Source organism: Zea mays, chromosome 7, assembly GCF_902167145.1.
Source record: "Zea mays cultivar B73 chromosome 7, Zm-B73-REFERENCE-NAM-5.0, whole genome shotgun sequence".
Taxonomy (NCBI): Eukaryota; Viridiplantae; Streptophyta; class Magnoliopsida; order Poales; family Poaceae; genus Zea; species Zea mays.
In genome coordinates this window covers 151090894-151162982 of record NC_050102.1, presented here as the reverse complement: position 1 = coordinate 151162982, position 72089 = coordinate 151090894, and the positions used below count along the sequence as shown (strand labels likewise).

The 72089-nt window shown below is 47.3% G+C and overlaps 2 protein-coding genes across 3 annotated transcripts; one reads left to right on the top strand and one right to left on the bottom strand.

Annotated features, from left to right (window-relative positions):
* The first annotated feature begins 32671 nt into the window (after nt 1-32671).
* Nucleotides 32672-36547, top strand: LOC100276030 (SNARE associated Golgi protein family). The gene is given in 4 exon segments (NM_001149920.1): nt 32672-33099; nt 35044-35280; nt 35379-35596; nt 36050-36547. Coding segments are annotated over 4 exon segments (879 nt in total). The 5' UTR covers nt 32672-32850; the 3' UTR covers nt 36225-36547.
* Nucleotides 36548-38619: 2072 nt separating this feature from the next.
* Nucleotides 38620-41281, bottom strand: LOC100101542 (putative growth-regulating factor 1). Of its 2 annotated transcripts, XM_008652537.2 has the most exons (4): nt 40822-41281; nt 39800-40024; nt 39370-39447; nt 38620-39280 (listed from the first exon to the last, which is right to left on the bottom strand). In XM_008652537.2, the coding sequence occupies exons 1-4, from the start codon at nt 41084-41086 to the stop codon at nt 39189-39191; spliced, it is 660 nt and encodes a 219-aa protein (XP_008650759.1). In that variant the 5' UTR covers nt 41087-41281; the 3' UTR covers nt 38620-39188.
* Between the last annotated feature and the right edge of the window lie 30808 nt (nt 41282-72089).

Here is a 72089-nt window from a genome sequence, read left to right as displayed (position 1 = left end):
ACCCTCTAACACTCCCTTAAATGTAATTGAATCATCACTTCTTCTAAAGACAGTAACACTTATATCAGTAAAAAGACAGTTGTAGCCCATTTTGCATAATTGAGAAACAGAAAGCAAATTGTAATCCAAAGAATCTACAAGAAAAACATTGGAAATAAAATGGTCAGGGGATATAGCAATTTTACCCAAACCTTTGACCAAACCTTGATTTTCATCCCCGAATGTGATAGCTCGTTGGGGATCCTCGTTTTTCTTATAGGAGGAGAAAATTCTCTTCTCCCCTGTCATGTGGTTTGTGCACCCGCTATCGATTATCCAACTTGATCCACCGGATGCATAAACCTACAAAACAAATTTAGGCCTTGTTCTTAGGTACCCAAACAGTCTTGGGTCCTTTGACGTTAGAAACAAGCACCTTGGGTACCCAAACACAAGTCTTGGAGCTCTTGTGTTTGCCCCCAACATATTTGGCAACTACTTTGCATGATTTGTTAGTAAGCACATAGGAAGCATCAAAAGTTTTAAATAAAATGTTATGCTCATTTGATGTAGTAGGAATTTTCTTTCTAGGCAATTTAACATGAGTGGTTTGCCTAGAGCTAGATGCCTCATTCTTATACATAAAAGCATGGTGAGAAATAGAATGAGATCTCCTAGCATGAACCTTCCTAATTTTATGCTCAGGATAATTAGCAGGATATAAAATGTAGTCTTCATTATCCTGAACCATGGGTGCCTTGCCCTTTACAAAATTAGACATTCTTTTGGGGCATTAGGCTTGACATTGCTTCCCTGTTGGAAACCAATGCCATCCTTAATACCAGGGTATCTCCCATTATAGAGCATGCTTCTAGCAAATTTAAACTTTTCATTTTCAAGTTCATGCTCATTAATTTTAGCGGTTAATTTAGCTATATGATCATTTTGTTGTTTAATCATGGCAATGTGATCATCAATAGCTTCAACATTAATATCTCGACATCTAGTGAAATGGAAACATGCTCGACAGTAGATGTAGAGGGTTTGCAAACATTTAATTCATCTATCTTTGATTTTAACATGTCATTTTCATCTCTAAGATAGGAAATAGAATCATTACAAACATTCAATTCATCAATATTAGCATTTAGACTAGCATTTTCATTTCTAAGACTGGAAATTGAATCATTACAAACATTTAACCTTTCAACCTTAGCAATTAAGCTAGAATTCTTAGTTCTAAGGTTTGAAATAGAGTTATGACAAATGCTAAGCTCTTTGGTTAGGTTTTCACATTTCTCTATTTCCTGAGCATAAGCATTTTTCAATTTAACAAGTTTTTTGTTTTCTTTAATAAGGAATTCCTCTTGGCTGTCCAAAAGTTTGTCCTTCTCACGAATAGCTCCTATTACTTCATTTAATTTTTCTTTTTGTTCCATGTTGAGGTTGGCAAAAAGGGTAAGTAAATCATCTTCATCATCGCTAGAACTACCCTCATCACTAGATGTTGTATATTTGGGGTGGTTCTAGATTTTACCTTCTTCTTTTTGTCGTCCTTTGCCATGAAACACTTGTGGCCGACGTTGGGGAAGAGGATGCCCTTGTTGATGGCGATGTTGGTGGCGTCCTCGTCGAAGGAGGACTCGGTGGAGCTCTCATCTGAGTCCCATTCCCGACACACGTGGGCATCGCCGCCCTTCTTCTTGTAGTACCTCTTCTTTTCTTTCTTCTTCCCCTTCGTGTCGTCGTCCCTGTCACTTCCACTAGAGTTTGGACATTTAGCTATGAAATGATCAGGCTTACCACATTTGTAGCACACCCTTTTGGAGCGGGGTTTGTAGTCCTTCCCCCTCCTTTGCTTGAGGATTTGGCGAAAGCTCTTGATGATGAGCGCCATATCCTCGTTGTCGAGCTTGGAGGTGTCGATTGGAAGCCTACTTGGTGTAGACTCCCTCTTCTCTTCTTCCGTCGCTTTGAATGCGACAGGTTGCACCTCGAGTGTGAAGGTGGCGCTTTGCTCCAAGTTGACAATATGTTTGGAGTCTTTGATCATAAGTTCAAAGCTCACAAACTTGCCAATTACTTTCTCGGGAGACATCTGTTTATATCTAGGGTCTCCACGCATTAGTTGCACTTGAGTGGATTACGAAAAACAAGTGATCTAAGAATAACGTTGACCATTTCATGATCATCCCACTTGGTGCTCCCGAGGTTGCGCACTTGGTTCACCAAGGTCTTGAGCCGGTTGTACAATGCTTGTGGCTCCTCTCCCTTGTTGAGGATGAATCGACCGAGTTCTCCCTCGATCATTTTGCGCTTGGTGATCTTGGTCACTTCGTCCCCTTCGTGTGCCGTCTTGAGGACGTCCCAAATTTCTTTGGCACTCTTTAACCCTTGCACCTTATTATACTCCTCTCGACACAAGGAGGCGAGGAGTATAGTCGTGGCTTGGGAGTTAAAGTGCCTAATTTGGGCGTCCTCGTCCGAGTCGTAGCCCTCGTCCCCCATCTTAGGTACCTGCGCTCCAAATTCAACAATATCCCAAATGTTCACGTGGAGTGAGGTTAGGTGATGCCTCATTTTATCACTCCACATACAATAATCTTCACCATCAAAAATGGTGGTTTGCCTAACGGAACGGAAAGTAGAGGAGCACGCTTAGAAATGCGAGGATAGTGAAGAGGCATCTTACTATACTTCTTGCGCTCATGGCGCTTAGAAGTAGTGGACGATGAGTCAGAGCCGGATGTGGAGGGCGACGATGAGTCGATCTCGTAGTAGACCACTTTCTTCATTTTCTTATTCTTGTCGCCTCTTCGATGGGACTTGATGGAGGAAGAGGATTCCTCCTTATGCTTGTTGTCGGACTCCCTTGAGAGAGTCCTCCCCGAGCTTACGGGCTTGTCGCCGGTCACGATCTCCCTCTTGGCGTGATCTCCCGACACCACTTCAAGTTGTTAGACTCTAATGAAGCATCGGGCTCTGATACCAATTAAAATTCGCATAGAGGGGGGGGTGAATAGGCGTAATCTGAAATTTACAAATTTAAACACACACTACAAGACGAGGTTAGCGTTAGTACTTAAATCAAGTCTGGGAGAGAGGGGGAAAACAAATCAAATGGAAATCAAGAGAATGAACACGGTGATTTGTTTTACCGAGGTTTGGTTCCAAAGAACCTAGTCCCCGTTGAGGTGGTCACAAAGACTGGGTCTCTTTCAAACCTTTCCCTCTCTCAAACAGTCACGTAGACCGAGTGAGCTTTCTCCTTAATCAAACGGGTCACTTAGACCTCGCAAGGACCACCACACACTTAGGTGTCTCTTGCTTTGATTACAAGTCACTTGGGAACAAGAGTGAGGAAGGAAGAAAGTGATCCAAGCAACAAGAGCGCAAATGAACACGAACACACACTCTCTCAAATCACTAGGTGGTTGGAATGAATTTGGGACTTGGAGATGCTTTGATTCTTTTGAATTGTGTCTAGGAGTGAATGCACTAGCTCTTGTATTGAATGAAAACTTCAGAAGACTTGGATTCTTGGAGTTGTGGTGGTTGGGGGGTATTTATAGCCCTCAACCACCAAATGACCGTTGGGGAAGGCTGCTGTCGATGGGCGCACCGGACAGTCCGGTGCGCCACCGGACAGGCACTGTAGGCTGTCCGGTGCGCCGCCATGTCACCCAATTGTTAGGGTTCGGAGCAAAGTCGACTGTTGGAGCTTTGTCTCCTTGCGGCATCGGACAGTCCGGTGCCCCTCTGACTTCCTGCTCTGACTTCTGTGTTGCACTGTAGCTGCACTGTTCATCTTTGCAGAGTCGACCGTTGCGCGAGTTAGTCGTTGCTCCACTGGCACATCGGATAGTCTGGTGGCACATCGGACAGTCCAGTGAATTATAGCGGAGCGCGCCTCCGAAAACCCGAGAGTGGTTGTTTGGATTCTATACAGTCCTGGTGCACCGGACACTGTCCGATGCGCTAGACCACAACACACTTAGTTTCTTTTGCTCCTTTGAATATGATCCCTAACTTAAATATTTATTGGTTTGTGTTGAACTTTTATGCACCTGTAAACATGTATTCTAGAGCGAACTAGTTAGTCTATTTGTTTGTGTTAGACATTCAATCACCAAAATTAATTGTGGGAAAAGGTTAACCCTATTTCCCTTTCATTCACTTCTCGAGCTTGATCTTGAGCCTTATGTCTTACACCACATAACTATAGATGTTACCTCATTGGTTGTAAGTCATGTGCTTATGTATTGATCCTTGGTGCACCATAACTCTTCTTAACTCAATCAACCTTGACTTTGCAAGTCTTCTTCACCCTCGAAGCTCTTCTTGCCTCCATCCTTGGCTTGATCAGTTGTCTCCGAGTTATGCACGCCGAGTCTCACTTAAGCAATGTCCATCTTACTTGTGATGTCCATTATTGAAAGGGAAATGTGCTCTTGAGCCATTTCTATAAGTGTTTTGGTGATTAGATGTCCAACACAAATATTTTGAACTCTTATGTGATAAATAAAGTGAGAAGTGCAAATGATATAAAAAGGTATGTTTCTAGACTAAGTACATTATTTTTAGTACTAACATGGTTATCTAAGTGCTAGAAACAGTGCTGAGAAGAGAAGAAACGAATTGGAAAAGAGTTGGCTGTGTACAGCCAACTACTGCTCGGCCTGGCACACCGGACTGTCTGGTGGCGCACCGGACAGTGTCCGGTGCCCCAGGCTGGCCGACGGTGAACCGGCTGCTCTCGGGAATCGACAGAATCGTACGGCTATAATTCACCGACTGTCCGGTGGTGCACCGGACTGTCCGGTGAGTCATCCACGACGAACTCATCGCTCTTGGGAAAAGGAAAATGGCGACGTGGCTATAATTCACCGGACTGTCTGGTGGTGCACCAGACTGTCCGGTGAGCCAACGGCGCCAGCGCTAACGGTCGTCCGCGCGATCAACGCGCGACACGTGGCCTGCTCCAACGGTCGGCTGGTGCACCAGACTGTCCGGTGTGCACCAGACAGTGTCTGGTGCGCCACTTGGCCCGGAGGAACAATGGTCGGCTGTGCCCGATATGGAAGGAGATCGCGCACCGGACAAGCTACAGTGGCTGTCTGGTGGCGCACCGGACTGTCCGGTGCGCCACTCGACAGAAGACAAGGATAGCCTTCCTTGTTGATCTCAAATGGCTCCTAACTGCCTTGGGGCTATAAAAGGGACCCCTAGGCGCATGGAGAAGAACACCAAGCATTCTCTAAGCATACTAAGACATCCAAACTCCGCCTCCACGCATTTGATTCATAGTGATAGTGATTTGAGCTCCCTTCGAGTTGTGAACTCCCTGTGCTGTGCTTTGAGCTCAAGTCTTGACTTGTGTGCGTGTGTGTGCTGCGCATTGAATCTTGTGTGTGTTGCTTTTCCCTCCCTTACTTCTATGTTTCTTTTGTGATCGTCACTGTAAGGGCGAGAGGCTCTAAATTGTGGAGATTCCTCGCAAATGGGAAAATACTCTTAAGGAAAAGACCGTGGTATTCAAGTTGATCATCAGATCACTTGAAAGGGGTTGAGTGCAACCCTCGTCCATTGAGACACCACAATGTGGAAGTAGGCAAGTGTTACTTGGCCGAACCACTGGATAAAAATCGTGTGTCTCGTGTGTTGCTTCTTGTGATTGCTTTGTTCGCATGAGCGTGTTCCATAGCCACTTGATTTCACTAACTCCTTAACAATCAAGTTTGTGGCTATTTAGTGTTTAATTTTGTAGGATCACCTATTCACCCCCTCTAGGTGCTCTCAATTATCTATAGATATTCCAGTCTTTGGACCATCACACTTGTTCACTTGTGTTGAACCCTGTAAGCTTGGCATTAAGCACCTATTCAACACTTAGCACACCTGTTAGTCCTTTAATTGGGTTATCACCCAACCCACCAAAACCCACAAGAGAGCTTTCAATATGTTGTTGATGCATGAAACTCTTCTCCTCGCCAATCCTGATCTCTAGATTTACACTTAGAAGGTGATTTTGGTGTCTTCAAATGCGCTTTAGATGACTTAGCATTTCTAGCTTGATCAACATCATTTGCCTTGATTTTTTTGTCATATTTAGTCAAAAGTCGCTTAGATGTAACCTTCGGCCTTTTACCCTTTTGTTTATCATGACCTTTACCTCCAAAACATTTACATTTGGGCAATATCAGTTCACCATGCCCACTGTCGCCTCTGGTCTTATTAGCCTTTCCTCTGTCCAGAGCCTTCCGAGTAACCACCCCGCGTGATAGATTTGGCACACGAGGGTCACGGACGATAATATTTTTTCCTTTTCCTTTATCGGCCGAACCAATACTTTCTTGTCCACTGGTCCTAATGTGTTGATAGGGATAGATTGTCTATCAAACTTCAATTCTTGAAATCTCAACCGACCTTCATTTACAGTCGATTGTATTTGTTGATGGAAGACATTACATTCATTGGTGTTACGAAGAAAGGAACCATGCCATTTACAGTATACACACCATTTCAATTTCTTTATCGAAGGAATTGTGTGCGACAATTTAATGTTGCCATTCTTAAGTAGCTCATCAAATATTTTGTCACACTTAGCAATATTAAATGCGAACTTAAGTTTCCCTTTTTGTGTCGAATGCAGGAAGAGTGAGCAGCAGGTTTGGCCTTAGAAGGCCAAACAAGCTCAGCGACCTATATTTTTTCTAGCTTCGCAGGGGCTAAAAGGCATTCGACCTCATATGCTGGTGATGCATGCTACGACTATGGTGTGCTGTAGGTGGGTGAAGTGTGAAGATCGTGCCAGACGTGTGGTACCCTGTCCCGTGTATGCACACTCGGACGGTCCGACCTTGGTGATCGAACGATCTGTGAAGGGACCAGATAGTCTGGTATTGTATCTAAACTGTTCTGTCGTGCAGTGCTTTGCCTGCAAGCCTTGTGATAGGCTCTATATGACTTCGAACTGTCCAGCGTAAGGTGTCGGGCGATCTGTTGAAGGGCCGGATGGTCCGTGATCGTGTGCGGATTGTCCGACCGTGCCTAGAGCCGATCTACCGGGCAGTGAGGATGGTGACATCATTTGCGCCAGATATAAGTTCATCGACATACCATAATATGGTTGGGACTAAGAAGACCCATTTATTGTCGATGTGTTTGACACAACTATTTTAGTGTCCAATTCATGTGACAAAAAAATAGGTGTATGGGTTTTTCTAATATATGTGTCATATTCTCTATATCTTCCACTATACTTTTAATCCAATTATCAAAAGAAATTTTAATAGATTGGATATCGGCTAATGGCGTGGTGTTACGTACAATAGAGAGTTGTTGCAGCAAGGCTCACATGGAATTGTACTTTACTTCTCCTTGACGATCTTCTAGTGGTGATCTACCTTAAAGAGCGAGAGGTACTACTTTTCCGCCAACTTACTTATCTAAGCCTGTTGTCATTGGAATTCCTCGTCCAGCCTTTTTATATGGTCTTCTAATTTCTCATCCTCAGCGGCCGACGAGTTAGTCAACCTTGTGTTGATGTCTAGGGCAGCGTTGCTGTGATATTTGGGATTGGCCATTGCGGCTGATCTGATAGGTCTAATTTAATAAATCTAATCTAATGGATCAGATTTGATAGATCTGATTTTTTTGTCCCAGCGAAGTCGCCAAACAGTATGCTGGCGCCGATTTGGTCACGAAACACTACAATGAACCGCCTAGCGGTACTTGACACTTTTAGATGATGTAGGGTCAAATAAAGTTGAAGATCTTTAGAGCACTGAGTCACCTCTATGATGGCCATCACCTATTTGGGACCAAACAACAATGAACCCTGGGACCTTCTCGTGATGAGCAATACCTTGAGTTCGGCTCCGTGAGATGAACGACGACGGCGGTATGCGACGAGTCGCTAGGCGGTGCTCGCTGGGCAACGCGGACGGTTCACGGTTCTGGGCCAGACGGTCCGCGATCTGGCGACAGAAGTGGCTTCTTCCCTTCGTGCTGTCTGAACAATCCACGCTCTGGGCCGGACGGACCACGATGGCACAATGTTGTCTTCTCCTCGTAGGACCTAGATCCCACACCCTGGGGAGAGATCTTAGGGTGTTCCGGGTCAGCAGGTCACCCGGGGCGTCCCCAAACGACATAGAGTCACCTATAAATTTAGACATCAATTGGAGAAAGAAATATTGAGTGAAGTAGATGAAGTAGATCTTGTCCCTCAGGAGGGAAAGATCCTAGGGTTGTCATGTGGTCGACAATACACCTTAGTACGGATCTAGACGACGTAGAGTCGAATATGGGTAGAGGTGGATATGCGGGAGGCTATAACTAAAACTACGTTACACCTACTCATAGGGTAGGAAAAGTAAATAAAGTTGATATATTCGATTGGAATGTGTTCGAGGGGTTCTCAATCAGTTGTACCCCTTTTATTTTTATAGGGGACATGGTCTGGACCTGTTCCTAGGCGACAACCAATAAATCATACGTGATAAGATAGATAACCACACATAAGATAAGGATAATCGTCAGTAGCCTCCCCAACGGCTACCAAAGTGGTTGGGGCTATAAATACCCCCAACCACCACAACCTTTGGCATCCAAGTTTTTCAGAGATCACATTCAATACAAGAGCTAGCGCATTCACTCCAAGACACATTTCCAAAGAGCAAACTCTCTCTAGGCCTAGAATTCATCTCAACCATTTAGTAACTTATGAGAGAGGGTGTTCGTGTTCTTTTGCGCTCTTGTCTCTTGGATTGCCTTTCTTATTTCTCATTCTTGTTCTCAAGTGACTTGTAATCAAAGCAAGAGACACCTAAGTGTGTGGTGGTCCTTGCGGGGTCTTAGTGACCCGATTGATTAAGGAGAAGGCTCACTCGGTCTAAGTGGTCGTTTAAGAGAGGGAAAGGGTTGAAATAGACCCGATCTCTGTGACCTCCTCAACGGGGACTAGGTTCTTTGGAACCGAACCTCGGTAAAACAAATCACCGTGTTCATTCACATTGATTCTTGATTGATTTGTTTTCCCCTCTCTTTTTGACTTGAATTTAATTCTAACGCTAACCCCCAACCTTAGTGTGTGCTTAAGTTTATAAATTTCAGGTTTCGCCTATTCACCCCCCTCTAGGCAACTTTTAACTGGTATCAGAGCCAGTGCTTTATTAAGAGTCTAACCAACTCGAAGTGATGTCTGGAGATCACGCCAAGAGGGAGATCATGATCGGCGACAAGTCCGCAAGCTCGGGGAGGACTCTCTCAAGGGAGTCCAACAACAAAAACAAGGAGGAATCCTCTTCCTCCATCAAGTCGCATCAGAGAGGTGACAAGAAGAAGATGAAAAAGGTGGTCTACTACGAGACTGACTCTTCGTCACTCTCCACATCGAGCTCCGAGTCATCCTTCACTTCTAAGTGCCATGAGCGCAAGAAGTATAGTAAGATGCCTCTTCGCTATCCTCGTATTTCAAAGCGCGCTCCATTACTCTTCGTACCCCTAGGCAAAACACCATATTTTGATGGTGAGGATTATTGTATGTGGAGTGATAAAATGAGGCACCATCTAACCTCACTCCACTAAAGCATATGGGATATTGTTGAATTTGGAGCGCAGGTACCTAAGGTGGGGACAGAGACTATGACTTGGACGAGGCCGCCCAAATTAGGCACTTTAACTCCCAAGCCACGTCTATAATCCTCACCTCCTTGTGTCGAGAAGAGTATAACAAGGTGCAAGGGTTAAAGACCACCAAAGAAATTTGGGACGTCCTCAAGACCGCGCACGAAGGAGACGAGGTGACCAAGATCACCAAGTGAGAGACAATTGAGGAGGAGCTCGGTCGATTCGTCCTCAACAAAGAAGAAGAGCCGCAAACCATGTACAACCGGCTCAATACGATGGCCAACCAAGTGCGCAACCTCGGGAGCACCAAGTGGGATTACCATGAAATGGTCAAGGTTATTCTAGGATCTCTCGTATTTTGTAATCCCACTCAAGTTCAATTAATACGTGGAGATCCTAGATATAAACTAATGTCTCCTGAGGAGGTTATTGGCAAGTTTGTGAGCTTTGAACTAATGATCAAAGACTCCAAACACATTGTCAACTTGGAGCAAGGCGCCACATCCACACCCGAGGTGCAACCCGTCACATTTAAAGCGACGGAAGAGAATAAGGAGGAGTCTACACCAAGTAGGCTTCCGATCGACGCCTCCAAGCTCGACAACGAGGAAATGGCGCTCATCATCAAGAGCTTCCGCCAAATCCTCAAGCAAAGGAGGGGGAAGGACTACAAATCCCACTCCAAGAAGGTGTGCTACCGGTGTGGTAAGTCTGGTCATTTCATAGCTAAATGTCCAATTTCTAGTGGAAGTGACAGGGACGACAACAAGAAAGTGAAGAAGAATAAGAGGTACTACAAGAAGAATGGCGGCGATGCCTACATATGCCGGGAATGGGACTCTGATAAGAGCTCCACCGACTCCTCCTCCGACGAGGATGCCGCAAACAGCGCCGTCAACAAAGGCCTACTCTTCCCCAACATCGGCCACAAGTGTCTCATGGCTAAGGACGGCAAGAAGAAGAAGGTACACTCTAGAGCCACCCCCAAATATACAACATCTAGTGATGAGGGTAGCTCTACTGATAGTGAAGATAATTTAATGTCTCTCTTTGCCAACCTTAGCATGGACCAAAAGAAAAAATTAAATAAATTAATTGAAGCCATTAATGAGAAGGATGGACTCTTGTATAGCTAAGAGGACTTCCTCATTAAAGAAAACAAAAAAAATTGTTAAACTGAAAAATGCTTATGCTCATGAAGTAGAAAAATGTGAAAACTTAACTAAGGAGCTTAGCATTTGTCATGATTTAATTTATAGTCTTAAAACAGAGAATGCTAATTTAATTTCTAAGATTGAAAAGTTGAATGTTTGCAATGATTCTATTTCCTGTCTTAGATATGAGAATGCTAAATTAAAATCTAAGATAGAAGAATTAAATACTTGCAAACCTTCTACATCTACTGTTGAGCATGTTTCTATCTGTACTAGATGTAGAGATGTTAATGTAGAAGCTATGGATGATCACCTTGCCATGATTAAACAACAAAATGATCACATAGCTAAATTAAGTGCTAAAATTGCCGAGCATGAGCTCGAAAATAAAAAATTTAAATTTGCTCATAACATGCTTTATAATGGAAGACGCCCTGGCATTAATGATGGCATTAGTTTCCAACAGGGGAGCAATGCCAAGCTTAATGCCCCTAAAAATTGTCTAACTTTGTAAAGGGCAAGGCTCCCATGGTTCAGGATAGTGAGGGTTACATTTTATATCCTGCAAACTATCCTGAACATAAGATTAGGAAGATTCATGCTAGGAAACCTCATAATGTTTCTCACCAAGCATTTATATACAAAAATAAGGCTTCTAGCTCTAGGCATACTATACATGTTAAAATGCCTAGAAAGAAAATTCCTACTGCATCAAATGAGCATAATGTTTCATTTAAGACTTTTGATGCTTCATATGTGTTAACTAACAAATCAGGGAAAGTAGTTGCCAAATATGTTGGGGGCAAACACAAGAGCTCCAAAACTTGTGTTTGGGTACCCAAGGTGCTTGTTTCTAACGCCAAAGGACCCAAGACTGTTTGGGTACCTAAGAACAAGGCCTAAAATTATTTTATAGGTTTATGCATCCGGTGGTTCAAGTTGGATAATCGATAGCGGGTGCACAAACCACATGACAGGGGAGAAGAGAATGTTCTCCTCATATGAGAAAAATGATGATCCCCAGCGAGCTATCACATTCGGGGATGGAAATCAAGATTTGGTAAAAGGTTTGGGTAAAATAGCTATATCTCCTGACCATTCTATTTCCAATGTTTTTCTCGTAGATTCTTTATATTACAATTTACTTTCTGTTTCTCAATTATGCAAAATGGGCTACAACTGTTTTTTTACTGATATAGGTGTTACTGTCTTTATAAGAAGTGATGATTCAGTAGCATTTAAATGAGTGTTATATGGTCAGCTATATTTAGTGGATTTTAATGATAATCAAGCTGAGCTAGACACTTGTTTAATTGCTAAGACTAATATGAGCTGGCTCTGGCATCGCCGACTTGCCCATGTTGGGATGAAGAATCTTCACAAACTTCTAAAGGGAGAGCACATTTTAGGACTAACAAATGTTCATTTTGAGAAAGACAGGATTTGTAGTGCATGTCAAGCAAGAAAGCAGGCTGGAATCCACCATCCACACAAGAACATCATGACGACTGACAGGCCGCTCGAGCTACTCCACATGGATTTATTCGGTCCGATCGCTTACATAAGCATCGACAGGAGTAAGTACTATATTGTTATTGTGGATGATTATTCTCGCTTCACTTGGGTGTTCTTTTTGCAGGAAAAATCACAAACCCAAGAGAGCTTAAAAGGATTCTTAAGACAGGCTCAAAATGAGTTCGAATTGAGGATAAAAAGATAAGAAGCGATAATGTGACAGAGTTCAAGAATTCACAAATTGAAGGCTTTCTTGAGGAGGAGGGCATCAAGCATGAGTTCTCTTCTCCCTACATACCTCAACAAAATGGTATAGTGGAGAGGAAGAATATAACTCTATTGGACATGGCAAGAATCATGCTTGATGAGTACAAGACTCCGGACCGTTTTTGGGCTGAGGCGATTAACACCGCGTGCTACTCCATCAACCGGTTATATCTTCACCGAATCCTCAAGAAGACATCATATGAACTCCTCACTTTTAAAAAGCCCAATGTTTCATATTTTAGAGTCTTTGGTAGTAAATGCTTTATTCTTATTAAAAGAGGTAGAAAATCTAAATTTGCTCCTAAGGCTGTAGAAGGCTTTTTTGCTTGGTTATGATTCAAACACAAGGGCATATAGAGTCTTCAACAAATCCACTGGATTGGTTGAGGTTTCTTGTGACATTGTGTTTGATGAGACTAATGACTCCCAAGTGGAGCAAGTTGATCTTGATGAATTAGATGATGAAGAGGCTCCATGCGTCGCGCTAAGGAACATGTCCGTTGGGGATGTGTGTCCTAAGGAATCCGAAGAGCCCACACAAGCACAAGATCAACCGTCATCTTCCAACCAAGCATCTCCACCTACCCAAGATGAGGAACAGTCTCAAGATGATGACAATGAAAATCAAGAAAATGAGCCACCTTAAGAGGAGGACATGGATCAAGGGGGAGATGAAGATGATCAATATAAGGAAGATGATCAAGAAATTCAGGATCAAAGACCGCCACACCCAGGAGTCCACCAAGCAATTCAACGAAATCACCCCGTCAACTCCATCCTTGGTGACATTCATGAGAGGGTAACCACTAGATCTCGAGTTGCTCATTTATGTGAACATTACTCTTTTGTGTCTTCTATCGAGCCATACAGGATATAGGATGCATTAAGAGATCCGGATTGGGTAGTGGCTATGCAAGAGGAGCTCAACAACTTCACGATGAATGAGGTATGGCATTTAGTTCCACGTCCTAATCAAAATGTTGTAGGTACCAAGTGGGTATTCCACAACAAGCAAGATGAGCATGGTGTGGTGACAAGAAATAGAGCCCAACTTGTGGCCAAAGGTTATCCACAAGTCGAAGGTTTGGATTTTGATGAAACTTATGCACCCGTAGCTAGGCTTGAGTCAATTCGTATATTACTTGCCTATGCTACTTACCATGGCTTTAAGCTTTATCAAATGGACGTGAAAAATGCCTTCCTCAATGGACCTATCAAGGAAGAGGTCTACGTTGAGCAACCTCCTGGCTTTGAAGATAGTGAGAACCCTAACCATGTGTATAAACTCGCAAAGGCGCTTTATAGGCTCAAACAAGCCCCAAGAGCATGGTATGAATGTCTACAGAATTTTCTTATCACTAATGGCTTCAAAGTCGGTAAAGCTGATCCTACTCTCTCTACTAAAACTGTTGCAAAAGACTTGTTTGTATGCCAAATTTATGTTGATGATATTATTTTTGGGTCTACTAACAAGTCAACTTGCGAAGAGTTTAGTAGGATCATGATACAGGAATTTGAGATGTCAATGATGGGGGAGTTGAAGTATTTCCTTGGATTTCAAATCAAGCAACTCCATGATGGCACCTTCATCAGCCAAACAAAGTATATTTAAGACATACTTGAGAAGTTTGGAATGAAGGATGGCAAACCCATCAAGACACCCATGGGAACCAATGGGCAACTCGACCTTGACACGAGAGGTAAATCTGTAGATCAAAAGGTATACCGGTCGATGATAGGATCTTTACTCTACTTATGTGCATCTTGACCGGATATTATGCTTTATGTATGCATGTGTGTAAGGTTCCAGGCAAATCCTAAGAAAGTTCACTTTAGGGTTGTGAAAAGAATCATGAGATATTTAGTTTACACTCCTAGGTTTGGGCTTTGGTACCCCAAGGGATCCACTTTTGACTTAATAGGATATTCCGATGCCGATTGGGCAGGGTGTAAAATTGATAGGAAGAGCACATCAGGGACTTGTCAGCTTCTGGGGAGATCCCTGGTGTCATGGGCTTAAAAAACAAAAACTCTGTAGCTCTTTCCACCGCCGAAGCCGAGTACATTGCCACAGGCCATTGTTGTGCGCAATTACTTTGGATGAGGCAAACCCTTAGGGACTATGGCTACAAATTGAGTAAAGTCCCTCTGCTATGTGATAATGAGAGTGCAATCCGCATGACAGATAATCCCGTTGAACACAGCCACACTAAGCACATAGACATTCAGTATCACTTTCTAAGAGATCACCAACAAAAGGGGATATTGAAATAGCTTATGTTAATACCCAAAACCAATTAGCCGATTCTTTACCAAGCCACTAGATGAGAAAACCTTTAAACTTAGGAATGACCTAAATATACTTGATTCTCGGAATTTTGATTGAAACATTGCACACATAGCTCATTTATGTACCTTTGATCATGTCTCTTTCATATGGTGCAAATGCATATTTCTTATTCTTCTTGTGCCAAGACTAGGACTAATGTGTTTTCAAGTATATCTTTATGATTAGTCTTAGATTGAAAGGGAAATGGAGTATTTGACAAAGTCAAGGCTTCCACTCAACTCTAACGGTATCATTTACCCTTTGTCGTTACTCCACAAACTCTTAATGGTATAATCCTTCACTCATATTTATATTACCGTTTGGGAGAAAATATTAGGCCCTAAAGGGGGAGTAAGAAGCAAGAAGGCTCTCAAAGTCTCCGTTTTTGGCGATTAATGCCAAAGGGGGAGAAAATATTAAGCCCAAAGCAAAAGGACCGCACCACCATTTCAAAAATTTTCAAAATGAAGTTTTAATCGATATTTTTCAATTGGTGCATTTTCAAATTAATATCTGATATCTATTGGTATTTATGTTTCACTTGATTTGTGAAAATAAAGTTTCAAATTGATATCTATCTCAAAACCCTCTTGAAAGCCAAGAGGAGAATTTCATTTAGGGGGAGTTTTATTTAGTCAAAGGAAAAGCATTTGAAACAGGGGGAGAAATTTCAAATCTTGAAAATGCTTCTTGCAGTCTTATTCATATACCTTTGACTATTTGTAAAAAGACTTCGAAAAAACTTTCCAAAAGAATTTGCAAAAACAAACATGTGCTGCAAAAGTGGTCCAAAATGCTAAATAAAAGAAAAAGCAATCCATTCGAATGTAATGAGATTTCAATTTGGTTTAATTCCAAATAACCTATGCACATTCCAAATGCAAACTAGTTACATTTCTGCACTTGTTATTTGCTTTGGTTTGTGTTGGCATCAATCACCAAAAAGGGGGAGATTGAAAGGGAAATTGGCTTAACCATTTCATATACTTAATTTTGGTGGTTGATAGTCAACACAAACACATGAACTAACTAGTTTGTCTAGAACTCATGTGTTACAGGTGCATAAGGTTCAACACAAACCAATAAAAGAATCAAGTTAGGGACTCAATTTGAAACGGAGCAAAGAACTTGAGTGTGCTGAGAATTGGCGCACCGTACTGTCCGGTGTGCCACCGGACAGTGTCCGGTGCACCAGGGTCGTACACTTCAAACCAGCCACTCTCGAGAATTCTATGGTGCCCTCCGCTATAATTCACCGGAGAAGACTACTGGAGTTTAAGGAGGGTGATCATGTCTATTTGAAGGTGTCACCACTCCGGGGTATGAGGAGATTTAAAGTTAAAGGAAAGTTGTCCCCTCGCTTCATTGGACCTTTCTTGATCTTAAAGCGAGTGGGAGAAGTTGCATATCAACTGAAGTTACCCGATCATCTGTCAGATGTACATGATGTATTCCATGTGTCCCAGCTAAAGAAGTGCCTCCGGGTACCTGAGGAGCAGCTACCAATGGAGGACCTTAGTGTTCAAGATGACCTGACTTATGCGGAGTACCCTATCAAGATTTTGGACACTTTGACTCGAGTTACAAGAAATAAGGTGATTAAGATGTGCAAGGTACAATGGAGTCACCATGGTGAAGATGAAGCTACTTGGGAAAGAGAAGAAGAGCTTCGCATAGACTTTCCCCATCTTTTCCCTAGATCTTCTTAAATCTCGAGGACGAGATTATTTTTAAGGGGGGTAGGATTTGTAATACCCAATTTTTGGAATATAAAATAAATGGATAAAATTTTGTGTAATGCCTTTTCATTCATAAAGAATTATTAGGAGACATGGCTAAAATAAATTATACCTCAATAAAATGTGCATCATGCCGAAGTTCTTGTGATGTTGCCTTTGCACTTTAAATTATGAGACAAGTTTGAATAAGAATTTGAAAATAGAATTAAGAAAAGAAAAGATAAAGGATATAAAAATATAAATAATATATCTAAAATATCTCCAAGTTAGTACTTTTAACTGCACGAATATAATTTGTAATTATTGAGCCACAAGGTTAAATTTAAACTTGAATTCAAATCGAAAATTGGAATAAGGAAAGAATAAAATAAAAAAAAGGGGGGGGGGTTAAATCGCTACTTGGGCCGGCGTAACCTCAGATTCAGCCCATTCCCACTGCGTGGCCCATCCCCCTTCCGCGGACGCGCACCCGGTGCCATTTCCTGGTGGGTCCCGCAGGTCAGGGCGGGTCTTCTTCTCCCCCAACTGAAGCAGCGACCGCGGTGGACTGGAATCTCAACAAGCCGAGCGATTCTCTCGCTTCTAACCGGACTTGCCTCAACAAACCCCACCGACCAACTTCCTCTCACCCCCTTGCTCTTGGCGCGACCGTGGGTCTGTAGGTGGGCCTCAGTGCACGCTCATTTTTACTCCCGATACGAGCTCAACAGAACTGTGGATTCCATGGGTTGCTCGGATTTGCCGCCGTGATCCTCGCGGGCGTGGGCGACTTCCCTCCATTCCGTGCCAGGGTCCGCGGGGCATAAATTGGTGCCCTTTGTGCCCCTCTCCACTTCTCCGTTGACCTTGCGACTCCTCTCTCTCGCCTCAGCCGCCTGCACAGCCACGTTCCACACAAAGTCTGTCCGCCGCCGGGGAAAACTTGGCTATCCATTATCCAAGGCCTCGGAATCGTCTCCAAGAGCTCCTCTAGACCCTAGGAAAAGTAGTCGTGGCCACACCGCTTGGAGATCGTCGTCTGATCCATCGGAATTGCTCGTCGGAGTAGGGTGTGCGCCGTCCTTCCGCCTCGCGTCGTGGTGCGGCTCCTTCACCTCACTGTTGCCGGTAATAAGCACTCTCCTGGTTCCGCCACACTCTCAATTTCGCGTAGCCTTGGGTAATCGTGGTATAAGCGCTCCGAATCACTAGTTGGGGGTCACCGGCGTGCTCGGTCGCCGGGTGGCTGGACGCGCCGCCGTGGCTTGTGGTCAGGGGATGGGGTCGAGTTCATGACCACTGATTTCCGAATGGACGGTCGGATTAGATCTAAACCTTCATCCGCTGTGCGACTCGATCGGAGCCGTTGTTCTGATCGGACGGTTCGGGATGGGCTCAATCGCATAAAATCCAGACCTTTGAACTCCGATCTGAGGGTGGTGATTGCATACAGATTCGTATACATCTGAATTTAATCTGAATCGCAAGATTTAGATCGGGCGGTTCCTAATACTCAATACCCCTTCGCCGTGTCAAATTTGCTAAAGAAACCCTGACTAAAACAGAAAACAACCCGCAGTCCTTCTCGGGCTAGTCTGTGTCTTAGGATCTTTTGCGCCAACACCCCTGCGCTTTCTAGAATTTGGGGCCCAATCCAGAGAGCATTGAAAATCAGGAATTAATATCAGAAATCAATTTTTAGTGCATAAATAAATGTTAGAACTTGTTTAAATTGTAGAAAATGCACATGAACTCCAAATTTAATGATTCCAGTTCCTATAATTTTGTAATAGTATTCTCTATTAAATAGTACCACTGTTTTTACATGAAATACACATTTAAATTTATTTTCCACTTAATCCTATAATAAATGCATAAAACCTTAGAAAATCCATAACTTAAAATCTATACCTCCAAAATTAATAATTCCAGTTCCTATGATCTCATTTTAATGACTAGATTATTACTGTGTATTTTATTTATATGTTTGGTGTAATGTTAATTTTTGCTATACTATGTATATATTTTGTTGATGCGAGTAGACGAGCAAACTACAGAGGATTCTGAGGTTCAGCTGGTAGAGACTGCTGAGCAGGAGCTCGTTGAAGGCAAGTTGTGCCCTTGATCACTTCTTTTACCCATTCATGTTCTTATTATTCGTAATGATCTGCATAGGATAATTTTGCTGGGACCCAATAGGATACCCTAGATTTGACTATCTTTATACCTTGTTTCACCACTGGTTTTACTACTAAAGTTTTGGGTAGTTCATGCTATTGCTTTATGTGGATTTGGGTATAGAGATATTCATCACTCATTGTTATACTTTTTATTATCTGTTTTATTCTTTACTGTTCATGTTAAGATCATTATGTTAATGGGAACATGGAGAACCACCCGGGAAAACAGTGCTACCACAAGGGTTTAATGGGACGCCCTTGGCTGATTAACTAGGAAAGCTAGTGGAGGGCTACCTTACCCGAAAGGGGCAAGGGCAGTAGGGGAGTGGTCAGTGTAGGGAGGTCCTTGGTTGATTTTGCTGCGATGGCGGTCAGGGAAGAACCCTGCATTGGAGCTTCCTATAAACTGTAGCGGGTAGTCTGAAGCTAGTGGAACTTTGTAAAGGCCTCGTAGTGGTACCCTGCCTCGCTTCCTTGGTAGAGGTGTATGGGGTCTGATCAACTCCGTGGCAAATGGGTAACACGACTTGTGGGTAAAGATGCGCAACCTCTGCAGAGTGTAAAACTGGTATACTAGCCGTGCTCACGGTCATGAGCGGCTCGGACACTCACATGATTAATTTATGGAACTTAAACTTAATTTGTCATTTCATTGCATCTGGGATTATTTTACTACTACTTTTATTTATTATTACTATGGTTTGGTATTTACTTACACTTAGTAACTGCTAATAAAATTTGGACCAACTTATAAAAGCAATGCTTAGCTTCAACCTTTATTTCATTGATCAGCCTTACACTTCATGAACTCCCACCTTTGGTGAGTTCATGCCACATTATTCTCCACAACTTGTTGAGCGATGAACATGTGTGAGCTCACTCTTGCTGTCTCACCCCCCCCCCCACAGGAGAGGAGCAGGTGGTTCAGGAGGAGCCACAAGGCGAGGAGTTTGATCTGATCTAGGTGGCGTTTCTTAGTTGACATTGGCGCCAACGATCCTTAGTTCATTTTATATTTATTGTTTTATTTTGTAATAAGTCTTCCGCTATGTAATAAATATTCTGATGTTTTGTGACATTTATCTCTATACACTCTGTTATTATATATGTTGTCTTCTTGGCGCATGTATGAGATGCACCTGGCTTTGTTTCTTAAAGCCCGGGTGTGACAGAAGTGGTATCAGAGGCAAATGTTGACTGTAGGACGAAACCTAGATAGAAATGGACAAACCCTTACCTACTTATCTTATTCTGAGTCATTCTATACTTACCTAACTCTGATTCTTTCTACACCTACCTTGATCCTGTCTCACCTTCTACTGTTCTACTCTGATCATTCTTACCTTTTCTACTCCAAGACAAGACAGATTTCACACCTTGGAATCCCTACCCCTGTGACATTTTTAAGAGATAGGAAGCCTAAGACAAAAATCAAAACTATTTTCTATATTTAAAAATGTTGTTTGATTGTTCTGATAAAAAGTGTCTGATTTGCTTCTTTGATTGATTGAAGTATTATATATAGACATCTTAGTATGTACCACTATAAGGTAATAAATTAGCCATGGTAGGTAAAACATTAAACTGCTTAGCTAATAAATCCCCCAAAGTAACATGATTCGTAATTACTGCCTTGTCTACTACTCTCTCTTACCATATATATCTAACTCAGATGGTCAATACCAGGAGGGGTGGTGGAATTGATTTGCCTCCTAATCGACATACTCGAAGGATATATAGACAACCTCAGCCACAGCCAGCAGGGATGAATCCTCCTAATCCTCCACCAGGCGGAGTTGATCCACTGATTGCAGCACAGATGGCGGTGATGCAGCAAATGGCGGACACTATGGCTGATATGCGTGCCCAGATGTAGCAAGAACGCTAGGAGATGCGTCAGGAAAGAGAAGATATACGCCAGGAGTTGCGCTAGGAGAGAGAAGAGATACGCCAGGAGAGAAGGGCGCAACAACAGCAGCTGCAACAACAACTTCAACAACAGCAGCAACAGCAACAAGTGCCATTGCCTCCACCACCACCACCAGTTCCACCTCGTGATAAGCACCGGGAATTTATGAGTCATAAGCCACCGACCTTCGCCAGTTCGCCAGACCCACTTGATGCAGATGATTGGTTGAAGTCAATTGAGAAGATGCTCAACATCGCCCAATGCTCAGACAGGGAGAAAGTTCTTTATGCCTCAGGTCGTCTGACAGGTCCTGCTGCTGACTGGTGGGATTCTTATACTGCTGCCCATGATGTTGCTGATACTATTACTTGGGCGGAGTTCAATACACAATTCAGGAACTACCATATTCCAGCTGGTATGATAAAGATTAAGAAGGAGTTTCTGTCGTTGAAGCAAGGCAACATGTCGGTCAGCGAGTACAGAGACAAATTTATTCAGCTGTCGAGATATGCTCCGGAGGAAGTTGCTGAGGATGAGAGGAAGCAGGAGCATTTTATTCAAGGACTGAATGGACCCTTGCAGTATGCACTGGTTGCGCACACCTTTCCATCATTTCAGAGGCTACTGGATAAGGCTCTTGCTATTGAACACAAGCGTGTTCAACTGGGTGATTTGAAGAGGAAGGCTATCTCACAGGGACAGGGTAGCAGCAGTGTTCGTACCCGCTACGTTCCACCACAGGGTACACCGACTCGACCAGGAGGACCACGCCCAGTTCAGTATGCTCCACAGGGGTCTCCACGGACACCTACACGTCAGGCCACTCCCACTGGCACCCCGACGAGGCCTACAGGACAGAAGACCGGCCCTACATGCTTCAAGTGCAGTCAGATTGGGCACTATGCTAATGCTTGTCCGATGGGAAATTCTGGTACACCAGCTAAGAACAAGCAACAGACTCCTGGCAAGGGATATTCTATAGCCAGGGTGAATCAAGTCAGCGTTGATGATACTCCTGATGGTGCTGACATCGTACTCGGTATGTTTTACATTAATGCCCTTCCTGCAACAATATTATTTGATTCTGGTGCTACACATTCATTCATGTCTGCTCGATATGCCAACACAAATGAAATACCACTGCTAAATATGAGAAAACCAATGATAGTAATTACACCTAAAGGGCCTATTGAGGCGAATCAAATGACACGTAGATTGACATTATCAATTATGGGAAGAGAATTTGGAGCTACTGCTATAATATTAGATGCCAGCAGTATAGATCTAATTCTTGGTATGTCATGGTTAAGGAAGGCAAAGGCCATTATAGCATGTGGTAGAGGTACTATAGAGCTCACTAGTCCTAAAGGAGAAACATTTCAAGTTAATATTGCAGTAACCACCCCATCCATGCGTGCAATGTTCTTTATACCTGAGGAGTTTGTTGGTGACAACATCCGGGTGGTTAGAGATTTTCCGGATGTCTTTCCAGAGGAATTACCAAGGATGCCACCAGATAGGGAAGTTGAGTTTGTTATTGATCTGTTACCTGGGACTACCCCTATTTCCAAGCGACCATACAGGATGGCTGTAGAAGAACTGAAGGAGCTTAAGAAACAGTTAACAGAGTTGCAAGAGGCTGGGTACATTCGTCCGAGTTCCTCACCTTGGGGAGCACCGGTGTTATTTGTACAGAAGAAGGATGGATCGCAACGGATGTGTGTGGACTATAGATCTCTTAATGATGTTACTGTGAAGAACAAGTATCCCTTACCCCGTATTGAGGATTTGTTTGATCAGATGAGAGGAGCCAGGGTATTCTCGAAGATTGATCTCCGATCGGGATACCATCAAATGAAGATTAGACCATCGGATATTCCTAAGACGGCTTTCTCAACTCGATATGGATTATACGAGTTTACGGTTATGTCATTTGGATTAACCAATGCGCCAGCTTATTTCATGAATTTGATGAATAAGGTGTTTATGGAGTATTTGGACAGATTCGTCGTGGTGTTCATCGACGATATTCTTATCTATTCTAAGAATGAAAGTGATCATGAACAACATCTAAGGTTGGTGCTACAGAAGCTGCGAGATAATCAACTCTATGCTAAGTTTAGCAAGTGCGAGTTTTGGATTGATAAGGTGCCATTCCTTGGACATATTATTTCTAATGGAGGAATAGCAGTGGATCCTGCTAAGGTCAAGGAGATTATGGAGTGGAGAGTGCCCGCTACAGTTACTGAGATTCGGAGTTTCTTAGGGCTTGCAGGATATTATCGGAGATTTATTGAAGGATTTTCAAAGATTGCCAAGCCTATGACCTCGCTTCTGGAGAAAGGAAGAGAATTTAAGTGGGATGACAAATGTCAAGGAAGCTTTGATCAATTGAAGAAGAAATTGATGTCTCCACCAGTATTGGTTATGCCAGATCTACAGAAAGGATTTGACATTTATTGTGATGCATGTGGACAAGGATTGGGATGTGTACTTATGCAAGAAGGACATGTGATCGCCTATGCGTCTCGTTAGTTGCGGAAACACGAATTGAACTACCCCACTCATGACTTGGAACTGGCAGCAGTTGTGCATGCACTTAAGATTTGGAGACACTACATTATGGGGACTAAGTGCCAAGTATATACGGATCATAAGAGTTTGACGTATATATTCACTCAGAAGGATCTCAACCTTAGGCAACGCCGTTGGTTGGAGCTCATTAAGGATTATGATTTGGAGATTCACTATCATCCAGGCAAGGCGAATTTGGTTGCAGATGCCTTAAGTCGGAAGGAGCATGTTCACTCCGCTTTTGTTGTCCAGCTACCCGATGAATTAGCAAAAGATTTTGAGAGACTCAACTTGGGAATTGTTACACACACTGAAGGAGTTACCATTGAATTAGAACCTACCTTGGAGCAAGAGATTCGTAAAGGTCAGGTTGGTGATGCTAAGATTCAAGAGATTAAGGATCTGATTACGGAAGGTCGAGTTCCGGAATTCACGGAGGATGAGCAAGGTACTATATGGTTCAAAGATCGGATATGTGTTCCAGAGATCGATAGCCTCCGTGAGGCTATATTGAAAGAAGCTCATGATTATGATTACTCCATCCACCCTGGAAGCACTAAGATGTATCAGGATTTGAAGCAAAAGTATTGGTGGTATGGACTGAAAAGAGATGTGGCTGCTCATGTGGCTAAGTGTGATGTGTGTCGAAGAGTCAAGGCCGAACATCAAAGACCCGCTGGACTATTGCACCCGCTTAAGATTCCTGAGTGGAAATGGGAAGAAATTGGTATGGATTTTATTATTGGACTACCCCGCACCCCTGCTGGGTATGACTCTATTTGGGTGATTGTAGACAGATTGACAAAAGTGGCTCATTTCATACCTGTGAGGACTAATTACACGGGAGCCAAGCTAGCAGAATTGTATATGACTCGGATAGTTTGTCTACATGGAGTACCTAAGAAGATCGTGTCTGATCGAGGATCGCAGTTCACTTCTCGATTTTGGAAGAAGTTGCATGAGAGCTTGGATACAAAGTTGAATTTTAGTTCAGCCTACCATCCCCAGACTGATGGACAGATAGAGAGGACTAATCAAGTGCTGGAAGATATGTTAAGAGCTTGTGCTCTCAAGCATGGTGGCATTTGGGAGAAGAGTTTACCCTATGCTGAGTTTTCTTATAATAACAGCTATCAGGCCAGTTTGAAGATGTCACCATTCGAGGCTTTATATGGTAGAAAGTGCAGGACTCCACTGTATTGGGATCAAACTGGAGAAAGACAGTTCTTTGGGCCTGAACTTATTCAAGAGGCAGAAGAACAAGTTCGAATGATAAGAGAAAATTTGAGAATTGCACAATCCAGGCAAAAGAGCTATGCTGATAATAGGAGAAGACTATTGGAGTTTAAGGAGGGTGATCATGTCTATTTGAAGGTGTCACCACTCCGGGGTATGAGGAAATTTAAAGTTAAAGGAAAGTTGTCCCCTCGCTTCATTGGACCTTTCTTGATCTTAAAGCGAGTGGGAGAAGTTGCATATCAACTGGAGTTACCCGATCATATGTCAGATGTACATGATGTATTCCATGTGTCCCAGCTAAAGAAGTGCCTCCGGGTACCTGAGGAGCAGCTACCAATGGAGGACCTTAGTGTTCAAGATGACCTGACTTATGCGGAGTACCCTATCAAGATTTTGGACACTTTGACTCGAGTTACAAGAAATAAGGTGATTAAGATGTGCAAGGTACAATGGAGTCACCATGGTGAAGATGAAGCTACTTGGGAAAGAGAAGAAGAGCTTCGCGTAGACTTTCCCCATCTTTTCCCTAGATCTTCTTAAATCTCGAGGACGATATTATTTTAAGGGGGGTAGGATTTGTAATACCCAATTTTTGGAATATAAAAGAAAGGGATAAAATTTTGTGTAATGCCTTTTCATTCATAAAGAATTATTAGGAGGCAGGGCTAAAATAAATTATACCTCAATAAAATGTGCATCATGCCGAAGTTCTTGTTATGTAGCCTTTGCACTTTAAATTATGAGACAAGTTTGAATAAGAATTTGAAAATAGAATTAAGAAAAGAAAAGAAAAGATAAAGGATATAAAAATATAAATAATATATCTAAAATATCTCCAAGTTAGTACTTTTAACTGCACGAATATAATTTGTAATTATTGAGCCACAAGGTTAAATTTAAACTTGAATTCAAATCGAAAATTGGAATAAGGAAAGAATAAAATAAAAAAGGGGGGGTTAAACCGCTACTTGGGCCGGCGTAACCTCAGATTCAGCCCATTCCCACTGCGTGGCCCATCCCCCTTCCGTGGACGCGCACCCGGTGCCATTTCCTGGTGGGTCCCGCAGGTCAGGGTGGGTCTTCTTCTCCCCCAACTGAAGCAACGACCGCGGTGGACTGGAATCTCAACAAGCCGAGCGATTCTCTCGCTTCTAGCCGGACTTGCCTCAACAAACCCCACCGGCCAACTTCCTCTCACCCCCTTGCTCTTGGCGCGACCGTGGGTCTGTAGGTGGGCCTCAGTGCGCGCTCATTTTTACTCCTGATACGAGCTCAACAGAACTGTGGATTCCATGGGTTGCTCGGATTTGCCGTCGTGATCCTCGCGGGCGTGGGCGACTTCCCTCCATTCCGTGCCAGGGTCTGCGGGGCATAAATTGGTGCCCTTTGTGCCCCTCTCCACTTCTCCGTTGACCTTGCGACTCCTCTCTCTCGCCTCAGCCGCCTGCACAACCGCGTTCCACACAAAGTCTGTCCGCCGCCGCCGGGGAAAACTTGGCTGACCATTGTCCAAGGCCTCGGAATCGTCCCCAAGAGCTCCTCCAGACCCTAGGAAAAGTAGACGTGGCCACACCGCTTGGAGATCGTCGCCTGATCCATCGGAATTGCTCGTCGGAGCAGGGTGTGCGCCATCCTTCCACCTCGCGTCGTGGTGCGGCTCCTTCACCTCACCGTTGCTGGTAATAAGCACTCTCCTGGGTCCGCCACACTCTCAATTTCGCGTAGCCTTGGGTAATCGTGGTATAGGCGCTCCGAATCACTAGTTGGGGGTCACCGGCGTGCTCGGTCGCCGGGTGGCTGGACGCGTCGCCGTGGCTTGTGGTCAAGGGATGGGGTCGAGTTCATGACCACTGATTTCCGAATGGACGGTCGGATTAGATCTAAACCTTCATCCGCTGTGCGACTCGATCGGAGCCGTTGTTCTGATCGGACGGTTCGGGATGGGCTCAATCGCATAAAATCCAGACCTTTGAACTCCGATCTAAGGGTGGTGATTGCATACAGATTCATATACATCTGAATTTAATCTGAACCGCAAGATTTAGATTGGGCGGTTCCTAATACTCAATACCCCTTCGTCGTGTCAAATTTGCTAAAGAAACCCTGACTAAAACAGAAAACAACTCGCAGTCCTTCCCGGGCTAGTCTGTGTCTTAGGATCTTTTGCGCCAACACCCCTGCGCTTTCTAGAATTTGGGGCCCAATCCAGAGAGCATTGAAAATCAGGAATTAATATCAGAAATCAATTTTTAGTGCATAAATAAATGTTAGAACTTGTTTAAATTGTAGAAAATGCACATGAACTCCAAATTTAATGATTCCAGTTCCTATAATTTTGTAATAGTATTATATATTAAATAGTACCACTGTTTTTACATGAAATACACATTTAAATTTATTTTCCACTTAATCCTATAATAAATGCATAAAACCTTAGAAAATCCATAACTTAAAATCTATACATCCAAAATTAATAATTCCAGTTCCTATGATCTCATTTTAATGACTAGATTATTACTGTGTATTTTATTTTTATGTTTGGTGTAATGTTAATTTTTGCTATACTATGTATGTATTGTGTTGATGCGAGTAGACGAGCAAACTACAGAGGATTCTGAGGTTCAGCTGGTAGAGACTGCTGAGCAGGAGCTCGTTGAAGGCAAGTTGTGCCCTTGATCACTTCTTTTACCCATTCATGTTTTTATTATTCGTAATGATCTGCATAGGATAATTTTGCTGGGACCCAATAGGATACCCTAGATTTGACTATCTTTATACCTTGTTTCACCACTGGTTTTACTACTAAAGTTTTGGGTAGTTCATGCTATTGCTTTATGTGGATTTGGGTATAGAGATATTCATCACTCATTGTTATACTTTTTATTATCTGTTTTATTCTTTACTGTTCATGTTAAGATCATTATGCTAATGGGAACATGGAGAACCACCCGGGAAAATAGTGCTAACACAAGGGTTTAATGGGACGTCCTTGGCTGATTAACTAGGAAAGCTAGTGGAGGGCTACCTTACCCGAAAGGGGCAAGGGCAGTAGGGGAGTGGTCAGTGTAGGGAGGTCCTTGGTTGATTTTGCTGCGATGGCGGTCAGACAAGAACCCTGCATTGGAGCTTCCTATAAACTGTAGCGGGTAGTCTGAAGCTAGTGGAACTTTGTAAAGGCCTCGTAGTGGTACCCTGCCTCGCTTCCTTGGTAGAGGTGTATGGGGTCTGATCAACTCCGTGGCAAATGGGTAACACGACTTGTGGGTAAAGATGCGCAACCTCTGCAGAGTGTAAAACTGGTATACTAGCCGTGCTCACGGTCATGAGCGGCTCGGACACTCACATGATTAATTTATGGAACTTAAACTTAATTTGTCATTTCATTGCATCTGGGATTATTTTACTACTACTTTTATTTATTATTACTATGGTTTGGTATTTACTTACACTTAGTAACTGCTAATAAAATTTGGACCAACTTATAAAAGCAATGCTCAGCTTCAACCTTTATTTCATTGATCAGCCTTACACTTCATGAACTCCCACCTTTGGTGAGTTCATGCCACATTATTCCCCACAACTTGTTGAGCGATGAACATGTGTGAGCTCACTCTTGCTGTCTCACACCCCCCCCCCACAGGAGAGGAGCAGGTGGTTCTGGAGGAGCCACAAGGCGAGGAGTTTGATCTGATCTAGGTGGCGTTTCTCAGTTGACATTGGCGCCAACGATCCTTAGTTCATTTTATATTTATTGTTTTATTTTGTAATAAGTCTTCCGCTATGTAATAAATACTCTGATGTTTTGTGACATTTATCTCTATACACTCTGTTATTATATATGTTGTCTTCTTGGCGCATGTATGAGATGCACCTGGCTTTGTTCCTTAAAGCCCGGGTGTGACACAAATTTCCCTCATAGAGAAAAAATGATTATAATTAGTGGCAAACATCACTATATCTTTGTAGTCAACTAATAGGTAGAGAATCACAGCAAATTTTTTTGCAACAGTTTTACTCATGCTACATGCAATCAACAAAAAGAAAGGTTAGATTACAATTATCCTAAAGGCTAAGGAGCTAGAAGGACAGGTGAAGAAAGTAGCTAAGTACATGCCTTTAATGGCTTTAGATTCACAATTATATACAACACATCAAAGAGATTATTTTCATGCATCGGAGTATCTAAGGATGGAAAACAAACCTGCATGCATGTCTGCGAATGGGAGAAGTGAAATGAGTGTAAAGAAAAGCTGCAAGCCCGTAATGGTAGTACTCAAGAAAATGTCAAATATCCACTGCAGAAATAAACTGCCTGTGTGTTGCAACAGGGAGAGTTATATGGATTCATTGAAATTAGTAAATTAGAATAGGGACTTCATTTCCATTACTTGTGTCATGCATCTACTCTCCAAAATTATAAGAAGCTTGCTCAAGCAAGAGTCAATGCTATGCGTGTTATGTAGTAATAAAGAGTCAGCATAAGAGCCCATTATCATATATAACAAAGTATCCAAAAAGTAATATAATACACAAAAAATTCACCTTTGCATTATCAAGTGATTCAGCTAATGCCTTTGAGGATGACACATTCAGATTTATGCTACTAGAAGAGGCGGTACAGAGTAATGACTCAAGCATTTCTTTTGTTGGGCTAGGATGGAGTGAGGAGGAAGAAAGACGAGGCGGAAGGAGTGAGGAGAGGCATCCAATGGCCAAGCGTCAAATCAAACAAAAGTATCCAAAGCCGGTGGGAAGTATCGAAAGACGAAGGGAGCAGGAGAGCGAGAGGAACCATCAACCGTTGATTGACGATCAGATAGTCTGAATTTTTTTGATGACGTGGGTGGCTTCGTTGTTGCCATTTTGGATATAACCTAGAAAAGTCTGAAAACGTACTCATATATTTAGGTTCTTGTGACATGATGCTTTTTAATTCTATATTCCTGTCTTTCGTCATATTGCGTCAAAAAAGAAAAACATCAAGTTCAAGTTGACCAAAAAAATTTAATTTGTTTTTGAATATGCAAATTTGTAACCTAAGAATATTTGTCTCCCTCCCTCCCTTTGTATTCTCTCAATCAAAATTGATTAAGGCTAGTCATGAAGCATGCTTCTATGTTTCTTCACAAACGAATAATTCTATAGTTGATTACTTTGTAATGGAATCAACCGTTGAACCAATTAGGAAAGGTATATTGTGTTAGCTAACAGGAAACTAAGCTGATATTTAAGAAAGTTGTAACATGGTTATCTCATAGGCGCTGGCTACAAAATGTAGTCAAAAGATTAGGTTGTGAATTGTGATGTGCAGGTGACAAAATATAGATCGTTCACCTTATTTTGGACATCACTTTCATAAATGAATAATAATGTAGAAATTTTCAGTAAAAATTATAATAGAAAGGTTACCATCTCATCATCAAGATCTCCAATATTCAAACGCAAGAAAACATACCTGTACTGGTAAATCTGGGATGAAGCAAACGGTATCACTAAGAAATGATTTTCTCCTGAATAGACAAATGCAAGGTCATGGGCTAACCAGTGCTAACGCTAATCAGCTTTACCAATATATGATTTCATAATTTATACAATACCATGATGGAAGAATCACACTTCGTAACCAGGAATCTACTATTGCAAACAGCCTGAAACAAAATAAGAGCATGATTTCTCTGGTCATAGCTGCTGCAAGTGAATACATGTAGAAGCTAGTTTTAGCATACCTGTCATCACTGTACGCCTAGCAGGTTGCGTCGGGCAGCGGCTCTAGCTGGCGGAGCGATGCGGCGGCTCATGTCGAAGCTGGAACACAAGGTGATGGCGGCCACGGCCGACCGCGTCATCCGCAACTACGTCGGCACCAAGTCGCAGCGCACTGCCCTCACCATGCTCTCGAGGCTCCTCATGGACTCCGACCCCCTTCGCCATATCAGTGCGCCCCCTCTCTCACCTCTCCCAGAGATGGCCAAGCGTCGAATCAAACGGAAGTATCCAGAGACGGTGGGAGCAGGGGAGCAAAGGAGCTATCAATCGTTGATTGGCAATCAAACAGTTCAATTTTTTTGACGACGTGGATAGCCTCGCCATTGCCTTTTTGGACCTACTTTAATATTTTATCTAGTATCCAGCAGAGATTTTCTTGTGGTACTGACGGAATTCCAGTCATTCAAGGCGTTCAAGGCACTGATGGAATCAAGTCAGGATTTTTTTGCCATGTCGTGTGTTAACACAAGAATGAACCAGAAATCCAGAATACAAACCTGCCACTTGCTCTGCATAAATGAAATTGTCAAAGCTTGCAAGAATATGAAGATGTAATCAAAAGCAACCTCCCTATTGTCGCGAGTATCATAAAACCTGAAAATAACTGGAGAAAACATCAAAATCTGACGAAAAAGGATTTGAAAGAATATCCACACTACACATTGGCAAAACATAGAATAAGCATGCATGATTAAACAACACCTTTTTGTAGATTTGATAAAGTCCATAGCCTTCTTGACAACATCATCAGGTTTGTTTGCTAGGACAAGCCAAAGCCAGACCAACAAAATAACAAAATTTGGTAGAAACCCAATGTAAATGGAGGCCATATTTTGCAGGGAGATTAAAATTTGGCCAGGCTAGCTAGAATGCAAGATGATTCCAAATGCAAACTCCTTGTTAGACTGGAGACATGATCAATAGATTTTTGTCTGTGAGGCTTATGCATAGACACTCCCATAAAACAGACACCATGGATCATTCTAGTTCAGATTTTACTGAAAAAACAGTGCTCCTTAAGTCTTGATAAAACCATGTTGCCATGCCGACTGGAACAAAACCATCCTTCCGAGGAATAAAAGACATCACACTGTAGGCCACCAGATTGTGAAACCCAATTAAAAAATGAAATGCAGGAAACACTGGAACTACACAATGTTTATGTGCCAGGGCATAATAGGTATTGGATATATTTTCTCCTTTAGTTGATGAAAAAGTAATGTCAAGTCGCCAACTTGAGGAGTGCATGTTCTTTTTGTCCAAGAAAATTTCCCCTAGGGGCCACAACAGTGGACAGTTGGTCTCTTTTCTTTCTGAAATGTAGTCCCATCGAATGAGAGCTCTAGCAGAAACTATTAGCAGGTGCTGCAGAATAAAACAACATCTCTTAGAATTCCCGATGTAATAATTACTTGATCACACTATGTTATTACGAAAAATTCTTATAATAAAAAGCGAGAATAATTATGATTCGGTCACATACCGAACACAGTATGACAGTTGATCCATGATAGAACATTGCTTTGAGAGGCATACACATTTTATTTTTTCATGATCGATTTCCATTCCACGACCCTCCACAAATACCTGTCATCAAGCCACCATCTCTTTGAATGTCTAGGGAACCTGGTGCTAGTGATGTTATTCAGGGCCTTGCATCCTCACGACCTTTGTTTGATTGCAATGGACGACCACAAGAAAACTTCTAGCACTGCTACGCAGAGCGCTAGAACATTACCTCTTATCGGCCAGCTTCCTCCAAGTCGTCAACCACGCCGTGGAGCTCCTTCTGACACTCCCGCTCCACCATCTTCTCCAGTCGGTCCATCATCCCTACGCTCCTGTTCTCGGTCCCTATCATGGTCACGGTGGGAGTTGGAGGAGCCGCGAGCCTGCGACAAGCAGAGTTGGGGCCAGATAAAGGAGCGCCGCTGGGAAGCGAGGGAGGTAGAGGCTGGGGAAGGGATGGTGGAGGTCGAGCGCGTGCGGCTCTGGTCAGACTGTGGCATGGCAGGGCTCGAGCGCGAGGCCTTCCAGCTCCGCCTTGGACAAGAACCTTCGAGAGCCGGGATGGATGGCAGGGCTCGAGTGCGAAGCCCTCTCGCTCTGCCTTGGAGAGGAAGCTTCGAGAGAGACGGGATGGACGCCATGCGACCGTATTGCCCTATCTGTGCCATTTTGCTCCATCAAGCCGTCGATTCCTGATCAAGGGGCGGGTAAAGTCAGTTGACGTGGATAGGCTAGAAAGCGACATTTTGAACCGCCTTTCATAATAAGGAAATATTATCCCCATTTCGACAATTTTCCCACCTGGAAAATATACTCGTCTCTCTCCTGTTCTCTCTCTCCCATCCGGGTCCGCTCCAACCTCCAATGCCGTTGCCTATCTGCCCCACCTGCCGCTTCTCATAAACGCCTCCGGCCTCCCCGGCACAAACCCTAGCCCTCAATCACGCCGAGCTCGACGGAACCAGCCCAACCCGAGCCCATTTCTGCTCGGGTCCCGGCCGATCCGGCAGCTCCTCATCAGCACAACCCGGGGCAACGTCCCCCAGCGGATGCTAGCCTGATCGGGTCCCCACGGTCGATGGGTTCGCCCGGGTCCGCCAATGGCAGACGCGGCGAGTACGTGAGGATCCCTGAGGAGGTGGAGGTGGCGTCCAAGGGGGAGGCAGATGCCGCGGCGGCCATCAAGGCGGCCGTGGCAGCGGAGTGCCCGAGGGTGCTGCGGTGCCGCGCGATCCGGTGGTGGGCCAAGGTCGCCGTGCTTGGGATCTTCCTTGCAGGGGCCGGAGCTGCTGCCGTGGTCTTCCTCGGCCCGCTCGTTATTAAGAAGGTGCGCGTTCTCGCCTCGCCCCTCCTGCTCCCCCTCCGGCGGCGCCTCCTTTGAGGGGATTGCTTGCATCACGAATCGTGCGGAAATTCCTCGCGAACGCGAGATCTTTCCAATCTCTTGTAAATTCTGCTCCTGCTGTGTCTGTCCAATCGTCGGTTGTGATGCCGTTTCGATTTGTGCAGGAATGCTTGGATATTTCTTTGTATTTTTTGTTTGTTTGTGTAGAAATATTTTCCTTGCTTTGTTTGTATTGTTATGATGTTTTTTCCCGTGGCTAGCTCACGAGAATAGTTGAGATGTCTATTTTTTTCCTTTTGCCAATATTACCAGCAAAAGGATGAGGTTGTCATGAGTTTTAGGATCTCAATCTGAACCAGATCTTAGAATACCAATATAATAGATTCTGTTGGGATATCTGTCTTGAAGATGACTGGACCGGTATAGGACGTCGTTATCCAAAGAGCGTATTTAGCATTATTCCCAACTGAAACACAGAAGGAGAAGTGCTTTGCCAATTCTCGAAGTTTTGACATCCGCCAATGCCTCACTGGTATTTAGTGGCCCAATATGTGGGGTGTGCACGCATGGTGCTCTGGACCTCTAGTAGTGTCTGTGCTTTCACCAAAAGGTGGATTGGGTAGGAATAGTGCCACAAACGAACTATTTTTTTGGATGTTAAGATGTGGTACAGTGAACCTTATTGTTAGGGGCATCATGGCTACATTTTTTGTGCCTTTTTAGTTGTACAAACCCAATTTTGTTGGGAAAACTGTATTGGCAACAAGCAACTTCACATGGAAGTGATACCTGAAACAAGTACAGCTTGTGCTACTGTTTGGGCTCTGGACCTACGTGTTTGGTCTTCCTTGGAAGCAATCTCTGTTGTGAAAGCTATTCTCCAGTAGTAGTTGGGTAGAAATACTTTTCCATTTTTTGTCCATGCTCCTGTTATCATAGTTAACTTTAGGAGGAATACTTCTCAAGTCTCTTTCGGCGATATGTTTTGGTTGAATGTTGATGTTACTGTAGTTGATGATAATATTTTGCTAGTTTATTTTATTGTAGTGTTCAAGGATCTTAATATATTATGATAGAATACTAATAGATCTCTTTGGAAGTCAATTTTTGGGTGTCTACATCGCAATGAGGGTATCATGTTAATGAGTAGAGTAGACATAAAACTGTGGCAGTGGGCTACAGCTCTTGGAAAGCAAAAAAATCTTGCCCCAACGACCCATAACTTTCTGTTAATTCTAATCATTGCTTGTGATTGGCCTTTATATTTAAGATATGAACTGATGCTCCATCTGTGCTTGCACTGCAACGTAAATTGTCTGGAATGATCTGGTAATGCCACTAGTTGCGATATTTCTGGTTATGAAAAGGACTGAAATGGTTTTCAAATTAATGTTTATGACCCTACCTTCAATTACTAACCTAGTTATGAAAAGGACTGAAATGGTTTTCAAATTAATGTTTATGACCCTGCCTACAATTACTAACCAAACATTGTTACCCTTCGAAAGGTTTACAATATTAGGTCAGGTCACATGCTTATGTACAAAAAGTCAATAGCACGTCCAAGGAGCGGCTATAATTAGAAGTCATGTGCTTGTGGACAGTAGACACGACTACTTGTTTGCATCACTTCGAAGTAATTTATATGATATAGTTCTCGGGGGAAGTTGATGATCATTTGCATTATGCTTGGACATCTTCATTTCAGCTGACCAGAGAGCTTCCAGTTTCATTCTGCTGAATTGAGTGAATAGCTAGCTGGCTGCATCATCTATTTATTGGCACAAATTTAGTGGCCACCTTATAGTCCACTTGATAACTTGAATATACCGGTTGGCTTTCTTTAGTAACTTTCGATGCACTGGAGATACCTGGAATTGAGTTCGTAGTTTCTTGTTGACCTTGATCTCCATGATGTCATTGCAGGTTGTTGCACCTATTCTTTACTGGGAATCAATAACTTTCAGCAGACCAGCTATTGCTCTAATATGTTTTGGCACAATCGCCTTATTCCCAAGTGTTTTGTTACCTTCTTCGCCCTTCATGTGGCTTGCTGGGATGACTTTTGGATATCTTTATGGCTTTTTGATAATCACAGTGGGGATGAGCATAGGCATGTCGTTGCCGTATTTTATAGGTTCTGCATTCCACTGCAGGATACATGTGAGTCGCTTATTGTCATTTTTTCCCTCATGTTTTATCCAAATAGAACAGTAGCAAATTACTTACTTTTGAAAATATGGTTTTAAATTGTTCTGCAGAGATGGCTGGAGAAGTGGCCAAAGAAAGCAGCTTTTGTAAGGCTTGCTGGCGAGGGAGATTGGCATCATCAATTTAAGGCTGTTGCTTTACTCAGGATTTCTCCATTTCCATATTTAGTTTTTAACTACGCTTCTGTGGCTACGAACGTCAAATATTACCCATACATAGCTGGTTCCATGGCTGGAACCATACATGAAACTTTCCTTGCAATATACAGGTTTGTACTTACCTTGGCTTTTGTTCTTTTGATGATGCATTTTTTTCTGCTCATTTGAGCATGCCTTGTACACATCGTGGTGCATGTGTTATTGAATCAGTATGGAACGCTTTGTATGAAACCTTCAGCGTGTTGTAGCAAATTTACTCTTTTGTGATAGCTGGTTTTTGTGGTTACGTATTCATTAATGCAGTTTGAGGAGTTGCTGTCCTTATATAGATGGCATGCTAAGGTTTATGATATATGTTTTTCTGTACACATCTTTTTTTTTAATTTGTAACTTTCACGCATGAAACTTGAATGATGATATGCATCCTATACGGGCTATGTTGATGTGAGCGGTTGAGCATAAACTATATATAATTCAAACAAGAAATGTATGAGCTGCTGTAAGGTTATATTCACTTTATCTTGTATTGGTCAGGAGAAACTAATGCCATTTTTTGCAAACAGTGGGAAACTTCTACAGAGCTTGGCTGTAGCAACTAGCCAAGGGTCATTCTTGTCGGTGGATCAGATTATCTACAATGGAATCGGCTTTACAATTGCTGCAACTTCCACTGCTGCTATCACTATTTATGCAAAGAAAGCGCTTCAAAAGCTCCAAGCGGAGGACGAGATATTTTGAGAGGTCCAAGGCCAGGATCAAACCCGTAACGCTAGTTTTCTTTCAGGTGTACTATATATGAACAGCTGGTACTAATCTGGTTTCCTGTGTCGACTACCGGACTGCTACTACCATCCATCTGAGGAAGAGGAGGGGGGGAGGTGCTTCAGCAATTGTAAAGAAAATAGAGGCCCAGAGTTTTTCGTTCTTGTTTTGTTTTCTGTAGAGAGAATTACCAACCTCATCTGTGTATTGCAATTGCGCTATGTAAATCCCCAAGTTGAAAGTTGTTTCCTTATCTTGAGAAGTATAACAAGGTATGCTGGCTGCGTCGAAATATATTACATACACTGCAGCCATGATTTGCGTGTTGTATAGTAATGCATCTTAAGCTAATATATATACGACGAAAAACTTTGGGGCTATTAGGAAACATCATCGGTGATGCTGATATATGACAACCCCTCTGGGAGACATTCTGAAATGCCAGAAGTGTTGCGTTTGGATGGTTGAAGCTATATTTTAGCTGGGGGCGTGAGCTTATGCTGAGTTGCGTATGAATCTGGCGACATTAGGACCATATTCCAAGAGTCACTTTGTGTTGGGTGTACCAAAATTCAGGTAAAAATCATACATCTCGCGTGAGGCTGGGTACGCACATAGCTGTCATATGGTCGAAAACGATCGAAAAAATAGCTAAATTGTTTTTGTTTTTATATTTTTTGGTTGGGACGAAAACGAAAATCAACGGTCGAAATATGGAATCAAAATTGTTGGTTATTTGAAAACGATCGAAAACGATAATCTATAGTCGGAAAGATAACTATTTTGTAGTTTTAACAAAAACATAATAAAGTGATGTATTGCCTAATTTTTAAGATTTAGAAATACACAGACAACTCTTTTTCATCATTCATATTAGTTAAAATAATTATAACATTTACTTTTCGCTTATTCATTCACTTGAACACAAAAAGTCTATAACTTAAATAAATTATATGCTAGATCTATCTCATATTACATAAAACGGTAGAAAACGGTATTAGCACGACTCGGAAATGAAAAATACGAAAACAATCGAAAAACTAGCTAAATCGTTTTTGTACCGTTTCTAATCGGTTCCCGAACAATTCGAAAACGATCGGGAAAAACAGTATTCGAAACGGGACGGTATGGAAATTTCCCGTCCCGTTTTCATCCCTACTGTCATAGTGTCATCCTAGACTGGTGTGAGGCTGAACCGCTTCCTAGGAGGCTTGGGAAATGCAATTCTTGCGAATTTCTTGCTCGAAGAACTCTATCTAAACCAATTTGTTGTAGGACATGTACAATCTAATTAAATGGGGAGTCTCTAAACAAAAAAACTAGAATACAGGCTCTTCGCGAAGAGTTTGTCTCTACACGACTCTCTATAGATATTATCTTAATTGTATTTATTATCTAGGTGGTTAGAGCTAGGGGAAAAAATCTTTGCATCCGAGATGCAAATAATCTCTTTTACATCCCCTCACGGTCTATATAAATAGAAGAAAAACAAATTATTAAAGGGTTAAGTTGTAAATTTGATCTATTTTGTGGGCCTCCAAGTGGTGGATGTGAGAGGTTGTAAAAGAGGGTGTTTACATCCAGGATGTACGTAATTTTTTTTCCAAGGTATAGGATTAGAGCATGCAGTCTCTTATGGGGTGTTTGAATGCACTAGAGATAATAGTTAGTGGCTAAAATTAGTTGAGACATCCAAACACCCTAACTAATAGTTCAGCTATTAGCTATTTTTGGTAAATTAGTTAATACTTGGGTAGTTATTTGTTAGCTAGCTAATTCTAATAACAAGTTTTAGCCAACTAACTATTAGTTTTAGTGCATTCAAACACCTCTTTAATTGTGTTGTACATGCCCTTAGTATGTTAGAGCATGTATAGTGGATAGACATCAAAACGGTTCTCTAAGAAAAGAGACAATTAATAGACTATTATACAATGGAGCGTCTACAAATGTAGCATATTAATAAATACAGAAGTAAATGCGCTTGTACAACATCGAATCGATAGAACAGACGACGAATTCATACAGTGGAAAGTGATACGTCTGTTGCTACTTGGGACGCGCTAGAGAAGTCTCTTTGCGGAAAGACGACTCTATGTTTATTTTTACAAATACTCTATTTAAATATCTCAAGAGCCTCTACATTAAACACCACCGTACATGCCTTTATACTACTCGAAGGACAACTGATTTTGGAATCAGGCGTCCCCATCTCAATAAAGGGCCAAGTACCAGGTACAGAAACAATTCTCCATCAATACATTGATTAACTAATTAATTAATGCCGTACGATTCCCCGTATTTAGGCACGTGTAACCTGTTGCCGACACGAAAATGAGTTGTGCCACAACAGAATCTCACTGCCAATCCGTCTCAATAAACAGGCTTTGTCATTCAATCAGCCAATTACATTTGCCCTACTATCATCATAATGACATAATCACTGCACATCAGGTGGTAACCTCCACAAGGCATAAAATTATGGATCTTACACTTCGTTATACAACTGATGAATCACACAATTGCGCACAGCCCAATAAAGGCGGACACCAAAAAGCACGTCAATGCAATTTCACAAGTTCTTCCGCCGGCTTCTTGGGTCACAATTCGATTTTGTCTTGTCAGTTCAGGCAGGATTTATAATATCATGCCGCATCGCCTACCGCGACAAAGCTAAATCAAACTATACACCTAAAGAGTGAAATTTTCAGTTGACAGCTAAGGGGAAGTTGTTGCGGCTTCCTCCCACAGACGCTGGGAACGAGGTTATACCTACGACCACGACCACGCTAGAGTCTTCTGGGGATTACATGCAATAAGAAGGCGCCAGTTGCCAGCGCTGTTATGCTCTTTCTGCGGGCTACTAAAGCTGCAATTGACTATGTAGACTGCACAGCGGCAGGCGCTGCCACTGCAAGCTTCTTGCTGCTTGGGCTCTTGTCATCGGCCTTCTTGGCACCTTCGGTAGCCTTGCCAGGAGCGGCGGGTTTTGACCCTGAAGCAGAATCGGGCTCGTCGTCCTCCAGGAAAACCTGTACAGGACGCTTGCGGCCACGATGCATGTGACGTTCGCAGTATTTCTCGTTTGGGATAGTGTTTCTCCAACATCGCCATTTCTTACCATCTGTTCGCCGACACCTCCCTGGTTCTGGTTCCGGGTTCTTCCCAAAGTCCAAGCAGAGCGTTGCTAAGCCCATCACTGTACAACAACCAAGTTAATAAAGAACGGTTAGAATGCCTCAAACAGCCCATACGTATGTATAAAGAATCTCAGCTTTATGATGCTCCAAGCCTAGGTTCCTTCATCGCCCCTTAGCAACATGTGCATCAAATTGCACTTCATCTGAACATTGCTTTGCTAAAAAAAGATATAACTAATTTAACCTATAACAAAAGGGCAACTTCAGATGAGATCAATATAACTAATTTACTGTACCATCCTACAAATCACTACCACGAATACCTAGCGAACAACCTGGGAAAGTCCACAAAAAAAAAAAACAGAAATTCATAAGAGCATACAGATATGACGACACAGGTTTGAAGCATACAAGTAGGGTACTTCTGGGCGCCTTCAGAGGATGCACCGGTCACACTCTTCCATACCGGGAAGACGAGGTGAGTAGGCACAGGTACTCGGGCAGCCATGTACTGGTACACCCGGGACTGCTGCTCTAGCTCCTGAAGCTGCATGGCTGTGAATGCTGCTCCAGCACCATCAGGGATCGATGCCACAAGCGCTTTCATTTCTTCCTGGAGTGCTGCGGTTGCTGCAGCTGTAACCAGGGAGAGGGAGAGAGAAAAAAAACTCAGATACGCTCAGCCAAAAGCTTCGGGCCAAATAAAAATAAATCCTCAATTCGTAAATGCATGCACGAGACGAGTACTTAATTCCACGCAGAGAGCACAAGAAACAGGCAGAACAAAAGGTTGCATATAACTAAATGAGCTCCAATTTCATGTTCACTGTATCGTGGAAAAATAGCATAACAACAAAGAGGTGAGAGGAAGGAAGGCCTTCTGATGAGTACAAAGTCAAACGATTGTAATAAAGGACTTATAGAACAAAACAAATCATACTTTTCTGAAGCCTTCAACAGTTCAATCCTCTGAGTAACTAACTATAAGGGCTAGCAGATTAGTACAAAAGCAATAACTGAACTCAATATCTGATCCTTTGCATGTATTCTCAGCAAAAGGACAAAGCTATTAACAGAACCCGAACCCCTCAGAAAGGTGCTCCTCAATGTTTAAAAGGAACAATGGATACAGTGAACGAACAAAAAAACTGCTTTACAGGCAGAAATAAACGGCTACACAAGTACAATTAACTGGCAAGTAAAGCTACCAACAGTCCAACTGCCAAAACAATACTTTCTTCGATTTTTTTAATTCTGTTTCTGGGCACCTGTTCTGTTAAGAAGGCAAAAGACGTCAAAGAAGCAGCACTACTGAAGTCTGAATCCATGCATCTGACAGCTGAGACACTAGCGGCCGGCAACAGGGGCAGCTAGTACTACTAGAGCCATGACCGAAGAGAGAAAGAGAGAGTCAGCCAGAACGGGCGCCGTACCTTCCTCCGGATCCTCGACGGCGAGGACCTCCGGATCCTCGACCAGGACCAGATCTCTGCACGCGCCGTCGTCCTTCTCCCCCGCGCCGCCCTGCACCTCTCGATCCGCCTTGTCCCGCTCCTGCTCTTGTCCCGTCCCCTGCACTGCAGCCTCCTGCGCCACTTCCCCCTGTGCCGGCGCCGGCGCCGGCGCAGCCTGCTGGTGCTGGGGGTTATCCCCTCCGCCACCGGCCGACGGGTTCTTGGCCTCCCCCTCCGCCGTCATGGTCGCACCAAAACGGCGGCGCGAGGAAGGGGTGGGGGAAAGGTATCTTTGGGCGCGGATCGAGACGGCGGTGGACGGAGAGACAGGTGATACGGCGCTCTCGCTTTGACGGGCGGGGGTAGGGGGAGGGACTAGGGAGGAGAGGGGCGTGCAGAGCAGAGCGGGGAAAAAGGGCCTGGGCGTAGGGCCACTGGTGTTTTTATCAGGTGCGGTGCGGTGCGGCCTTCGGGGCACGGGAAACGCACGAAGCTAAATTGCTAGGCGCACGCCGAAGGGTGGGTCTGAGACAGTATGGCTGCTTGATTTTGGGCATATAAATGGTGGGCCATGGGAGCATTGCAGCTCTGGCATGGGAGTGTGGGAATGGTATGGTTTTAAAAAGACAGGCTTTCTATTTCTGGAGGTGCTATGTGTGATTCTTTTGCTAGTGCAATCAGCCACATCGCATTAGATTAGATTTGTTTAATTGTTTGTTTGAGCTCCAACTGTGAGAATGGAGGCTGTATGAGTTTCTTCGGCCTCTATTTTCTGTTTCTCGGACTGAAACAATCATGCATAACTTCTTTTTAACAATCATGGATGATTCTTATACCTCTAACTGCCTGCTTCATTAAAATCCATAGATCTTGCTACAGATTCATCAAATTGATGGACCACAAGTTAGTGGAGATGAGAACAATTATCCACATCATCACTGGTTACATACAAAATAATAATTTACTAAATAAATTTTCGTGCGTCGCTATGGAGTGAAAATATTTGAAAATGTTGATAGAAAAGACATATAGATAACTCTATTTCGTCATACAATTGATACAAAAGTAGCGGTTAAATTGCCAATGACATGTGATGCTAAGCATCACCCCTCTAGGAGATGTCCAAATCTCAGAATTGCCTCGTATGAAATATCGGAAGGTGTAGACTGGATTATAGGCTTTTAGAACATAATTGTTGTATTTGTGTATGTTCACTGACTCAACATTTCCAATTAAAATAAACCGAAGTAGCAGCAAAGGTGCAAAGAGCCATCCAATTTTGTCCTGTAGTGTTGCATCTATAATAAGCCAATTAATATGAACATTGCGACAATTACAACCACATCTGTCAGATATTACACCAATCAGTATAGGTAAAGTAAGTTATACTCCTCATCAGACTATGAAAAATAGTACACCAGATTCAACAATGAAAACAATATAACCATACAGAGAAGGAAAAAAATACATGTATCTCATATTCTGATTCTGAACCTTATTCACTTGCTACAGAAGAACTGCATACAACATATAAAACTACAACTTAGATTGCAGTTGCATTAGGTTTACTCATAAACTATTATTCTGAATACATCAGATTGCAGGAGTAAGGATCCTATCTCCAATGGCAGTGAGGGGGTTGGCTGCCTCGGCGACCTCGATGACGACATTGGTGGTGCCAGGCAGCTCGAGCGGCCACGCGTCGAGCGTGATCTTGACGGTGTCGAAGATGTCGAGATCGTGCAGCCGCACAGTAGAGACACTGGCGGCGCAGAGCAGCTCGGCGACCTCTGCCTCGATGAGATCGTCCTACGTCCCGGTGTTTCCCTTGATGATCACGACGTGGACGCGGATGTCCACAGGGTCCGATGACAACCACCGTTGCACGAACTACATCCGCTCTCGCTCTGCCACCGAGAGAAATGTTTTCACTGCTGCTGCAATTAATCAGGTAGTTTGCACTTAATTCAATGGCGACGGTTTGAGCTCTAGTACAGGTAGGAGAAGAATGATCTATCAAAACAATAAAGAGACAAATCAACATAGGTTCTATATAACTTGAATAAAAAGGTAAAATGATCAGATATTCTTGGGGAAATGCTGATGACACATACAAATATCTAGAAACAAGTTAGATGCAAACAAATTAATAACTTTATAAGCATAGGTCCAGTGAAAATTTAGTGAATATTATAGGGCATTTGAAAAGAAATAAAGGAACAAATGTGAAAGAAAGGGACTATGAGGCACAGAAAAATGAATTAAGAATAAATTCGCCAGCATATTAATTGTTCATGGAAAAGGTTATAACAACAGTCCATGAACTAAAATCATAATGGCACTGTGAACACTCAAGGATGAGAAAAATGTCGTCCACATAGTAAATTAAGTGAGGACAAATAAATCATGCAAGTAACAGGTTAACAATTAATAATACTGATACCCGACAACAAATACATATCATATCATTACTAAACATAATAATGGCCACAGACAGACATCGCAGAAGCTTCCTTAAGAATGAAGTTAACGATCTAGAAGGCTAAAGCCTAAAAGGGAGTAAGGGACCCAAACAACAGCATGCTCTGCAATTCTCATAATCGCAACAGCATAATAATCTAAAGTTAGAAGACCTATCAATGCAGCAACTTTACAATTGATCAATAACGCAGAGACATGCAAGTCATAACAATTAGAGAAAAAAAATGATTTTGTATTGTTGAAACCTTTTAACCCAGCCCATTGTTTTGTTTATAAAAATATAAGTAAATTCTAGTTACGTTTATAGAATATGTAAATTCCAGTTACGTTTACTAATTTAGTTTTAGTATAGAGGCAAAATAAATATATTGTGACACATTGTAGATAGATATCAAGAAAAGCACCGAAATGTAGCCAAAGCTATAAAATATAAGTAGCAAATCCTTATACTCACTTCATCCTAAATGTATTCATACACAATGTATATCTTAGTGTATAGAAAAAAAACTTTGTATAGAAAAGCCAAAGTGTCTTCATAATTTAGAACAGAGGTAGTGTCGGGGACCATAATTAGGGGTACCCTCAAGACGCCTAATTCTCAGCTGGTAACCCCCATCAGCATAAAGCTGCAAAGGCCTGATGGGTACGATTAAGTCAGGGATCAGTCCACACGAGTGACTCGATCACGCTTCGCCCGAGCCTAGCCTCGGCCAAGGGCAGCCGACCTCGAGAGACTTCCGTCTCGCCCGAGGCCCCCCTTTTTACGGCGGACACACCTCCGGCTCGCCCGAGGCCTTGGCTTCGCTTAGAAGCAACCCTGACTAAATCGCCGCGCTGACTGACCAGGTTGCAGGAGCATTTAACGCAAAGGTGGCCTGACACCTTTATCCTGACACGCGCCCCCCGGCAGAGCCGAAGTGACCGCCGTCACTCCACCGCTCTACTGACCAGTCTGACAGAAGGACAGCGCCGCCTGCGCCACTCCGACTGCAGTGCCACTCGATAGAGTGAGTCTGACAGGCAGTCAGGCCTTGCCAAAGGCGCCATAGGAAACTCCGCTCCGCCCGACCCCAGGGCTCGAACTCGGGCTAAGACACGGAAGACGGCGAACTCCGCTCCGCCCGACCCCAGGGCTCGGACTCGGGCTAAGACCCGGAAGACGGCGAACTCCACTCCGCCCGACCCAGGGCTCAGACTCGGGCTCAGCCCCAGAAGACGACGAAACTCCGCCTCGCCCGACCCCAGGGCTCGGACTCCGCCCTGGCCTCGGCCGAACGATCTCCGCCTCGCCCGACCCGGGGGCTCGGGCTCGGCCTCGGCCATGGAAGACAGACTCGACCTCGGCTTCGGAGGAACCCCCACGTCACCCGACCTAGGGCACAGGCCCGCCACGTCGACAGGAAGCGCCATCATCATCCTACCCCGAGCCGGCTCGGGTCACGGAGAACAAGACCGGCGTCCCATCTGGCCAGCTCCGCCAGATGGGCAATGATGGCGCCCCGCAAGCTCTGTGACGACGGCGGCTCTCAGCTCTCTTACGGAAGCAGGGCGACGTCAGCAAGGACTCGACCGCTCCCACAGCTGTCCCTCCGCCAGGCTCCGTCGCTCCTCCGACAGCCACGACATCACGCCAGCAAGGTGCCAAGACCTCTCCGGCTGCCACATCGGCATGTACCTAGGGCGCTAGCTCTCTCTCCGCTAGACACGTAGCACTCTGCTACACCTCCCATTGTACACCTGGATCCTCTCCTTACGACTATAAAAGGAAGGACCAGGGCCTTCTTAAAAAAGGTTGGCCGCGCGGGGACGAGGACGAGACAGGCGCTCTCTTGGGGCCGCTCGCTTCCCTCACCCGCGTGGACGCTTGTAACCCCCCTACTGCAAGCGCACCCGACCTGGGCGCGGGACGAACACGAAGGCCGCGGGATCTCCACCTCTCTCACGCCCGTCTTCGGCCACCTCGCCTCTCCCCCCTTCGCGCTCGCCCATGCGCTCGACCCATCTGGGCTGGGGCACGCAACACACTCACTCGTCGGCTCGGGGACCCCCCGGTCTCAAAACGCCGACAGTTGGCGCGCCAGGTAGGGGCCTGCTGCGTGCTGACGAACAGCTTCCCGTCAAGCTCCAGATGGGCAGTCTCCAGCAACCTCTCCGGCCCGGGACGGTGCTCCGTTTCGGGAGTCTTGAGTTCATGTCCTTCGACGGCAGCTACGACATGATACTCCTTCCACCGCCACGCGACAACCACAATGGCGGCCGACAACCCGCCCGCCGGCGGCGGAATCGACGACACCTTCCCCGCGTGGTGGAAGAACAACATTCGAGCTCGCTCCGTTCTCTCCCCCGCCAACGGAGGAGGAGGCGGGGCCATCAAGGCCAAGCGGGAGGTCGCGCTTCGTTGGCCGTCGAGCGAATCGACGCCCCTGACGCCCCGACGGAAGGCACGCCGGACGTCGACCTCGCGTTCGAGACGAAGGCAAGCGCCGTCCCCCCGCGACACGCCGACCCCGAGCAAGAAGACGACGCCAGCGCGCTCGCGGAAAGCCTGCATGACGTCGCCCTCGTACCTGAGATGACGGTGCAACCAGTCCCCGATGTGACTACGTCGCTCCTCGTCGACCAAAAGGTACTGACTAACTCCCATCTTACGTCATTTCGACTCGGCCTCAACCCGCCAAGCGACCTCGCTTTGGCGGGCGCTCTCATCGAGGCGAGTGCAACCCCACTGGGGTTTCGTATGTGGTCGCCTTGGGACCGGTTGACGGACGTCTCAACCTACGGGCCCTCTGGGTCCGAGGAAGATGACGATCCCAGCATCTGTTGGGATTTCTCTGGACTTGGCAACCCCAGTGCCATGCGGGACTTCATGACCGCATGTGACTACTGCCTCTCCGACTGTTCCGACGGAAGCCGCAGCCTAGACGACGAGGGCTGCGGCCCAAGCCGCGAATGTTTCCACATCGAGCTAGGGGATCCCTCCGAAGGCAACCATCTCGGCATGCCGGAGGACGGTGATCTTCCTAGGCCGGTGCCTCGCGCCGACATCCCGCGGGAGCTAGCTGTGGTCCCCGCTCCGGCGGGGGGTTACGACCCACAACTCGAGCAAGTCCGCGAGGCGCAGGCCAGGCTCAACGAGGGAACAGGAGCGCTTGAGCTGATCCGTCGGGCGGGCATGGGCGGGCCAACCCCCGGCCGGAGAAATACGTCACCTGCCCCAAGGTCTCCAGCGCCGCGTCGCCAACGATGTCAGGGTCAGGCCGCCGCCCGCATCCAGCGGGGTTGGTCAGAACCTGGCAGCCGCAGCGATGCTCCTCCACGCGATGCCGGAGCCATCAACCACCGAGGGTCGGCGAATCCAGGGAGAGCTCAAGAATCTTCTGGAAGGCGCTGCGGCCCGACGGGCCGAGAGCACTGCCTCCCGAAGGCAGGGATATCCCTCGGAACCTCAGGCCATGACTTCCCGATTCATGCGGGAAGCCTCGGTCTACACCGGGCGCACGCGCAACACCGCGTCTGCGGCCCCGGGCCACCTCGGCAACGAGCACCATCGACGCGACCGTCGGGCCCACCTCGACGAAAGGGTGCGCCGAGGCTACCACCCCAGGCGTGGGGGGCGCTATGACAGCGAGGAGGATCGGAGTCCCTCGCCCGAACCACCCGGTCCGCAGGCCTTCAGTCGGGCCATCCGACGGGCGCCGTTCCCGACCCGGTTTCGACCCCCGACTACCATCACAAAGTACTCGGGGGAAACGAGACCGGAACTGTGGCTCGCGAACTACCGCCTTGCCTGCCAACTGGGTGGGACGGACGACGACAACCTCATCATCCGTAACCTCCCCCTGTTCCTCTCCGACACTGCTCGCGCCTGGTTGGAGCACCTGCCTCCGGGGCAGATCTCCAACTGGGACGACTTGGTCCAAGCCTTCGCTGGCAATTTCCAGGGCACATACGTGCGCCCCGGGAATTCCTGGGACCTTCGAAGCTGCCGACAACAGCCGGGAGAGTCGCTCCGGGACTACATCCGGTGATTCTCGAAGCAGCGCACTGAGCTGCCCAACATCACCGACTCGGATGTCATCGGCGCGTTCCTCGCTGGCACCACCTGCCGCGACCTGGTGAGCAAGCTGGGTCGCAAAACCCCCACCAGGGCGAGCGAGCTGATGGACATCGCCACCAAGTTTGCCTCTGGCTAGGAGGCGGTTGAGGCTATCTTCCGAAAGGACAAGCAGCCCCAGGGCCGCCCATCGGAAGAGGCTCCCGAGGCGTCTACTCCACGCGGCGCCAAGAAGAAGGGCAAGAAGAAGTCGCAATCGAAACGCGACGCCGCTGACGCGGACCTTGTCGCCGCCGCCGAGTACAAGAACCCTCGGAAGCCCCCCGGAGGTGCTAACCTCTTCGACAAGATGCTCAAGGAGCCGTGCCCTTACCATCAGGGGCCCGTCAGACGCACCCTCGAGGAGTGCGTCATGCTTCGGCGTCACTTCCACAGGGCCGGGCCACCCGCCGAGGGTGGCAGGGCCCGCGACGACGACAAAAACGAAGATCACCAAGCAGGAGAATTCCCCGAGGTCCGCGACTGCTTCATGATCTACGGAGGGCATGCGGCGAATGCCTCGGCTCGGCATCGCAAGCAAGAGCGCCGGGAGGTCTGCTCGGTGAAGGTGGCGGTGCCAGTCTACCTAGACTGGTCCGACAAGCCCATCACCTTCGACCAGGCCGACCACCCCGACCACGTGCCGAGCCCGGGGAAATACCCGCTCGTCGTCGACCCTGTCATCGGCAACGTCAGGCTCACCAAGGTCCTGATGGATGGGGGCAGCTGCCTCAACATCATCTACACCGAGACCCTCAAGCTCCTGCGCGTCGATCTGTCCTCCGTCCGAGCAGGCGCTGCGCCCTTCCACGGGATCATCCCTGGGAAGCGCGTCCAGCCCCTCGGACGACTCGACCTCCCCGTCTGCTTCGGAACGCCCTCCAACTTCCGAAGGGAGACCTTGACGTTCGAGGTGGTCGGGTTCCGAGGAACCTACCACGCTGTATTGGGGAGGCCATGCTACGCGAAGTTCATGGCCGTCCCCAACTACACCTACTTGAAGCTCAAGATGCCGGGCCCCAACGGGGTCATCACCGTCGGCCCCACGTACAAACACGCGTTCGAATGCAACGTGGAGTGCGTGGAGTACGCCGAGGCCCTCACCGAGTCCGAGGCCCTCATCGCCGACCTGGAGAATCTCTCCAGGGAGGTGCCGGACGTGAAGCGTCACGCCGGCAACTTCGAGCCAGCGGAGACGGTTAAGGCCGTCCCACTCGACCCCAGTGGCGACACCTCCAAGCAGATCTGGATCGGTTCCGGGCTCGACCCCAAATAGGAAGCAGTGCTCGTCGACTTTCTCCGCGCAAACGCCGACGTCTTTGCGTGGAGTCCCTCGGACATGCCCGGCATACCGAGGGATGTCGCCGAGCATTCGCTGGATATCCGGGCCGGAGCCCGACCCGTCAGGCAGCCTCTGCGCCGATTCGACGAGGAGAAGCGCAGAGTGATTGGCGAAGAGATCCACAAGCTAATGGCGGCAGGGTTCATCAAAGAGGTATTCCATCCCGAATGGCTTGCCAACCCTGTGCTTGTGAGGAAGAAAGGGGGGAAATGGCGGATGTGCGTAGACTACACTGGTCTCAACAAAGCATGTCCGAAGGTTCCCTACCCTCTGCCTCGCATCGATCAAATCGTGGATTCCACTGCAGGGTGCGAAACCCTGTCCTTCCTCGATGCCTACTCGGGGTATCACCAAATCCGGATGAAAGAGTCCGACCAGCTCGCGACTTCTTTCATCACGCCGTTCGGCATGTACTGCTATGTCACCATGCCGTTCGGCTTGAGGAATGCGGGCGCGACGTACCAGCGGTGCATGAACCATGTGTTCGGCGAACACATCGGACGCACAGTCGAGGCCTACGTCGATGACATCGTAGTCAAGACAAGGAAGGCCTCCGACCTCCTCTCCGACCTTGAAGCGACATTCCGATGTCTCAAGGCGAAAGGAGTCAAGCTCAATCCTGAGAAGTGTGTCTTCGGGGTACCCCGGGGCATGCTCCTGGGGTTCATCGTCTCCGAGCGAGGCATCGAAGCCAACCCGGAGAAGATCGCAGCCATCACCAGCATGGGACCCATCAAGGACTTAAAGGGCGTACAGAGGGTCATGGGATGCCTCGCGGCCCTGAGCCGCTTCATCTCACGCCTCGGCGAAAGAGGTCTGCCTCTGTACCGCCTCTTAAGGAAGACCGAGTGTTTCGCTTGGACCCCTGAGGCCGAGGAAGCCCTCGGGAACCTGAAGGCGCTCCTTACAAAGGCGCCTGCCTTGGTGCCCCCAGCTGATGGAGAAGCCCTCTTGGTCTACGTCGCCGCGACCACTCAGGTGGTTAGCGCCGCGATTGTGGTCGAGAGGCAAGAGGAAGGGCATGCATTGCCCGTTCAGAGGCCAGTCTACTTCGTTAGCGAAGTACTGTCCGAAACCAAGATCCGCTACCCACAAGTTCAGAGCTGCTGTATGCTGTGATCCTAGCGAGGCGGAAGTTACGACACTACTTCGAGTCTCATCCGGTAACTGTGGTGTCATCCTTCCCCCTGGGGGAGATCATCCAGTGCCGAGAGGCCTCAGGCAGGATCGCAAAGTGGGCGGTGGAAATCATGGGCGAAACGATCTCGTTCGCCCCTCAGAAAGCCATCAAGTCCCAGGTGTTGGCGGACTTCGTGGCCGAATGGGTCGACACCCAGCTGTCGACGGCTCCGATCCAACCGGAGCTCTGGACCATGTTTTTCGATGGGTTGCTGATGAAGACAGGAGCCAGCGCGGGCCTGCTCTTCATCTCGCCCCTTGGAAAGCACCTGCGCTACGTGCTGCGCCTCCATTTCCCGGCGTCCAACAATGTGGCCGAATACGAAGCTCTGGTCAACGGGTTGCGGATCGCCATCGAGCTAGGGGTCAGACGCCTCGACGCCCGCGGTGATTCGCAGCTCGTCATCGACCAAGTCATGAAGAACTCCCACTGTCGCGACCCGAAGATGGAGGCCTACTGCGATGAGGTTCGACGCCTGGAAGACAAGTTCTACGGGCTCGAGCTCAACCACATCGCTCGGCGCTTCAACGAGACTGCGGACGAGCTGGCTAAAATAGCCTCGGGGCGAACAACGGTTCCCCCGGACGTCTTCTCCCGGGATCTGCATCAGCCCTCCGTCAAGATCGACGATGCTCCCGAGCCCGAGGCACCCTCGGCACAGCCCGAGGCACCCTCGGCACGGCCCGAGGTACCCTTGGCTCAGCCTGAGGTACCCTCGGCCCCGAGGCCGAGGTACTGAACATCGAGGAGGAGCAGAGCGGGGCCGCGCCTGATCGAAACTGGCAGGCCCCGTACCTGCGATATCTCCGCCAGGGAGAGCTACCCCTCGACCAAGCCGAGGCTCGGCGGGTAGCACGACGCGCCAAGTCGTTCGTCTTGCTGGGCGACGAGAAGGAGCTCTACCACCGGAGCTTCTCGGGCATCCTCCAGCGATGCATCTCCATCGCCGAAGGTCAGGAACTCCTGCGGGAAATACACTCGGGGGCTTGCGGCCATCATGCAGCGCCTCGAGCCCTTGTCGGGAATGCTTTTCGGCAAGGCTTCTACTGGCCAACGGCGGTGGCCGACGCCACTAGAATTGTCCGCACCTGCGAAGGGTGCCAATTCTATGCGAGGCAGACCCACCTGCCCGCTCAGGCTCTACAGACCATTCCCATCACCTGGCCTTTCGCTGTATGGGGTCTGGACCTCGTCGGACCCTTGCAGAAGGCGCCCGGGGCTACACGCACCTGCTGGTCGCCATCGACAAATTCTCCAAGTGGATCGAGGTCCGACCCCTGAACAACATCAGGTCCGAGCAGGCGGTGGCGTTCTTCACCAACATCATCCATCGCTTCGGGGTCCCAAACTCCATCATCACCGACAACGGTACCCAGTCCACCGGCAAAAAATTCTTGGATTTTTGCGAGGATCACCACATCCGGGTGGACTGGGCCGCCGTGGCTCATCCCATGTCAAATGGGCAAGTAGAGCGTGCCAACGGCATGATTCTACAAGGGCTCAAGCCTCGGATCTACAACGGCCTCAACAAGTTCGGCAAGCGATGGATGAAGGAACTCCCCTCGGTGGTCTAGAGCCTAAGGACGACGCCGAGTCGCGCCACGGGTTTCACGCCGTTTTTCCTGGTCTACGGGGCCGAAGCTATCTTGCCCACTGACCTGGAATACGGCTCCCCGAGGACGAGGGGGATGAGCCACACCGATCAAAGCAACCAAGCTAGCTGGGAAGAATCGCTGGACCAGCTGGAGGAGGCTCGGGACAGGGCCTTACTACACTCGGCGCGGTACCAGCAGTCCCTGCGACGCTACCACGCCCGAGGGGTCCGGTCCCGAGACCTCCAGGTGGGCGATCTGGTGCTTCGGCTACGGTAAGACGCCCGGGGAAGGCACAAACTCACGCCCCCCTGGGAGGGGCCATTCGTCATCGCCAAAGTTCTGAAGCCCGGAACATACAAGCTGGCCAACAATCAAGGCGAGATCTACAGCAATGCTTGGAACATCAAACAGCTACGTCGCTTCTACCCTTAAGATGCTTTCAAGTTGTTCATATACCTCGCACCTACGCAAAGTTTAGTCATCAAGGAAGGGTCGGCCTAGCCTCGGCAAAGCCCGACCCTCCCTCGGGGGCTAAAAGGGGGGAGACCCCCTCTGCGTCGAATTTTTCCTCGAAAAAGGATCTCTTTTTAGCAGAATTTCTTTCATGCTTTTTGACTACTTCGAAAAGCAGATCCTGGAAACGACGGAGTACACGTAAGCAGCCAAGGCCGACCGAGCCGAGGGACTCCTACGCCTCCGGGATACGGATACCTCACTCGTCACCTTCTGCGATAAGTAACTCGCGTTCGGATAAAGTGATTCCGCAGACCGAACAAGTCTTCACGTTCGGAAGCTCTTCTGCCGAGACGGTCCTTCAAGCCTTCTCGACTGAATCGGCGACAGGGCCTCATGGACGGGCGAAAGTACACGTAAGCGGCAAGGCCGACCGAGCCGAGGGACTCCCACGCCTCCGGGATACGGATACCTCACTCATCACCTTCCGCGAGAAGCAACTCTCGCTCGCGCAAACATCCCCGTTACTGACGGAAAGTCCAGATGCTCGAAACAAGAGGAAAAAAGACGCAGCTTCACAAGCGCAGCGAGGGTGTGTTTTTCTGGCCTCGGCGGCCGCAGAAGGCACACGCTACAAGACGATCTGATCCTGCAGGCTCGGGTCTTCACGCTGAAGGGAGCCGAAGCACCCTCGGCATCGACGACGCCTTCAGCGAGGTCCGACCCAGCCTCGGACGGCGACGCGGTCCAGGGACTTCTCCGGGAATCCGTCCCGAGCAGGCGGCTCGGCCGGTTACCCCTAGGGCCTCGGCCAAGCATCCTCCAAGGGCGCAAGCCCGACCCGAGGCCTCGGCTGATCGAATTCGACGTCGACCCCCGCTGACGGACAACCCAGCTAGGCTCCGGCCAACCAGGTTCCCATTCTCGAGCCAACTCCGCCTCTGTTCGTACTGATATCGCTACCCCTGGCCTCGGCTCATCGAAGAGCGGCCAAGGGGTCCCTTTAACTAAGCTAGAGGAGCCTCAGACAACAAGGCCGATCGAGCCGAGGGATTCCTACGCCTCCAGGATACGGATACCTCACTCGTCACCTTGACACGGGGCGACTCACGCTTGGTGAAGCGGTTCAGATAATCAACAGGCGAGACTTAGTGCTCAAAAATGAGGAAAAAACACGGCTCCGTGCCGAAATTACATACATGTTCAGGCCTCAACAGCCACAATGAACAAAAAACACTGGCATTCAAGGTGCCATCACAAACGGAACTCCGGTTCCGTCCCCGCGGGTACGAGTGACCTTGGGCCTGCGGGGTGACGAACGTCGGGAGGCTCGCCAGTGACCTCTGCAGCAGCAGCCATGGTCCCGGGTGAACGCGGCCACCGGAGGGCTCTAGTTCGCGGTCCCGCTCAAGGGACGCGAACAAGCCATCAAAGCCAAAGAGCGGGCCGCTCCCAAGCGCTCCGGTAGATCCTCGCTGCCGTCCTCGCCGCGAATGCGAGGGGGAAGATGGAATGTTGCATCCTAGCTAGATGGCAACAGTTCGCCTTCCCCGGCATGACTGGAGGACGACTCCGTCGTAGCGCGGGAGGACGATTGCCACCACCAGAAGCTGGAAGAGGAGGTGGTTCGCCGACCCGCACACGAGGTAGAGCCCCGGCTCGCCTCGACCCCCGCCCCAGCGAGGATGACGAACACACCCGATGCTGAGGGCGGGATCACAGCCTGGTTTGCCTCTCCCCATCCAGGAGCTGGAGGTCACCGTCTTGGGTGACCACCGGCGGAGGGGAGCAACCAGGCCGCATGATGAAAATCCTTGAAGCCGAACGATGGCTGAGAGGTACCAACTCCCATGGAGTTGCGTTCCTCCAACGAGGAGGCGGAAAGGCGGCGGATACCCCCCATCCGGGGGCTTGGAAGATGGAAAGACATGACGCATAAGGGAGGAAGAAGACATGGTTGCCTTCTGAAAGGAGTCTCCCTCCTTTTAAAGGCAACTCTCCCTACGTGCGCCCCCAGACGCCACGGGCTGAGTCTTCTCCGACACGCTCCGAGGTCCTCCCCTGCGACTCGGGGGCTGGGTCCCGCATGTCATGCGAACCGGCTCAGAGCAGAAGAAGCCAAACCGCCGCGCGTGGTGCGCATACCGCCCAGCGGTTACAAGCAACCCCCCACTTTTGCCCAGACCAACGGGCAGAAGGGGCGGGCAGCCATGCAGGCGGCATGCAACCGCGCCAGGTGGACGCGCTTCTCCGACTTCTGACACACCAGCTTGGAGGCCCAGGCCCACGCGTCGCGCAACCAGCGCGCCAGTTGCTGCATGCAAGCAACCGCGCCACCACTTGTGCCACTGTCGCGCATCTTCGGTTGCGGAGCCTATGCCGCGACTCGAGGCGACCAGCGCACGACCCAGCGACGCCAGCCTGGCGCGACGGTCAATGCGGCCGAAAGCGGGCCGGCAGTAATGACGGTGGCAGGCGGGCGGGAGCAGCAGTCACGTCGTTAGCCAGGCTCACGTCCCGTCCGGGGACAGCGAGGGAGCCTCCTCCCACGGCGTGATGACGGTGCACCCGTGACCCGTTCCTCGAACGGATCGCGCACGCGCAATGGCCGCCCCGCCAACCACTCGCCCCGTCGCATTAACTCCGCGGCGGGACAGGCGGCGCCTCTGGCAGGAGAAGCGGACGACGCTTCGCCTTCGCCGAAATAACCGCGTCAAAAAAGGTACGCCACGTCGTTCGATTTCGTATCCTTTTCCTTTTTCCTCTTTCTCTATCTCTTGCAACAGGGACCGGGAAAGGGGGATACCCCGAAAAGGATCCTTCTCTATGAAGGAACCGGGCTCCGCGCCCATTACTGATCAGGGGTTCGAAGGCTGGCCCCCGAAGGGTTCAACAGTCGCCTCAGATCGCGTGGGCCCGACACCCACTACTGGTCAGGGGTTCGAAGGCCGGCCCCCCGAAGGGCTCCATGGCCGCCTCAGGCTACTCGGGCTCCGCGCCCATTACTGATCAGGGGTTCGAAGGCTGGCCCCCGAAGGGTTCACAGTCGCCTCAGACGCCGAGCGAGGGATGACCAGGGGTACGTTCGATACATAACCGAGGCTCGGGCTGCGCTCCCGAGGTACCCTAGGACATTTCCGAGACCAGCGGGAACGATCTTGTAACGGAATCCCATCGGAGGGAGGCATCGAGCCCTCAGACCCCGTCGCCAGGGGACCGGGTCCGGCAAATCACCCGCAGGTACTTTTGGGCGTGCCTCTGGGCCCCTAGCCGACCCCCAACGAACGGGGCACGGACGTCCACTCGGATTACCCGCTTGCAGCTCACCGGAGACACCATGTTCGGTGCCCATCGAGGGTAGCATGGCGCTCTCCCCCCTCCTCCTTGCGGAAAGGCGACGTAGGGGCATATGTAAAAAAGCCGAGTCTGTCCCTGATCGTCCTCTCGCCCTGTGCGGAGGCTCGGGGGCTGCTCTCGCAAACCCGGCTCCGGCCAAACCGTTGACAGCATCAACATACCAGCCCGAGAGCTTGGGCCCCGACTGTGCACCCGGGCTACGGCCAGTTCGCATGAGGGAAGAACCAGACCAGCCGAAGCATTACGCAAGGCATTAAGACCTCGAAGGAGTGTGACCACTCCTCCGAGGCCTCGGGGGCTACACCCGACGGGTGCGCTCGCGCGCACCCACCGGAACAAAATGCAACCGAGAAAGGCTGGTCCCCTTGCAAAAAAGTGCGACGAAAGCCTCCAAGCGAGTGCTAACACTCCCTTCGAGGCTCGGGGGCTACTGTCGGGGACCATAATTAGGGGTACCCTCAAGACGCCTAATTCTCAGCTGGTAACCCCCATCAGCATAAAGCTGCAAAGGCCTGATGGGTACGATTAAGTCAGGGATCAGTCCACACGAGTGACTCGATCACGCTTCGCCCGAGCCTAGCCTCGGCCAAGGGCAGCCGACCTCGAGAGACTTCCGTCTCGCCCGAGGCCCCCCTTTTTACGGCGGACACACCTCCGGCTCGCCCGAGGCCTTGGCTTCGCTTAGAAGCAACCCTGACTAAATCGCCGCGCCGACTGACCAGGTTGCAGGAGCATTTAACGCAAAGGTGGCCTGACACCTTTATCCTGACACGCGCCCCCGGCAGAGCCGAAGTGACCGTCGTCACTCCACCGCTCTACTGACCAGTCTGACAGAAGGACAGCGCCGCCTGCGCCACTCCGACTGCAGTGCCACTCGACAGAGTGAGTCTGACAGGCAGTCAGGCCTTGCCAAAGGCGCCATAGGAAACTCCGCTCCGCCCGACCCCAGGGCTCGGACTCGGGCTAAGACCCGGAAGACGGCGAACTCCGCTCCGCCTGACCCCAGGGCTCGGACTCGGGCTAAGACCCGGAAGACGGCGAACTCCGCTCCGCCCGACCCCAGGGCTCGGACTCGGGCTAAGACCCGGAAGACGGCGAACTCCGCTCCACCCGACCCAGGGCTCGGACTCGGGCTCAGCCCCAGAAGACGACGAAACTCCGCCTCGCCCGACCCCAGGGCTCGGACTCCGCCCTGGCCTCGGCCGAACGATCTCCGCCTCGCCCGACCCGGGGGCTCGGGCTCGGCCTCGGCCATGGAAGACAGACTCGACCTCGGCTTCGGAGGAACCCCCACGTCACCCGACCTAGGGCACAGGCCCGCCACGTCGACAGGAAGCGCCATCATCATCCTACCCCGAGCCGGCTCGGGTCACGGAGAACAAGACCGGCGTCCCATCTGGCCAGCTCCGCCAGATGGGCAATGATGGCGCCCCGCAAGCTCTGTGACGACGGCGGCTCTCAGCTCTCTTACGGAAGCAGGGCGACGTCAGCAAGGACTCGACCGCTCCCACAGCTGTCCCTCCGCCAGGCTCCGTCGCTCCTCCGACAGCCACGACATCACGCCAGCAAGGTGCCAAGACCTCTCCGGCTGCCACATCGGCATGTACCTAGGGCGCTAGCTCTCTCTCCGCTAGACACGTAGCACTCTGCTACACCCCCCATTGTACACCTGGATCCTCTCCTTACGACTATAAAAGGAAGGACCAGGGCCTTCTTAAAAAAGATTGGCCGCGCGGGGACGAGGACGAGACAGACGCTCTCTTGGGGCCGCTCGCTTCCCTCACCCGCGTGGACGCTTGTAACCCCCCTACTGCAAGCGCACCCGACCTGGGCGCGGGACGAACACGAAGGCCGCGGGATCTCCACCTCTCTCACGCCCGTCTCCGGCCACCTCGCCTCTCCCCCCTTCGCGCTCGCCCACGCGCTCGACCCATCTGGGCTGGGGCACGCAGCACACTCACTCGTCGGCTCGGGGACCCCCCCGGTCTCAAAACGCCGACAGGTAGTAAATAGGTATGAAGAAAAGCTAAAAACGATCTATAATTTGGAACATGACTAATACATAGTCACCGTTAGAATGTCGATGGTAATTACTGGTTGAGAGCTGAACTGATAGTACCAAACATTCTAAAGATTGTGAAGTTTAACATATATTTAAAGTGGAAATGTATCATTTAGAAAATGAGGAAATTAATAAATGGACAAGGTATATAAGGGTATTATGTATCTTGTAACTGAAAAACTATTCAGTGTTGGCTAGTTCCAAGTTGTAGAATACCATGCATAGGATTCTTGTCATACTGATAGTACAAAAACAAGCACCCATATTGCCTATGCCAGCCACATAACATTCATCTCTCAAAAGATAAATCATCATTGCATTATACTCATTTTTGGTTTCCATGGTGGAGTAATTAGTGATACTACTTTCCTTGAAAAACAAAAGGTTATATCTTTTTTTATTTGACTGAACATTAGTTTGTATATCAAATCCATACGGGAAAATTACAGTTCTAACTTTGTTGCTATAATGCGCCTACTTAATTTAGATTCAAGCTTAAAGATTATTCGTGAGACAATTGCAATATTACTTTGTTGCTATAACTCTGCACCTATCATCCAGATAACTTATATTTTTATTTGATTGAACATTATTTTGTATATCAAATTCATACGGGAAAATTACACTTCTAACTTTGTTGTTATATTGCACCTACTTAATTTAGATTCAAGCTTGAAGATTACTCATGAGATAATTGAATATTACTTTGTTGCTATAACTCTGCACCTATCATCCAGATAACCCAGAATCTGCAAAGGCAAACCAAGATGGTGATAGAAGGATAGGTAAGTTTCCATAATCCATATCAAGAAGTATCTGCGGTATTGAAATGAGTCAAGGGAGAGGGGGGAAACTGTAGTTAAATTACAGACTTGATAGCTCAGAATGTCCCCACAACAACAAATAACTTCTACATTGTATTTCCCCAAAAATGGGACAAGTGATAAGACTTGGAGTAAGCGAATCTTTATCTAAATAAAAATGATGCATGCAAACACCATGTCAGACGCATAAAATAAAAACTTAGTTGATGTTAGAGACAAAGCTAGATTGAACTATAATTTGTATCAGAGATAATATTACATTTCATTTCAGCGTGGAAATTCAATATTACAAAAATCAGTAGCCACGAGAACCATCATTCTACACCTTGCATGTCGAGTGTTATGATTTGCAATAAATCCATGGACAAGCTTTTACAAATAAGGACCTACTTATTTCATCTTCAATGTTTTTCAGAAGCCAAATAAGAAAGAAATCATGGGTGCAAAAAAAATGGCCACCATAGATTGTATAATTTTCTGGATTAAAGAACTAAACAACCCTCGAATTCTAAAAGAGAAAAACTACTATTAATGACATAGAAGGAGAATGCAGAAGAGTTTCACTATGAGAATATTACTTGAGGGCTGAGCCACCCCATCACCGAGGGGCTTTCCGTCGTAGTCCTCGGCCTCCTAGAACTACATCGTCGCACAAGCTTTCAGAATTGCTTCGTTTAAATAAGCATAAAAGTAACTATATTTGGAATGTCCTAGTTCATTTTTATTGCAATGGCTACTGCAAGGTGGCAAGCGTCACATCCTAGTTAGTAATCTAGGACATCGAAAACTACAAGGTCACGATCCGCAGAGGCATTTCAACGAACACCTAGGTGGAGGTGAAGATCTGGGACGTGGGAACAGGAGCGGCCCACCGCTGAGCGTCAACATCCCGCAACGCCGAGGAAGAGCTCAGGCGGCGGCGACCGCGCGTCCCTTCTCCCTCGTAGGTACGTACACCATATTCACCGGCTCTTGCCTCGTAGATATGATCCCTTCTTATAGCGGAGCATGGGCGGCTGCCGCGGGTGCATCGCGTGGGTGGGCAGGCACATCGACGTTTGTCGCGGGGGAACACGTGCGATGGCTATCTCGGCGGATCGACGTCTATCGCGGTGGAGAGCGGGCGCACGACAGTTGTCACAGGGTGGCGCACATGCGATGACTATCTCGACGCATTAGTGTCTATCATGGGGGGCGTGCGGCATGGGTGGAGCGGGCGCATGCATGTGCGTAGCGGGGGGATGACGACGCAACGGGCGTGGAGCGGGGCACCGAGGACAAGGGTCACGCGGCGTACTTGCCCCCTACAACGCGTGGTGTTTGCGACTGGATTGGAGCACGACGGGTGTGCTTGCGGCATGCGCGGAGGGGGAGGTTGCGACATGCGGCGGAGGGGAGGTCGGTTGCGACATGCACCGAGTAGGGAGGCAGGGGCACGCTGGTGGTCTACACTATTGCCTTTAGTAGAGATTTCATTCTCTTTGTGTCTTCCTCTCCGCTCGAGGGCATCGCAACCCTCGCGATTCCCTGCTCTAGGCTATCACAAGCGTTGGTAGAAAGCATATTACCTTTGAGCCCGATAATTTCATATGACTGCATTGGAGAAAAGATAGTTCCCTGATATGAGAAAGTATAAATTGCTACCTAGACCTACTGGATCTTTTAAAGTGCTTCACAGAATTAATGATAATGCATATAAAATTGAGTCAACTATATATTTTGGGGTTAGCCCCTCTTTTAACATTGCATATTTGAGGGCATAATTGTGTGGGGGCAACATGTTTGAGTCAAGGAGCAAGAAGGAGATGATGAGGATATCACTGCCATGGATACAATCACACCGACAACCCCTTCACCGTTTGCAGATAAGAAATGAACAATGACGCACGTCCTTGATGTGAACTTAATTATTAGGTGGATTCATTTCTAGCTATTGAAATTAATTATTCTTGAAATGGGTTACTATTAAAACCTTCTGGTGCTTGGAAGTTGAACCAACTATAAGTGAAGAAGGCAACAAGGCAATAAAAGCTATTGTTTTTGAAGGGATTTTCATAACCACAACAAGTACAAGTTTAAATAGGGCATATATTTCAATTTCTAAGGTTTTTTAATGTAAATAAGTACTTGTTGGAAATATCACTTTGTCTACGTTCCATTATTTCAAGAACTAATGGCAGATTACACCCAAACCACCCAAGGAAATACAAATAAAACATCGTGACTCCATCCTGAGTTTCTAGTATTTGCCCTCCATTTAAGCAAGTAGCAGCCACAAAAAGAAAAGTAGGGTTTTGTTTGATGTAAGTTAGCTACTGCTACTTTTATACGTGCGTGTCAGTTAGACCACTTGAATACTTAAATCGGAACCCCACTTTTTATCAAATCTCTGAGTAATTGTTTGTTACCTTGTTCTTGCTTGCTCTTCAATTGCTTGTAGGGTCGAGGTTGTTCTTAGCAGTTAGCACGATAATAGCAATAACGACCGGAGTCAATGTAACTATCGCTAAGGTATAGCATCGTTGTGGTTGTTTTAGTTGAGTAGCACAACATTGACCTCTATTCAAAATCATAGTGTCGGCGTTTCGGACCCGCGAGGTCCGTCAGCCAACCAGTGAATTTGTTGTTGCGTGCCCCTGCCCAGATGGGTTGATGCAAGATGGAACACAAGAGGGGAATGAGGCCTATGTTATCCTGCACCGGGGTGCTCGTAGTAGGGGTTACAAGCGTCGCGCGAGGGAGCGAGGGCGAGAGCGAGAGAGACCCCGCTGTCAACGTGTCTGTGTCTCCACGTGCCCTGCGCCCACCTTCATGTGACCCTCTCTTAGGAAGGCCCTGGACATCCCCTTTTATAGATGCAAGGAGATGTCCAGTTGTATAACGGGGTGCAGCTATGCGCTACGTGGCTAGCGGGGAAGTGCCTTGAGCCCTGTACACGAGCTAACGTGGCCGTCGGGGAAGTGCCTTGAGCCCTATAGAAGCATAGCTGTCGGCGTGGCATGGGTCCTGCTGAAGTTGTCTTGCTTCCGTAGGGGGTTGAGAGCAATCCGACGTCATGGGTGCACGCGGGGAGCCATCATTACCTGTTACCGGAGTAACCTTAGATGAGACACCGGTCTTGTTCCTTCATAGCCTGAGGCAGCTAGCTAGGAGTAGGGTAATGATGCATCCCCTATAGCGTAGTCGGTCCGAGGCACAGGTCGGGCGAGGCAGAGACTTCTCCCGAGACCGAGGCGGAGACTTCTCCTGAGGCCGAGGCCTGGGGTTGGGCGAGGCGGAGACCTTCTCCCGAGGCCGAGGCTGAGGCTTGGGGTCGGGCGAGGCGGAGCTCCCTGTTGCGCCCGAGGCCGAACTCGTGGGAGATCGTGACTTAGTTTTACCCTGGTGGTTGGCACAGTAGCCGGAGCAGGGCGAACATCACTGTTTTCCTGTCAGATCGGTCAGTAAAGGGGCGAAGTGACTGCGGTCACTTCAACCTTGCCAACTGAGGCACATGTGTCAGGGTAAGGTGCCAGGCGATCCCCGCATTAAATGTGCATGCGATACGGTCGGTTGGGAGGGCGATCCGGCCGAGGTCGCTGCACGACAAAGTCTGCCCAAGCTGGGCTTTAGGCGAGTCGAGGGTGCGCTCACTGCCTGAGGAGGCCCTCGATCAAGGCGTGAATCCGCCCGAGACTACTGTTCCCGCCCGAGGCCGAGGCTGGGCTCGGATGAGGTCACGTCCCTTGGTACACGAGGCCCTGACTTGAACCGTGCTTTATCAGCCGTGTATGGTTTGTTCTGAAGATGTTTTTCGGCCGTGTTTAGGAGCATTGGGGGTACCTGAGAGCACCTAGAGGGGGGGGGGGTGAATAGGTGATCCTGTGAAAACTTGAAAACTTAAGCCACAAAACTTGGTTAATCGTTAGCACAATAATTGCCAAGTGGCTAGAGAGGAGTCAAAACACAATAACCACAAGAAATCAATCACAGAGATGGCACGGTGGTTATCCCGTGGTTCGGCCGAGACCAACGCTTGCCTACTCCACGTTGTGGCGTCCCAACGGACGAGGGTTGCAATCAACCCCTCTCAAGCGGTCCAAAGACCCACTTGAATACCACGGTGTTTTGCTTGCTTTTCTTATCCCGTTCGCGAGGAATCTCCACAACTTGGAGCCTCTCGCCCTTACACTTTTGATGTTCACAAAGAATCACGGAGTAAGGGAGGGATGAGCAACTCACACAAGACATAAAGATCACAACAACTACTCACACACAAGACCAAGACTTGAGCTCAAAAAGACTAGCACACTAGAACAGGGCTCAAATCACTAGAATGTCGAACAAGTGCGCAAGAGTGGAGTGTGAGTGATCAAGAATGCTCAAAGGATGCTTGGTTCACTCCTTCATGCGCCTAGGGGTCCCTTTTATAGCCCCAAGGTAGCTAGGAGCCGTTGAGAGCAATCTGGGAAGGCAATTCTTGCCTTCTGTCGCATGGCGCACCGGACAGTCCGGTGCACACCGGACACTGTCCGGTGCCCGATTTCTTTCCTTTTTCAGCGAAGTCGACCGTTGGCAGCTAGAGAGCCGTTGGCGCACCGGACATGTCCGGTGCACATCGGACAGTCCGGTGCCCCCTTCAAGCCGTTGGCTCGGCCACGTGTCCCGCGCAGATCACGCGGCCGACCGTTGGCTCACCGGACAGTCCGGTGCACACCGGACAATCCGGTGAATTATAGCCGTACGTCGCCGGTGAATTCCCGAGAGCGGCCACTTCGCTCGAACCAGCCTGGCGCACCGGACACTGTTCGGTGCACCACCGGACAGTCCGGTGCTCCCAGACTGAGCAGATTCTTGGCTGCTCGAGCCAAGACATTTTCAATTGGATTTTTCCTGTTTCCAGCACTTAGACACAATACATTAGTCCATAAAACAATGTACTAAGTCTGAGAAACATACCTTTATCCTTGGTTTGTACTTTGTCCACCATTTTACATTTAAGCACTTGTGTTAGACACTAAATCACCAAAATACTTAGAAATGGCCCAAGGGCACATTTCCCTTTCAATCTCCCCCTTTTTGGTGATTTATGCCAACACAATATAAAGCAAGTAGAACAAATACAAAACCAATTCAAATAAGAACTCAAATTGTTTTGATTCAATTTTGACATATACGGATCACCCTTTGCCACCACTTGGTTTGTTTTTGCAAATCAAACTCAAATTTCTATCTCTAAGTCAAACACACATGTTAAGACATAAAGAGAGTGATTCCAAGAGAAATTGATTCAAGATTTCAAAAACTCCCCTTTTTCCCATAATCAACACTTCTCCCCACAAGAAGCCAACTTTTGACAAGAGAGACAATAAAAGAGTTTTGACACACCAAAAGGCTCTATTCTACTATTTTCAAAATCTCTCAAGTGGTAGCTGATCCATTTATCGCTTTGGCCTTTATTTTCTCCCCCTTTGGCATCAAGCACCAAAACGGGATAAATCCTGGCCCTAGAACCCTATTGCCTCACCAAAATCTTCAATAAGAATACAAAGGCAATAAGAGTACATGAGATGAACTTGGAATAAGTTACCCTCTTATCGGAGTGCAGTGGAAGTCTTTCATGGTCCAAGTCCACCTTTTCCCTTTCAAACCTCCTTTGAGACTAAAACAAGCAAACTCAAGCACATGGTTAGTCTCAAAGGGTCAAGTTGTAACAAATCTCCCCCTAAACATGTGCACCACTTTGCAACGGACTTGTGAGGTCCAGGAAATGTTTGTACAACTTGAGCACCATTATTAAGCAACAAAATGCAGAAGGAACATGATCAAAAGGCATAAATACATGTATGCTACAAATCAATCCAAGTTCCGCGAATCTAGGACATTTAGCTCACTACGCAACCTGCAAAAGGTCTTCTCATCTAGAGGCTTGGTAAAGATATCGGCTAGCTGGTTCTCGGTGCTAACATGAAACACTTCGATATCTCCCTTTTGTTGGTGGTCTCTCAAAAAGTGATGCCGGATGTCTATGTGCTTTGTGCGGCTGTGTTCAACAGGATTTTCCGCCATGCGGATAGCACTCTCATTATCACATAGGAGTGGGACTTTGCTCAGATTGTAGCCAAAGTCCCTGAGGGTTTGCCTCATCCAAAGTAGTTGTGCGCAACACTGTCATGCGGCAACATACTCGGCCTCAGCGGTGGATAGGGCAACGGAAGTTTGTTTCTTAGAGTTCCATGACACCAGGGACCTTCCTAAGAATTGGCACGTCCCCGATGTACTCTTTCTATCGACCTTACATCCAGCATAGTCGGAATCTGAATATCCAATTAGGTCAAAGGTAGACCCCTTAGGATACCAGATCCCGAAGCAAGGCGTAGCGACTAAATATCTCAGGATTCGCTTCACTGCCACTAAGTGACACTCCTTAGGATCGGATTGAAATCTAGCACACATGCATACGCTAAGCATAATATCCGGTCTACTAGCATATAAGTAAAGTAACGACCCTATCATTGACCGGTATGCCTTTTGATCAACGGACTTACCTCCTTTGTTGAGGTCAGTGTGTCCATCGGTCCCCATCGGAGTCTTTGCGGGCTTGGCGTCCTTCATCCCAAACCGCTTCAGCAAGTCTTGCGTGTACTTCGTTTGAGAGATGAAGGTGCCGTCCTTGAGTTGCTTCACTTGGAAACCAAGGAAGTAGTTCAACTCGCCCATCATTGACATCTCGAATTTCTGCGTCATCACCCTGCTAAATTCTTCACAAGACTTTTTATTAGTAGAACCAAATATTATGTCATCGACATAAATTTGGCACACAAAAAGATCACCGTCACAAGTTTTAGTGAAAAGAGTTGGATCGGCTTTCCCAACCTTGAAAGCATTAGCAATTAAGAAATCTCTAAGGCATTCATACCATGCTCTTGGGGCTTGCTTAAGTCCATAGAGCGCCTTAGAGAGCTTACACACGTGGTCGGGGTACCGTTCATCCTCGAAGCCAGGGGGTTGTTCTATGTACACCTCCTCCTTGATTGGCCCGTTGAGGAAAGCGCTCTTCATATCCATTTGGAACAACCTGAAAGAATGGTGAGCGACATATGCTAGCAAAATACGAATGGACTCTAGCCTAGCCACAGGAGCAAAAGTCTCCTCAAAGTCCAAACGTGCGACTTGGGCATAACCTTTTGCCACAAGTCGAGCCTTGTTCCTCGTCACCACCCCGTGCTCGTCCTGTTTGTTGCGGAACACCCACTTGGTTCCCACAACGTTTTGCTTGGGACGAGGCACCAGTGTCCAAACTTCATTGCGCTTGAAGTTGTTGAGCTCCTCTTGCATGGCCAACACCCAGCCCGGATCTAGCAAGGCCTCTTCTACCCTGAAAGGCTCAATAGAAGAGACAAAGGAGTAATGCTCACAAAAATTAACTAATCGAGATCGAGTAGTTACTCCCTTGCTAATATCACCCAGAATTTGATCGATGGGATGATCCCTTTGAATCATCGCTCGAACTTGAGTTGGAGGTGCCTGAGGTGCTTCTTCCTCTTCAACTTGAACATCTTGTGCTCCCCCTTGATCATGCGCCTCCACTTGAGGTACCTGTTCGTCATCTTGGGTTGGGGGATGCACCATAGTTGAGGAAGACGGTTGATCTTGCTCCAATTGTTCCCGAGGCCGTACATCTCCAATCGTCATGGTGCGTATCGTGGCCGTTGGAACGTCTTCTTCATCTACATCATCAAGATCAACAACTTGCTCTCTTGGAGAGCCATTAGTCTCATCAAATACAACGTCGCTAGAGACTTCAACCAAACCCGATGATTTGTTGAAGACCCTATACGCCTTTGTATTTGAATCATAACCTAATAAAAACCCTTCTACAGCTTTGGGAGCAAATTTGGAATTCCTACCCTTCTTCACTAGAATGTAGCATTTACTCCCAAATACACGAAAGTACGATACATTGGGTTTGTTACCAGTTAGCAGCTCGTATGAGGTCTTCTTGAGGAGGCGGTGGAGATAGACCCTGTTGATGGCGTGGCAAGCCGTGTTTACGGCTTCCGACCAAAAACACTCGGGGGTCTTGAACTCTCCAAGCATAGTCCTCGCCATATCAATGAGTGTCCTGTTCTTCCTCTCTACCACACCATTTTGCTAAGGTGTGTAGGGAGCGGAGAACTCGTGCTTGATCCCCTCCTCCTCAAGAAACTCCTCCACTTGAAGATTCTTGAATTCGGACCCGTTGTCGCTCCTTATCTTCTTCACCTTGAGCTCAAACTCATTTTGAGCTCTCCTGAGGAAGCGCTTGAGGGTCCCTTGGGTTTCAGACTTATCCTGCAAAAAGAACACCCAAGTGAAGCGGGAAAAGTCATCAACAATAACTAGACCATACTTACTTCCTCCTATGCTCAGATAGGCGACGGGTCCGAAGAGGTCCATATGCAGCAGCTCCAGAGGTCTTGAAGTGGTCATCACATTCTTGCTGTGATGTGCTCCTCCCACTTGTTTACCTGCTTGACAAGCTGCACAAGGTCTATCTTTTTCGAATTGCACGTTAGTCAAACCTATCACGTGTTCTCCCTTTAGAAGCTTGTGAAGGTTCTTCATCCCCACATGTGCTAAGCGGCGATGCCACAGCCAGCCCATGCTAGTCTTAGCGATTAAGCATGCATCTAGACCGGCCTCCTCTTTTGCAAAATCAACTAAATAAAGTTTGCCGTCTAGTACACCCTTAAATGCTAGTGAACCATCACTTCTTCTAAAGACAGACACATCTACATTTGTAAATAGACAATTATATCCCATATTACATAATTGACTGACAGATAGTAAATTATATCCAAGAGACTCAACTAAAAACACATTAGAGATAGAGTGCTCATTGGATATTGCAATCTTGCCTAAACCTTTCACTTTGCCTTGGTTCCCATCACCGAATATGATTGAATCTTGGGAACCCTTATTCTTGACGTAGGAGGTGAACATCTTCTTCTCCCCCGTTATATGGTTTGTGCATCCGCTGTCGATAATCCAGCTTGAGCCCCCGGATGCATAAACCTGCAAGGCAAATTTAGGCTTGGGTCTTAGGTACCCAACTCTTGTTGGGTCCTACAAGGTTAGTCATAATTTCCTTAGGGACCCAAATGCAAGCTTTATCACCCTTGCATTTTGCCCCTAATTTCCTAGCAACTATCTTCCTATCCTTTCTACAAATAGCAAAGGAAGCATTTAAAGCATGATAAATTGTAGAGGGACCATTCATAACTTTTCTAGGAACATGAACAATATTCTTCCTAGGCACATGATGAATATTTTTCCTAGGCATATCTCTACCATGCATGTAGGAAGAACTGGAAGCATACATAGCATAAGAGTCATAGGCATGTGAATCAAAAGTATTACAACTCCTATGAGACTGTCTTCTATCATTGTACATAAAAGCATGGTTCTTTTTAGTACTACTTGCCATAGGGGCCTTCCCTTTCTCCTTGGCGGAGATGGGAGCCTTATGGCTTGTTAAGTTCTTGGCTTCCCTCTTGAAGCCAAGCCCATCCTTAATTGAGGGGTGTCTACCAATCGTGTAGGCATCCCTAGCAAATTTTAGTTTATTAAAATCACTTTTGCTAGCCTTAAGTTGGGTATTAAGACTAGCCATTTCATCATTTAACTTTGCAATAGAAGCTATGTGTTCACTACAAGCATCAATATCAAAGTCTTTACATCTATTGCAAATAACAACATTTTCTACACAAGTTGTTGATTTACTAGCTATTTCTATCTTAGCATTCAAATCATCATTAATGCTCCTTAAGCTAGAAATCGTCTCACGGCAAGAAGATAATTCACAAGAAAGCATTTCATTTCTTTTAACTTCTAAAGCAAGAGATTTTTGTGCTTCTACAAATTTGTCATGTTCTTCATACAACAAATCTTCTTGTTTTTCTAAAAGCCTATTCTTTTCATTCAAGGCATCAATTATTTCATTAACTTTATCTACCTTGGTTCTATCTAGGCCCTTAAATAAACAAGAATAATCTATTTCATCCTCATCACTAGATTCGTCCTCACTTGAAGAAGCATAAGTAGAGTTTCGACTACATACCTTCTTCTCCCTTGCCATAAGGCATGTGTGACGCTCGTTGGGGAAGAGGGATGACTTGTTGAAGGCAGTGGCGGCGAGTCCTTCATTGTCGGAGTCGGAGGAGGAGCAATCCGAGTCCCACTCCTTTCCTAGATGTGCCTCGCCCTTGGCCTTCTTGTAATTTTTCTTCTTTTCCCTCTTACTCCCGTGTTCCTGGTCACTTTCATTATCGGGACAGTTAGCAATAAAATGACCAATCTTACCGCATTTGAAGCATGAGCGCTTCCCCTTGGCTTTGGTCTTGCTTGGCTATTCCTTGCGACCCTTAAGCGCCGTCTTGAATCTCTTGATGATGAGGGCCATCTCTTCATCATTAAGTCCGGCGGCCTCAATTTGTGCTACCTTGCTGGGTAACGCCTCCTTGCTCCTTGTTGCCTTGAGAGCAACGGGTTGAGGCTCATTGATTGGACCGTTTAGAGCGTCGTCCACGTACCTCGCTTCCTTGATCATCATTCGCCCGCTTACGAATTTTCCAAGGACTTCTTCGGGCGACATTTTGGTATACCTGGGATTCTCACGAATGTTATTCACCAAATGAGGATCAAGAACGGTAAAGGACCTTAGCATCAATCGGACGACGTCGTGGTCCGTCCATCGCGTGCTTCCGTAGCTCCTTATTTTGTTGATAAGGGTCTTGAGCCGGTTGTATGTTTGTGTCGGCTCCTCGCCCCTTATCATCGCGAATCGTCCAAGCTCGCCCTCCACCAACTCCATCTTGGCGAGCAAGGTGACGTCGTTCCCCTCATGTGAAATCTTGAGGGTGTCCCAGATCTGCTTGGCGTTATCCAAGCCACTCACCTTGTGATATTCATCCCTGCACAATGAAGCTAGAAGAACAGTAGTAGCTTGTGCATTCTTATGAATTTGCTCATTAATGAACATGGGACTATCCGAACTATCAAAGTGCATTCCACTCTCTACAATCTCCCATATACTAGGATGGAGAGAGAACAAGTGACTACGCATTTTGTGACTCCAAAATCCGTAGTCCTCTCCATCAAAATGAGGAGGTTTACCAAGTGGAATAGATAATAAATGAGCATTTGCACTTTGAGGAATACGAGAGTAGTCAAAAGAAAAGTTCAAATTGACCAGTTTCCTTCTCTCGTAGTCGTTGTGGTCGTCGTCCTTTTGGGAGGAAGTAGACTCATCGCTGTCGTCGTAGTAGACGATCTCCTTGATGCACCTCGTCTTCTTCTTCTTCCCTTCTTTCTGTCTATGGCCCGAGCCGGAGTCGGTAGGCTTGTCGTCCTTCGGCTCGTTGACGAAGGATTCCTTCTCTTTATCGTTGATCACGATACCCTTCCCCTTAGGATCCATCTCTTCGGGCGGTTAGTCCCTTTGTGAAGAGAACGGCTCTGATACCAATTGAGAGCACCTAGAGGGGGGGAGGTGAATAGGTGATCCTGTGAAAACTTGAAAACTTAAGCCACAAAACTTGGTTAATCGTTAGCACAATAATTGCCAAGTGGCTAGAGAGGAGTCAAAACACAATAACCACAAGAAATCAATCACAGAGATGGCACGGTGGTTATCCCATGGTTCGGCCAAGACCAACGCTTGCCTACTCCACGTTGTGGCGTCCCAACGGACGAGGGTTGCAATCAACCCCTCTCAAGCGGTCCAAAGACCCACTTGAATACCACGATGTTTTGCTTGCTTTTCTTATCCCGTTCGCGAGGAATCTCCACAACTTGGAGCCTCTCGCCCTTACACTTTTGATGTTCACAAAGAATCACGGAGTAAGGGAGGGATGAGCAACTCACACAAGACACAAAGATCACAGCAACTACTCGCACACAAGACCAAGACTTGAGCTCAAAAAGACTAGCACACTAGAACAGGGCTCAAATCACTAGAATGTCGAACAAGTGCGCAAGAGTGGAGTGTGAGTGATCAAGAATGCTCAAAGGATGCTTGGTTCACTCCTTCATGCGCCTATGGGTCCCTTTTATAGCCCCAAGGCAGCTAGGAGCCGTTGAGAGCAATCTGGGAAGGCAATTCTTGCCTTCTGTCGCGTGGCGCACCGGACAGTCCGGTGCACACCGGACACTGTCCGGTGCCCGATTTCTTTCCTTTTTCAGCGAAGTCGACCGTTGGCAGCCAGAGAGCCGTTGGCGCACCGGACATGTCCGGTGCACATCGGACAGTCCGGTGCCCCCTTCAAGCCGTTGGCTCGGCCACGTGTCCCGCGCAGATCGCGCGGCCGACCGTTGGCCCGGCCGACCGTTGGCTCACCGGACAGTCCGGTGCACACCGGACAGTCCGGTGAATTATATACGTACGTTACCAGTGAATTCCCGAGAGCGGCCACTTCGTTCGAACCAGCCTGGCGCACCGGACACTGTCCGGTGCACCACCGGACAGTCCGGTGCTCCCAGACTGAGCAGATTCTTGGCTGCTCGAGCCAAGACATTTTCAATTGGATTTTTCCTGTTTCCAGCACTTAGACACAATACATTAGTCCATAAAACAATGTACTAAGTCTGAGAAACATACCTTTATCCTTGGTTTGTACTTTGTCCACCATTTTACATTTAAGCACTTGTGTTAGACACTAAATCACCAAAATACTTAGAAATGGCCCAAGGGCACATTTCCCTTTCAGTACCCCTAATTATGGTACCCGACAGTAGCCCCCGAGCCTCAAAGGGAGTGCGAGCACTCGCTTGGAGGTTCTGCCGGATTTTTGCGAGGGGACCGACCCTTCTCGGTTGTATTTTGTTCCGGTGGGTGCGCGTGAGCGCACCCGCCGGGTGTAGCCCCCGAGGCCTTAGAGGAGTGGTTTGACTCCTCTGAGGTCTTAATTTTTTGCGATGCCTCGGTCGGCCTTGTTGTTCCCTCATGCGGCCTGGCCGTAGCCCGGGTGCACGGTCAGGCTTAGAGTTTTCACGCTGGTTTTTTGACGTGGTCAACAGTTCGGCCGTAGCCTGGTGCGAGAGTAGTGAATGGGAATTAGGCTTACATCTAGTCCCTAATTAATTTTGGTGGTTGAATTGCCCAACACAAATAATTGGACTAACTAGTTTGCTCTAGTGTATAAGTTATACAGGTGTCAAAGGTTCACAACAAGCCAATTCAAAAGACCAAAGTTGGGTTCAAAATAAAGAGCTAAAGGCATCCCGAAAGGCTCCCTGGTCTGGCGCACCGGACTGTCCGGTGGCGCATCGGACAGTGTCCGGTGCACCAGGGGACTTCGCCCAGAACTCCTCTGCCTCGGAAAATTCTCAGAGCCGGCGCGCTATAATTCACCGGACTGTCCGGTGTACACCGGACAGTGTCCGGTGCTCCAAGAAAGACACGGCTCTGGAACTTGGCAGCCTCAGGAAATCATAATGGCTGCTCCGCTATAATTCACCGGACATGTCCGGTGTACACCGGACTGTCCGGTGCGACTGCGGAGCAACGGCTACTTCGCGCCAACGGTCACCTGCAGGCGCATTAAAAGCGCGCCAGAAGCGCGCAGAAGTCAGGCACGCCCATACTGGCGCACCGGACATTGAACAATACATGTCCGGTGTGCACCGGACATCGAGGCGGGCCCAGAAGACAGAACTCCAACGGTCAAATTCCAACGGCTTTGGTGACGTGGCTGGTGCACCGGACATGTCCGGTGTGCACCGGACTGTCCGGTGCACCATACGACAGACAGCCTCCACCAACGGTCATGTTTGGTGGTTGAGGCTATAAATACCCCAACCACCCCACCATTTATTGCATCCAAGTTTTCCAGCTTCCAA

What these genes read in the sequence shown, in the direction of transcription:
- LOC100101542 (XM_008652537.2), bottom strand. Translation starts at nt 41,086, where the DNA reads ATGACGGCGGAGGGGGAGGCCAAGAACCCGTCGGCCGGTGGCGGAGGG. An exon ending in CGCCCAGAAGTACCCTACTT is followed by an intron (nt 39,448 to 39,799) that starts GTATGCTTCAAA and finishes GTTGTTGTACAG; the next exon opens with TGATGGGCTTAGCAACGCTC. An exon ending in GAGGTGTCGGCGAACAGATG is followed by an intron (nt 39,281 to 39,369) that starts GTAAGAAATGGC and finishes CGTCCTGTACAG; the next exon opens with GTTTTCCTGGAGGACGACGA.